This window comes from Castor canadensis, chromosome 14 (assembly GCF_047511655.1).
Source record: "Castor canadensis chromosome 14, mCasCan1.hap1v2, whole genome shotgun sequence".
NCBI classification, from domain to species: domain Eukaryota; kingdom Metazoa; phylum Chordata; class Mammalia; order Rodentia; family Castoridae; genus Castor; species Castor canadensis.
In genome coordinates this window covers 79,490,199-79,562,287 of record NC_133399.1, presented here as the reverse complement: position 1 = coordinate 79,562,287, position 72,089 = coordinate 79,490,199, and the positions used below count along the sequence as shown (strand labels likewise).

General features: G+C 39.5%; 2 protein-coding genes across 5 annotated transcripts; both read left to right on the top strand.

Annotated features, from left to right (window-relative positions):
* Positions 1-9,738: 9,738 nt before the first annotated feature.
* On the top strand, positions 9,739-13,261 carry Cdkn2aip (CDKN2A interacting protein). 2 transcript variants are annotated; one of them, XM_020169106.2, is made up of 3 exons: positions 9,739-10,194; positions 10,634-10,733; positions 11,144-11,287. In XM_020169106.2, exons 1-3 carry the CDS (start codon positions 9,926-9,928, stop codon positions 11,150-11,152), a joined length of 378 nt encoding a protein of 125 aa, XP_020024695.1. In that variant the 5' UTR covers positions 9,739-9,925; the 3' UTR covers positions 11,153-11,287. The 2 variants fall into 2 exon arrangements, with proteins under 2 accessions (XP_020024695.1, XP_020024694.1); XM_020169105.2 differs by having other exon boundaries at positions 9,750-10,194; positions 10,634-10,764; positions 11,144-13,261.
* Positions 13,262-50,019: 36,758 nt separating this feature from the next.
* Ing2 (inhibitor of growth family member 2) lies at positions 50,020-61,645 on the top strand. 3 transcript variants are annotated; one of them, XM_020169104.2, is made up of 2 exons: positions 50,020-50,665; positions 55,182-61,645. In XM_020169104.2, exons 1-2 carry the CDS (start codon positions 50,494-50,496, stop codon positions 55,850-55,852), a joined length of 843 nt encoding a protein of 280 aa, XP_020024693.1. In that variant the 5' UTR covers positions 50,020-50,493; the 3' UTR covers positions 55,853-61,645. The 3 variants fall into 3 exon arrangements, with proteins under 3 accessions (XP_020024693.1, XP_073910991.1, XP_073910992.1); XM_074054890.1 differs by lacking the exon at positions 50,020-50,665 and adding an exon at positions 51,323-51,522; XM_074054891.1 differs by lacking the exon at positions 50,020-50,665 and adding an exon at positions 51,526-51,640.
* Positions 61,646-72,089: the final 10,444 nt, after the last annotated feature.

Sequence of the window (72,089 nt, the reverse complement as noted above, 5' to 3'; positions counted from 1 at the left end):
GGTCTACAGGAGGAAGGGTGGTTGGTGTTCACAGCCCCAGGAGCAAGCTTGAGCTTGAGAGCTTACTGACCTCTAGGGGTCGCTGCGGACTCAGGTGTAACCCCCTGAGACGTGTAGCCCTCCCCCAGAGCCTCTCTCCTTCCATATGAATCCAGATTGTGAGAGAAACCGGAAGAAATGGGGGTGAGCACTAAGCCTGATTCCCTTTGCACCTCCACCTATGAAATGCACTGTTTGGGCCCTGGCACTTGCTGCCCATCAGGGTTTCTTTCTTTGTGACTTCAAAGAAGCGTTAAACAGATTGACGGAAAGCTAATAAAGAACTAAAGCCTAGAGCAATCAGAAACTTTCTTTAGATTCCCTAGAGTTGGGAAAGAAAGCACGAAGAAGGAATGAAAGTCTCTCTCTACCCCTGAGGGAAACGAAAACATCCAAGAGCGAATTCTATAGACAGTAATGTGACAGAGCTCATAGAAAAGTTATATTAGCATTTGAAGTTATTGAAGCTCATCCTCAGCTGTTTTGGGAGAGATATCACTATACTCAGAGAAGAAGTGTCCTAATATTGTAAAAGCTAATATAATATTATCCACAGTATTCTGGAACAAAATAATATAATTTATATTTCTAGAGAGCTTTTATTTTTTTGAGCATTTCAATACCAGAGCATTTGACCAACATTATTGCTTTATCATGTTTCCTTTATAAAAATTTCCCTTGATATATTCTAAACTTACTTCTCACTTTATCAAATGTCTCAAGAATCCTGGGTAAGAATGGAGTTGAGTCTGTAAGTGTAAAAGCCCCCAAAGGGAAGAGACTACACCGTCCCCAGGCGACATCTAACTCTCCCCACAAACTCACATGGGTCTCCCTTCTGGAATCTCAGGATAGCCTGGCTTCAGGGAAGAGAATTAAACTTCACACAGCCACTGTCACTCTGAAAGGCTGTGCTGCTGTGGGGTTATAAGGCCTTTTGCATGATGGTGTGTGCAGGTTTGTTTTCTGTTATTGCCTTGCCTTTTCATTCATTGTGAATTTCCAAAATAAGCTTAACTCTAAATCAACTTGTATCCTGGATGCTGTAGTTTGGATCTTGAATGTCCCCTGTGGGCCCATGTAGTGGAGGCTTTGTCCTCAGGGTGGGGACCATCAGGAGGTGTGGCCTAGTAGGAAGGCCTTAGCTCATGGGGAGGGGGTGAACTTGATGGGGGCTGTGGGACCCCAGTGTCTATTTTTCTCTTTTGCTTTCTGGCCATGAGGTGAGTGCTTTAGCTCTATTACATGCTCCTGTCATGATGAGCTGCCTCACCTCAGGCCCAAAGGAAAGGACCATGGACTGGAAGCTTTAAGACTGTGCGCCAAAACAAACCTTTTCTGTTTATAAGCTGATTTCTCTAGTGTTTGTTTACAGTGAGGAAGCCTGGCTCACACCGGGAGTGATAGTTTCTCTGCATTTGAGTTGAGGATTTCAAGTGATTAGCCACCAGCCCCTTCTCTTCTTAAAAACCAAGACTACAAGGAAGCATACAGGCCTGGAAAACGAGTTTCAGCCGCTGTTAAATGGCTGCTCTGTGGCTCTGTTTCCTAATGTTTCTTAAATTTGCTGAAAAGGAGGAAACAATTCTCAGTTATCCCTAAGAAGCCTGCCTGTAAACAATTCTGTGGGTCTATGAGAACTAAAATGTTTAGAATTGGATAATTAGAACTGAATTGCTTTCAGTTTTTCATAGCTTTTAATGGATATATCGTATCTTTTCTCTCTGACCCAGTAACTTCAGCATTTATGACCTAAGGTGATACTTGACATAAGGTCAAGAACCTGTGACCCACAGCCACTGAGGCCATGACAGTGCCCAGCTTCAAGCAGTAGGATGAGCTCCCCTTGGGATTTCAAACTGAAGCCTTCCACCCACTTGCTGGCTAAACAGTACCATCAGACTGTTTCTCCCATGCCAATTAGCAAATTCACGACCACAAAATTCTTAACTATTCTTTTCTATTTAGTAACTCCAGTTCCAGGTGGCAGGATGAAAGGAATATTCTTACCCTCTACTCTCTACTTTGGAAAAATAAATAAATGCGCATAGAAACTCCCCACTCTCCTCATTCTGAATCAAAGCCCTGTGGAATCAATTTTACCACACCACGTCCCACTGAAATCAATGGAATAAGCTCCTGAGTTCATTTCCATGGGATGAGGCATTGTGAAAATAATTGGATTGCACTGCACTCTAACACTCCTTTCAGGAAACAGAGCAAATGTGCCTTCTGCTAGTAGGTGGGGGTGACAACTAGTCTAAGTGTCGGTGGGCTTCACCCTGTGCTTTCGGTATTGTCTTGTCAAGAGGAGCTATTATCAAGTCCCAGATGAGCCAGCCAGTACTACCCTCAATGAGGTGTTTAAAACTGCCTTCCCTGATGAGAGTGAAAACACTTCTTTTGTTCCCATCTTTAAAATTAACTGCCTAGTATTACCACTATCAATGAGGTGTTTAACATCAAAATTGCCTTCCCTGGTGAGAAGAAAAACACTTACTTTGTTTCCTTCCTTAAAATTAATTGTTTTTAAAAAACTCATCCTTATTCAACCAATAGTTGCATAGAAGGCTAGACGAAAAGATGAGATTTTTTAAATGTTGTCTTTGGTAGCCCATCAACGGTTTTCAGCACATTCTTCCTTTTAGACCACTTGCTGAACACTTTTCTACTCCTTTGTTTTATTTTCCCCCCACTATATTGTAGCATTGGCTTCAAACATGTGGGCCTTGGCAGGGAGTTAATTAATAGACACTTGCTAAAAAGAATGACTCCATCGACCCAGATATTCTTTATTAGCTTACAACATTTTCTACAAGCCTACTCTACTTGTTCTATGAAGCTAAAGAAATTGCTTCTTAAAAAATTAAAATTAGTGGGGCGTTTACCTGCAATCCCAGCTACTCAGGAGATGGAAGCAGCAGGATCATGGTTCCAGACCAACCTGGGCAAAAGCCAGAGACCCTATCAAAAAGAAGCTGAAGCAAAAAGGGGTGGGGGCATTGCTCAAGAAGAACACTTGCTTAGTATGCTCAAGGCCCTGAGTTCAATCCCCAGTACTGGGGGAAAAAAAACCTTTATAATTAGTTTCTAGCGTTAACATCTGAGGGGGCTTTGATAGCTAAGGCTAAAGCTACCCCCTACTCTCTTCCTCAGGGATTCCAGAGGCGGCTGTAACTTGCTTAACTGACTAGTCTTTGTGACATGGGGCATTCTGTGGTCACTGCCTGTTGCAAGGTGCAGGAGAATGAAGGCAAATGAGGCAAGGTCTTGACAGGTCAAGATTTAGGTAGGGCATAATAACAATGTTTAGAAGAACAGATGAAGAACCAGGCTGCTCTGTAAAGAAATTCTCCAAAGGAAAGCAATGGCTGGTGAAGAGAGAAGAGGGAACCAAGAGTTAGACTGCTGGCACATTTCCTTGAGAAAGAGCTCAATGTTCTGCCTACCTTTGCCTCCAAGGCTGAGTTGCAGTGGATGGAGGGAAAAAAGGGAATGAGAAAGATGGGGGAAGATGGGTTTGGGGGGAATCATCAAGCAAGATAACCCATGCCCCATTGCCAGTACAACCTGGGGGGGCACTGCAACACATCCAGAACACCCCTTCTCTTTGCATGGCATAGAGAAGAATGCTAGACACAACTTGGGGCTGTAGGTGTGGCTCAAGCAGTAGAAACCCCGGCCTCACAAGTGTGAAGCCCTGAGTGCAAACGCCATCACCACAACCAAAAAGGAAAAAGAAGAATACTAGTCACAGCTGCATGGCATGCCTGGGCAGGTGAACCTGAAGTGGCGTCACAGAACATTCCAAGAAGGTACAATGAACAATGGAATGTGCCTGGGAGGGGCAAGAGGAGAGCAAGGAGAGTGTCCTGACCTGATGAGGCCTCTGCACAGATGAGGAGGATACAGTAGTGGCCCTCCATGGATTTAAAACTGATGAGAAAGATGGGCATTGAAGTTCTCCACCTTAACTCCCATGCTAAGCCTCACTGCCTCAGTACTACATAAGCTGCCTGGAATGGATACTCAAAACCATAGAAAAGAAAGCAAAATCCTGAGCTGCCTGAAATGGTGTCTACCACTCGGTGGAATGGGACCTTAAAATGGAAAATAAATGCAATCATAGAAAACTAGTAACATTACAACTGCACCAATACTGCCAAATAAAACCTAACACATACCGGGTGCCGGTGGCTCACGCCTGTAATCCTAGCTATGCAAGAGGCAGAGATCAGGAGGATCAGTTTGAAGCCAGCCTGGGCAAATAGTTTGCAAGACCCTATCTCTAAAAAAAACCCATCACAAAAAAGGGCTGGTAGAGTGGCTCAAGGTGTAGGCCCCGAGTTCAAACCCCAGTACTGAAAAAAAACCCAAAAACTTAGTAAGTTTCTAAAGTACATTTATTGAATGTAAACTGTGTATAGTGAATTAATGCTGCTTATCCCCTACAATTCATGGATACCTGTATCCCCATTTTACTCACTGATAGAAGACTTTAGAGAACTTAAAAAATTTGCTAACCAGTGGACCCAGAATTCAAACCCAAGAATGTCTTAACTCCCAAAATGATATTCTTAACCACTAAATTAAGTGGCTTCCCAGATGTGTTCAAAATATGCTTTCTAGTACCATGCTGCTCACACTTTCAAAACACGCACACACTCATGTACTGGAGCCCTAGGAAAGCAGCAGCATGCCTTTCTTATCCTTCCACTCCTAATTTCCAGATGGCCTGAAAATTAGAATTTGTGGGAATTCTACTGCCTGGACTTAAGCCTTAGCTCAGTTCCTATTTTTTTTGTAGTCACCACACCTCGCAAGTTCATCAAAACTGATGACTAGTCAAGTTTCACCAAGGAGCAATATGTGATGCCAAGAGTCCAGGCCAGAAATCAACAAATTTACTGTGTTCCTTAGATTGGTCTACTATTGGTAGACAATAGTCTACCCAGTTGACCTTGAGCAATCACTTAAGGCTTGGTTTCCTCATCTACAAAGTAGATCCAGGTGAGTTGGGATTTCCTAAATTCATTATTTGATGGGAACTCAAATGGCCTTTCTCCAAATACTAACTCTCCTCTGATCTGTGTATGTTTGTGCCATCTTCTGGGAGAAGGTGTGGCACAGAGTTACAAAGGGGTGGGAAAATAAAATGTAATAATACCTGATCTTATTGGCATTATGAAGAACATGAAGACTAAAAACATTGTTTTCAGCAAGGCTCTGTATAAGACTATATAAAGAAGTATAAGTAGGGGAGTATGGTGATAGAGAAAGAGTAAATAATATAATATATACATGTCTGAAATGCCAAGGCAAAACCCCCTTGGACTATCAATATTCACTTTAAAAAAAAAAAAAAGGACAGAAGGGCAAAACAGGTCGTTTGTAGGGGTGGGTATTATTGGGAGGGGGGAGGGCCTAAGGAAAGGGTGAATGAGAGTGAATATGGTAGATGTATTTTCTATTCTTATATGAAAATAAGAGAATGAAACATGTAGAAATTGTTCTAAAAAGAGGAGGGGGAAGTAAGGAGAATGCTGGAAGGGGTAAATCTAAGATATATTGTAGGTGCATATGTACAACTATTATATGCTAATAAAAAAGGAAAAAAGAAATATAACTGCTATAAAATTTTATGACTTTAGGTAATATGTGGAGGAAAAGAACTCCTCTTCACAACAATGCCTCCCATAGAATTGTCTTGCGGCATTTAAAATTACACAAGTTTACTACCATCCTTCTTTTAAGATTTTTTTTTCTGGCATTCAGTGATTCTTCTGTTCATGTTGTTATCTCCATTTCATTGAATGTAAATTCTTCAATTTATTGAGTTACTACTTTTCTTGCATGAGATTGACCTTACTCAGATGTTTTATTGTTCTTAGAGTAGAAACATGACTCAGATCTGTACAACTAGAATATTTCATCTCCCTGGCCAGGGATATTTCAGGCATAGATGTATGACTGACAGATGGATTCCCAACAGAGCCTTGAGACATCAGCAGAAACTATCAGGAAAAATAAGCTCTCTTCTTACTAGGATTGCTGAGCCATGCTGTGAACCAAGAGAAACACTGTGCTGCTATGTAGGAAGAGCTTGCCTGAAATCCAAGCCAACCCACAAAAAGCAAGGTCAACAGATGAAGAGAAACAGACCTCCTCATTATATTGAGTACCTGGATCCCTGTCTATCCTATCAATAATCAGTAACAGCCATTGAATTACTCATTTGTTTCAAGAGAAGCCATTTTAAACATTGTATTTATTTATTTATGAGGTACTGGGAATTGAACACAAGGCCTTCTGAATTGTAGGCAAGCACCTTACCACTGAGCTACATCTCCAGCCTTTAGTGTTTTAAGACAGGCTGCTGCTACGTAGTAAGGCTGGCCTTGAACTCATGTCATTCTGCTCCACATCCCAAGTGCTAGGACTATAGCCATACACCCTCATGACCTGCTTAAATAATTTTTGTCACTTGCAACTGAAAGTAATTAAACTAGAACGTGTGGGTCTGTGGGAGAAGTTCAGGATTCACTAACTTCACCTCTCTTTTTGGGGGGCGCGTATACTGGAATTTGAACTCAGAGCTCTGCAGGTGCTCTACCACTTGAGCCACACCTGCAGTCCTAACTTCTTCACTTCTAATACAGGGTAAACTTCTTAAAACTTTTTCTGGCTTTGAGTTTCAGGACATAATTTAGCACTACAATTTGGATGATTTTTGACTTCACATATTTTGTGTAAAACTTTTCCCTCCACTGTGAAGTGTTTCTCAAAATAAGCAGAAGGAACATTTGCAGTGCACTCCACACACAGACCTTCATACCAAGTGCTTCCTTCCTTCAACATTCACCTCAGGAACAGGGGTCTTTCCCTTTAGGTTGTTCTGTGGAAAGCCAGCTACAGAAATGCCAGCTTGCTTCTGGAATTTGTATTGGATTTCTTCAGATACACAATATGCTTCCAATTATAGCAGAAAACTTAATCCTGTGAAAAGAACTCAGGCATCTGTGGTTTGAAACTCCTTTTGGGGGTGGCTGTGATGAATATTTCTTAGTTGGTTGGATGATCTTCCTTTGCTCATCTCATCAGGTTTCCAGTAGGGCAGTAACAGAAAAAGGCTCAGGTGACTTCCTAGCAGTGTCTCTGTGCTTTCTTCCAAGTGGGCTCTGCTGAAGAAGCCCTCCCGGCAGAAGCAATGCACACTCACTGAGTGCTTCAGAGTTGGAGGGGTCTCTCCCATTGACTTGGTCCTTTCTGGCTCTCACTGGTCTGATGTCTTATTGATAACTACCTCTTCCTTTGCTGACTTGGTCTGTTCTCAGCCTCACATCACTTTGGACCATGGTTTCTGGCAGGCATTTTACCATTCAACCCTCTTTTTTGGGTTTTCTCTAGGCCCTGAGACAGAAAGGTGTGTGTGTGTCTATGCACACCTATGTTGGGACAGTGGAGGGAGCAACATGGTCCATTATCAGAGCTGTAAAAGGCCCTCTGTGCACTCATTTCTCTTCTAGAAGCCAACCCATTGCTAGTTCAGGGCACTGTATAGGCTGTGTTCTTAGAGAGGTTCAGGTAGAGTCAAGTCCTTCTGCTCATAGACTCAAAATTTATCCAGCAGCTTTTATCAGCCAAACCTCCCCTATCTTACCCTCCACCCCCATTGATGTACTTAGTTCTCACCTAGGTTCTTCCTCCTCTTTTTCTCTCTGAACCAGTTGGTTTTTATCTTTATATTTTGGGTTTTTTGGTGGTGGGGGACACGAACAAGCTAGGCAAGTACTTTAGCACTGAGCTACATACCCAGCTCAAGATATTTTTTTAATATATTATTTTCAACTTTGTGGCCCATAGTCTATGCCTTGAATGGCTATCTACAAAGTCGACTTTTTAAGAATCAAAAAGAAAAATACAGGTATCTTTCCGGTCAAGCATCTGCCTTCGCAAATTCTATACTCTAGGTTTCAGACTACACTGCTTTTTTATAACTAAAAATTAAGATGGTTGTGGTGGTAATGCCTGTAACCCAACCATTTGGGTGGCTGAGGCAGGAGGGTGGCCAGTTCAAAGCCAGTCTAGGTAACTTAGGAAAACTGTATCTCAAAAAAAAATTTTTTTTTTTACTTTGGAAATTTTGGTTCTTTGTCTCTTCAAGGCAATGGAGCCCATAAGAGGAAGGTTACAGGGCAACAAGTTAAAAAAACTGGTTTAAACTTTTACTTATATAATCTAGGGATTTCATCATGGTTTCTTTTGCTTGCTACGAACACCTTGCCAAAGAATTCATGAAAGGAGAAACCATAAAACTTCTGCATCTTTTAAATAGCCACAATTCTGCAATCTTACCCTCTCAAATTTCAGCAATTAACCGTCAAAAGGACAAAACAGCAAAAGTAGAAGCAAAATCCCACGCTTCTAAATTTCTTTATGCTGTTAGGTAGTTTCTTCCGGCATAAGGAAAGAGGGCAATATTGCTTTCCTATACTAGCTGAATTAATTATATATAATTAAATGCATATAAATTACATGTCTTTTGTTAATCTCTTCTGGTCTTAGGAAAAGCGACCTTCTTGATTATTCTGAGTAAGCATTTTTACATCAAATTTCAAACACCGGAAAATTCATTTTAATCATCATTTATCATTAAACTTACTATTCACATTTACGAACCTTTTTAATTTTTTTTGGCGGCACTGGGCTTGAAATCAGGGCCTCGCACTTGCTAGGCACACCTCCAGACCCCAATTACTTTTTTTTTTTTTTTTCCCCTTGCCGTACTGGGTTATGAACTCACAGCCTACACTTTTTGAGCCACTCCACCAGCGCCCCCCGCCTTCTTTTCTGTAATGAATTTTTTTGGAGATAGGGTCCGGACAGTCTTCGAACCCCCAGCCTCGGAGAGTAGCTAGGGTTACAAGGGTGAGCCGCCAGCGCTGCACTTACTGATCTTCATCTTAGCACACACGCACTTTAACATGGAAACGTTAACAGTAAGCAAGCCGACAGTGCTGGAGTACGTTTCAAGCGCCAACACTGAAGTGGAAAAAAATGCAAGGAAAAAAGGAACTCTAGCGGGAGGGGTTTGGGATGGGAATGACGGCAGGCGCGTTTGCACCAGCCTCCAGTCGGAGGAACACTAATTCGAGCGGCGGGAACGGGCCCTCGCCCGCGTGGTCACAATGGTGTCCCTCTGCACCGGCCGCCTAACGCTGTGACTCCTATTATGACTGTCTCCCAAGCACCGCCACCTTCCCAACGTCGAGACCCCGACGGCCTCAGAATGCTTGGCTTGTCCGCATTCAAAGCAAGGCGAGGATTTAAAAAGTGAGCCTTTGTTTACTTTGGCCCCCGCTCCGCCGCCAGCGTCTCAGGACGTCCTGGGTGACTTTCGCGCCAGGACCCGACGGCGTACAGGGGCGGCCGGCGTCACAGAGTGACGCCGGAACGCTCGGGCGTCCACCGAGGTTCGGGGCGCGGCGCGGCGGCTGAATCCCAGCAGCGGCCCGCCCTCGGGGGTGGGTGGGAGGCGCCAAACGCCCGCCACCCTCTCTCCCTCCCGCCTCCCCGGGGCCCTCCTCGGCTTGGCGCGGTCGCTGCGTCGCGGCGGCGGCTCTGGCGCCGCAAAGCGTCCTGGGAGAGCCGGCACGCACCGGAAGGACGCCGGGCGCGCGGCGGCGGCGAGGTTATAAAAGGGAGAGAGGCGGCGGCAGGCGGAAGTGGGAGGTTCAGCGGCTCGGGCGCTGTTGTTTGGGCCTCTCGAGGGGCGTTCTCTGGAGGGCCCCCGGCGCAGGCCGCAGTGACAGGGCCGCTCGCCCCCGCGCACCCCGCCTCTCCCGGTGCAGCGTCGCTCGCACTCCCCGCGTCCTGCAGGCCCAACATGGCGCAGGAGGTGTCGGAGTACTTGAGCCAGAACCCGCGGGTGGCCGCCTGGGTGGAGGCCCTACGCTGCGAGGGCGAGACTGACAAACACTGGCGCCACCGCCGGGAGTTTTTGCTCCGCAATGCCGGGGACCTGGCCCCCGCGGGCGGCGCTGCCTCCGCGACGGAGGATGGGGCGGACGCCGAGGGCGGGACCCGCAACCGGCAGCTGCAGCAGCTTGTGTCGTTCTCCATGGCCTGGGCCAACCATGTCTTCCTTGGGTGCCGGTGAGTGCGGAAGCGTCCCTGCCCAGCCCAGCCCGTCCCGTCCCGTCGGCCGCCCCCAAACTGGGCCCAGAGCCTCCCCGGGCCCGGCCCGCCGGGGAGGGAAGTGGGGAAGCGCGGGAATCTGCGGGACCCGCTGCCCTCTAAGACGGGGAAGGCGACCCCGCGAGCGGCCGACGGGGGTCTGCGGGGCCGGGAGCGGCCGGCGGCGAGCCCAGCGCCCTCCAGATGGACGCTAGGGGGAAAGACTGGAACAGACACCCGCCGGCATTTGTTTATGGGGTTCCAGGAAACAAAGTTCTTGACGGTTGGGACACTTTGTTGATTGCAACCTGGAAATGCAGTTCCTGTGACCTGCTTTTTGTTTGTTTGCTGTTTGCACACTACAAAGAGTATTTTAGGGGTAAAAACACTATAAAGGCGGTTTTTGCTTCTTTTTCAGGTACCCTCAAAAAGTTATGGATAAAATTCTTAGTATGGCTGAAGGCATCAAAGTGACAGATGCTCCAATCCATACAACAAGAGACGAACTGGTTGCCAAGGTGAAGAAAAGAGGGATATCGAGTAGCAATGGTTAGCAGATCATAGATGTGAACATACATAGGAGTTTAGAAAATACGTTTGATATAATTAGGAATTATTGTTCTTACTAATTTTTTTAACAAGCCAGAGTTTATAAAATGTTATTAATCATGTTGGAATGTTAAACCTAAACCATATGTCTATGTGTTTTAGTCTCTGAATTTAATAGTTCTTTTTATTACTTTAGATTTTGAATTGTCCCTTGTCTGAATGCTGTTAACTTAATATTAGAAATCAATAATGTTATTCAACACTGCTTTAAGAAATTAATGAAGTATTTTTGCCTTGTGGCTTTATTTTAATAAATATCATGTCATTTGGTAAGTGTGAGGTATTCCTAGTCAAATATACGTGTTTTCCTTCTTTTTAGAAGGGGTAGAAGAGCCATCCAAAAAGCGAATCATAGAAGGAAAAAACAATTCTGCAGTTGAGCGAGATGGAAAAATTTCTGCTAAAACTGAACGGACATCAGCTCAGCAGGAAAACAGTTCAACATGTACGGGGTCATCCACCAAATCGGAGAGTAGTGGGAACTCATCTCGGAGCTCTGGCATCTCCAGTCAGAATAGCTCTACAAGTGATGGAGATCGATCTGTTTCCAGCCAAAGTGGCAGCAGCATTTCCTCTCAGGTAACAACAGCAGGGTCTGGAAAAGCTTCTGAATCAGAAGCTCCAGATAAACATGGTTCAGCATCACTTGTTTCTTCCTTGTTGAAATCCAGTGTGAATAGTCATGTTATTCAATCCACTAATTCCAGACAGCAAAGTGGATCACCTAAAAAGAGTGCTTTGGAAAGTTCTTCGGTCTCAGCTTCTCAGAGCAGCTCAGAGATTGAGGTGCCCTTGTTGGGCTCCTCTGGCAGCTCAGAAGTAGAGTTGCCATTATTATCTTCTAAACCTAGTTCAGAGACAGCTTCAAGTGGGTTAACTTCCAAAACTAGTTCAGAGGCAAGCGTTTCATCATCGGTTTCTAAAAACAGTTCCTCATCAGGCACATCATTACTAACTCCCAAGAGCAGCTCAACAAATACATCATTGCTAACTTCCAAAAGCACTTCACAGGTAGCTGCATCACTGTTAGCTTCCAAAAACAGCTCCCAGACCAGTGGATCTCTGGTTTCCAAAAGCACTTCCTTAGCAGGTGTGTCCCAGCTAGCGGCTAAGAGTAGTTCTCAGAGTAGCACTTCACAGTTGCCTTCTAAAAGTACTTCACAGTCAAGTGAGAGTTCTGTCAAATTCTCTTGTTGCAAGTTAACCAATGAAGATGTGAAACAGAAGCAGCCTTTCTTCAATAGACTGTATAAAACTGTGGCATGGAAATTAGTAGCAGTCGGTGGCTTTAGTCCCAATGTGAATCATGGAGAGCTCCTAAATGCAGCTATTGAGGCTCTGAAAGCAACACTGGATGTGTTTTTTGTCCCATTAAAAGAACTGGCAGACCTGCCTCAAAATAAAAGCTCTCAAGAAAGTATTGTTTGTGAATTAAGGTGTAAGTCTGTGTATTTGGGCACTGGGTGTGGAAAAAGCAAAGAAAATGCAAAAGCAGTTGCATCAAGAGAAGCACTGAAGTTATTTCTCAAGAAAAAGGTGGTGGTAAAAATATGTAAAAGGAAATACAGAGGCAGTGAGATAGAAGATCTGGTACTCCTTGATGAAGAATCAAGACCTGTAAACTTGCCTCCAGCATTAAAACATCCTCAAGAATTACTATAATATGTTCAAAATAGCACTGCACACAGTATCTGGTATTTGAAGAGAAAAAACTGGCTTACTTTTGTACACTATAAAACACGGGCTTTCACAGATTTTGTATTGCTTTTTTCCAGTTTTGCAGAAAATTTAATTCTAGTTCTCTTCATAAAAGTAGAAATTGTAAATAATTTATGATTGACAGTACACATTAAAAGGTATGCACTAACAGCATGCTAGTATGCTGTTTTATTTGCTGAAGAAAGTACTGTCTTCTATTTTTAATGATACATTGGGTACGATGTGTAGTTCTGTAGTCTGAAAATTTTTGTAATACTTTGAATTTGGTGAAAATGTATTAAGTTGTCTACCATGGTTTTTTTTCTAGCTGAATTAAACCATATCAAAGAAAAGGGGACCACAGTATTTGAATGTTGGAAAGTCTGTGAAACTTAAGGTTTTAAGAATGTTACCCATAATGTTGAACAAGTCTTAAAGAATAAAAGAAAAAATAGTTGCCTCAGACTATTTTTATTAGAAGTTGTAAGCATTTTTTAGATACAAAGCAGTATAAAGTACTTATTGTTATTTTATTCTGAAGTTGTTTAAAATTCACCATGATTTTCACCGCTGGTGATTGTTTAAGCGGGTTAATTTATGTTTTGAGGTAAAATGCAATTTACACTTTTTCTTAAAGACATAAATGTGGGTTTCTATATTAAGCATATTTTGTGACTACTATTAACAGATTGATTTGTTTAGATATTAAATGCTTTAAGCTATTTTACCTTTTCAAGAAGTTGTGTTTTTTTTCCTCCCAAAGTCAGAACCAAGTCTCGCCTATACGTTTCCCACCAGTAATCATAATAAGTTACAATGAGGTAATTTTTATTCTGACACACAAGTTTTGGATAGGAAAGTAACAATTTTCAGATCTACAACTAGATGGGTTTTGTGATTGTAAATCTCATAGAAGAATACTGAGAAGACTAGAGAGCCATGTTCAATTCTTCAGTGAGCCCTTTCAATTGAAATGTTAGTAATGAAGTGGAATCTTGTTTCTGTGTCCTAGGTGATTCTTGACTATATTAATCTTTTGTAGTATATTTTTAAACTCTGGCCTAAAGTGTTTGGTTATCTTTGTGACCTGACTTTCTAGATGCTGCACACTGAACAGTAGTGGTGATAATGTACAGAGAAAAGAAACAACCTTTTATGGGCCAGTTGTATTGGCATTGAACATAAGTAGCACAATTTAAGTATATAGAAGTTATTCCTGTTTTATATTCTAGGAATAATAGACAAGAATAGTTTAGTTTCCTGTGCTTGAAATGAAATAATCAGGGATGTTTTTATTTTATCAGATAACCTTTAAAAATGACTTGTTTTTGAAGATGTTTGATTGGATACCAGAGCTAAAATCTGTATTCTGTAAATGGGTTGCCTTTATATATTGTGGGGAGCAATAACTTGAATGTATTATGAAAGCACTTTTAATCGTTTAATCTTGGAATGTGTATTTTGTGGGACAATACTTACCAGAAAGTGAGCCAAAATTTAGAATAAATACATTTCTGAAATACATCTTAGATGATTTGATAATTTCCTAAAATGGTATGTTTTAACTAATATAATACAATTTTAAATTATAGTAATCTTCTGATGTGGAGAAAAATGGAATTAAAACAAATGTAAGTGTTTATTGTAATCTAAGGGAAATGCATATTTTATGATTCCTCAAGGTGGTATAGTGCAAAAGAAGACAAGCTTTGGAGTCTCATCTTGAGGTAGAATCTGTACATGGAACATCTGGGAATTTAACCTTTTAGTCATCTATAAAACAGGACTGCATGGAGCTGAAAGTCAGATGATGTAAAGTGCCCAGCATAGTTCAGGTATACCATAGATTACTAATTACGTATTTAAGTTATCCTCATTTCCTCATGACCTTATGAGTAGTTATTCTCATTTGGCCAATTTTTTATATGAAGAAACTGAAATGTAATTTGGTTAAAGAATTCAGGTCTATGTTTGATTTCAGAACCCAGGGTCTTAAGTATTTTCTGTTATTTTTCTCACCATTGTATGCAAACATTTTCTACCAGTTAAGTGTCTTAACATCTTTCCAAAGTCCCTCGAAATTAGTCACTGCAGAAGCTCTGCTGTTTGTTATTAATGCTTCTCAGTAGTGCTTGCATTACCTGAATATTGTCTAGTGAATCATCCTATGTGGGTGCATTCGAAGTTTGTAAAAAGACAGAAAACAAACACTGGAATGATTTGTAATCTAGTGAATAGATTATCAGGATATAATCCTGATGATTTCATTAAAATCAGTGAAATGAGACATCTAAGACATTTTTCTTCATGGTAAAATTAGAATTTTTTTCTTTAATAGTATGAAAGTTGATTTTGAAGAATAGCCTTGTCATGAATTTTGACCCAAATTCTTGGGGCTTGCCACTTCTCTTGCCTAGAATAGATGTCTTAAGGGTGTGTGTAGTTCCAAGGTCTTTAATAGGTGTTAACAAAAACTTGCTCCAATTTAAATTAACATATGAAAGGGTCAGGGTTTCTCCTGTGAAAGACAGCTATTCTCTTAGTGAAAATCTATCCTTGCTGTTTGGATTCCTGAGTTAGTGGCAATAAACGTGTCCAAACCAAGCAGCAGCTGGGAGCTGGTCAGTGCTACAGGTGTTGTGTTATTACTATAATAGAAGAACTTCTGGACTTAGTCCCCAAAAATTGTGCTAAGGTTCTAAATTGACCCACTTTCTAGACATTGTCAAAATTATGGATATTAGTTTCTGCATGAGTTTCAAGTTTTCTGTGGTGAGTAAAAGACTTCACTTTCTGCAGTTTGAACAAAAATAGATGAATACAGGGATTATCAAACCATTTTTTTAAATACTCCCCAAGAAAAATATTAATACTAGATTGTTCACATCTTTTTGGTTTCCCTTATAGAATTTAATTGCTGTCTAGTTAGAACCACTCCTTTTTCCTTTTCCAGTTTTAACATCACTTTTTGTTTCACTCTTAAAAAGACATAAAAGTTAATGTCTTTAAATTTCTTATTTTCTGTCCTTCAGCTGTTTATACAGCAAGAAAAAAATGTAATGAATGGACAAGACCATTGTCTTGGTTATCAGGAACAACCATAAACACATATCCTAAACTATAAAACTGGTATTGAAGTAGGACTATAATGAATATAATGACAAATGCACCAAAAGGTTGACTGGGAGGGTAAGGGTAATAACACCTCGTGTTTTCCTTACATTGCATTCAATGGTACCAGGGCTGAGACACTTGGAAATAAAACCTGAATTCTGAATATGTAACCACTGGTTTTAAAACTACTTACCCACATTTCTTAGAAGAAAAGTAGCATTGTATATGTGAAACGGACATTAGCTAGCTGCCTTGGTTAAAGGAGGATGGGCACACCCCACAGCTGGAATTCCCTCTGCATTCCATTCTCAAGTTTTGAGGCACCTCTGAACTGTGTAAATAGCTTGCTTCTCCTACAACAGGTATTAGCATGGATGTGGGTAGAAGCTACCAGTTTAGTATAAAATGGAACTAATCTTTCAAGTAGTATGCCATGTTAGTATTTGTTAATTAGTGAAGACTCAGGTCAGACTTAAGGGATCATTTCAGAAATGAAGATAGTTGCCATTTTCTAAAATTGTGAAATACAATTACAAAAGTATACATACAATTATTGAATGCCCACATAACAATTACCTTCATCAAAAATAAAACTGTTAGTGTTTCAGGGACTCAAATTCAGTATTCTCATAGAAAGGACTAAGCAATGGCTTAGTTCTAATTTGGGGAACTAAATGAGAATACCATTGAGACATGCTGTCCCATAATTATTTCCTATATTACAGAAAATAGTAATTATACTTTGAGGAAAAGTTGAGAAATGTTTTATGTTTAAATGTTTAGGAAGTTTTTTTTTTTTCTTAAAGTAAAAAGGCTGAGGATATAGTTCAGTAGTAGAGTGTGCTTAGCATACTTTGATCTCTAGCACCTTCCCCCGTTTAAAAAACACTGGGATGCTTTTCTAGATATTGTACAATTCGAAGGCATAACAATGACAATCGATGTAATGAATGGTTGAAACAATTTTATATATTAGGAATCCTATCTTGTTACTCTTCAGCATTTTGTAATTTACTAGCTAAGGAAAGAAATTATTCTTGTGGAGTGAAATCTAAGTTCTGGGGAGGCATTTTTAGTTTACCTTACCTATGGCACTAATGTAACAGCATTCCACAATTAAGGATGGGGTTACCACAATGCTCTCAACAACCTGCACTTTGGAAATCAATATGGGGTAAAATACACTTTTAATGTTCTCATTTTTCGTTTCAAAATACTAAATGCAGTTAACAAGAAATATGGGTAAAGTGAGGATATTTTGAAAATATTCCTTTTCCCTGCAATTCATATTCCAAGCAGCCATTCTGCCAGTATGACTCCTGTGTAGGGGAAGAGAGAGGGATGAAGTGACTTTTAGGGATGCCCAAATCAGGGAGGGCAAGAAAGTAAAAATTCACCACCTTACCCATTCCAGCCCTGGCAAATTTTAAAGGGAGAGGGGTAAAGAATCAGGCCTTTGAGTCCCAACCTCTTTAGTGTGTTTTGTCTGTGTCAGTATTGATGAGGTAAAGATAATAACTATTAAATGAGCTTCCTCTCATCCCAATTATAATTTTAAAAATGCTTCTAGGGGTCCATGAAAAGCAGAGGGCTGGAATTAGAAATCCAGATCTACTCATTTGCACAATACCAGGGGGAGTTACTGACATGCAATATAATGGATGTCATTTAATACAATGAATGGTGACGTGGAGTTGTGGAACGAGGAGATTCTTTTTGGAATCTCTGAGATTATAAGGAAACTTGTTAGAAAAGTCTTTTTTTTAGGCAGGCACACTACCACTTGAGCCACTCTGCCAGCCCTTTGTGTGTGTGTGTGTGTGTGTGTTGGGTATTTTCAAGATAGGGCATTGTGAACTATTTGCCTGGGCTGGCCTTGAACTATGATCCTCCTGAGTGCTGCCTCCTGAGTACCTAGGATTACAGGCGTGAGCCATCAGCACCTGGCTAGAAAAATCTTAACAGGTAGTTTGAAATACTGGTTTGGGATGGCTGAGTGGCTCAAGTGATAGATTTCCTGCCTAGCAAGTGTGAGATCCTGAGCTCAATCCCCACTACTGCAAAAAAAAAAAAAAAAAAAAGTGGTTCTATGAAGCATGGGTAGCATGTAAATTTTAACAAACTGTTCCTGAAGGTAATATGCAAGTTATTTGCCAAAGCTGGGGGCACAAATTACTTTGCCTGACATACTCTTCTACAGGAGGAATTATTTTAAGACAACAGCCTAAAGTCAAGTTATATGAGATACAATAAGGCTACCTAAGTTAGGTTTTTTTCCTTCTATTTACACATATTGGGGAACTAAACAGATGAAGATTTACATGAGCTCAGGTATGGAATAAAACTATCTGCTTTGTGTTCTCTCCAGGTAAAAAATGTCCATTAATTTATTGCATTAAGTTTGCTTCTGAACATTCAGTATAAATGCAGCATTTCTTTTTCACTTTCCCTTTCATCTTTTTTTTTTTTTTTTTGGCCCCCTTTTTTCTTGGTAGCAACCTTTTGCTGGTATGAGCTAACAAATGAAGGAAGATTTAAAGACATATATTTCAGAAACAAGATAACACTTCTGAAGTCAGATATCCTATCAGTTTTAGTGCTGTTGGTTCTAAAAGAACAGTGAGAGAAATTGCTGATTCTTTTGATCTATGTGCCAGTGTAAGGCAAGGTGGGAAAAAAAGTTATACACAGAAACAATATAGGTCAGCTCAACTCTGTTCCTCTATAACAGATCATGAATTTTTGTAGACTGGTGTTTTTTTAGAATTTAACACCCTTTGTGTGTGTGTGTGTGTGTGTGTGTGTGTGTGTGTAACTGGGGTTTGAACTCAAGGCTTCACACTTGAAAAGCTGGTACTCTACTGCGTGAGCCACGCCTCCAGTTCATTTTGCTCAGGTTATTTTGGAGATGGGTCTCGAACTATTTGCCGGCTGTCCTAGAACCTTGATCCTCCCAATCTCAGTCTCCCAAGTAGAGAGCCACCAGCATCCTGTATATCCCTTATTTAAAGATCTTTTGCCACCATACATCAAATCACAGTGTCCTCACAGAGTCTTGAGGTACAACCGACAAAATCCCATTGATAGTGTATTGGTTTTATACTGCTGCTGCAACAAATTACCACAAATTTGGTGGCTTACACAATACAAATCCGTACAAGTCTAATGTGCATCTCAATGGGCTCAAGACACCAATAGCTCTCTATTCCCTTCTGGAAACTCTTATGGGAGATTTTGTTTCCTTGCCTTTTCCATCTTCTAGAGTCTGCTCACATACCTTGGCTTGGGTTCCTCTTCATTTTCCAAGCCAGCAATGCCGGGCTCTCCTCACATTGCATCACTCTGGCCTTGCTTTTGTGGTCACATACCTTTTTCTGTCTATGACCTCTCTGACGCCCTCTTCCACTTTTTCCTGTCTTCTTTTCCCACTAGTAAGGACCCTCATGATTACATTGGCTTCACCCATGTAGTGTCCCTATTTTAAGATCCGCTTAGCAACTTTCATTCAATCATCTGCAAGCCTAGTTCTCTTTTGCCACATAATGCAATAAATATATTCAAAGGTTCTTGGTATTAAGACATGGTTCTTTGAGGACCTTTATTCAACCTATCACATAGAAGTTTGACTTCACAGCCATTGCCACCATCATTTATCTTAAGAATATTGGCTTTCTAACTTCACAAATGACAAGTGTTGACTGCCTTTCCACTGAGCAAGACACAGTATGGAAAGTGGTACAGCTTAAAAATGAGTTGTGCAATGCTGCTTGATAAATTGCTGTAAGATGTACACCGTAATTTTAAATATTTGATCACAAGTAATTTCTCTGCCATTTCATCCTGAAAGTTTAATAAGGGAGCCTCTTTCTCCTTCAGGTATCCTTAAATAAGAAAAACTTGTTACTGAAGATCAGATGATAGAAGTAAAATGTCAGGTACAATGGAAAGCAAGTAATTTAAGAGTTTTTCAATACTTCTTTTGGGGCATAGTAGAGTAGAATCACAAACTTTGCCATAATGACACTAGAAGGTGTGATACAGCTAGCTATAAGTGCATGCTTCATGGCTAACCTCATTTATTGCCTGATGCTGGTCTCATAATTGTCAACTTCTCATTGCTGAGCAAAATATATCTGAAATTTATAGTTCACTTATAGCCAAACAAATAACCGAGGGCACAAATAATTATTAAGCCATTCAGCTGTACTTTCTACAGCCATAACAGTTAATGCATGTGAGGTACTTAAAAACTCACATTGACTTTAAATATCTAGAATTCCATTTCAAGGATCCTAAAGGGACCAGGGAAGAATTCATGAGTAAGATGATAGCGTATGTTTCACTCTAGACAGTATGTGTAATTCTAAAATCAGGATTTTGTTTAACAACATTTTCAGAGCACCTCTTTTGGAACTGCCTTTTGTTTCAGAAGCATATTTTTTGCAATTGCTTTAGTGATTTAGTGATAGAAAATTCTTGTATTTTGTGAAGTAATGTGATTTTTACTTGAAGTTAGGGTACAAAGTACATTAATTAGATGGAACCTCAAAATTCATCAGTTTTGATGATTTACAAGTCATCATTCAAAATCTCATTTGTCATTTATGAGCTGATTTCATATGAGACTTGTCCAATATTATCCTTTCTTAAATGCCCATATGAGTCATTTTTTATTGCATGCTACAGAAATGACCTTTAAAACAGCAAAACAAACATCTATTGAAAGGATACTGAGTAGCTCATTGAATCAAAGAACTAGTTAACTAGATCTCAAGAATGTAGGCAGCAGAAAATTTCATCAAAGCCCTGCAATCAAATTCAGTTCCAATCACTTATGTTCTGTCATTTAACTCAAGCTTCATATTCTCAGGAAACAGAGTCAGAAAAAAATCTCTGAAAAAAACTTTTCATCTATTGCCCCTAGCTTGTACAAGATAACATGGCTTGGGCCAAGACCATACTTGAATTCAAAGCTGTGGACCAGAACAAAGGTCAGTTACTTAACTGTCTTGGGGGTTAAGCAACAAGTCCTTGTACCAGATAAAGAGCCTATCTGGAGCTGTGCACCTTGACTGACATTCCCATTGACAACATATGTCTGGATAGAAGGAAAAGGGTAGGGATAGTTCTCCTAAGTTCTCATTGCCTCAAGGGTAATTGTCCAGCTGGGTGCTGGTGGCTCACACTTGTAATCCTAGCTATTCAAGAGGCAGGGATCGGAAAGATCACAGTTCAAAGCTGGTCCTGGGCAAATAGTTCAGGAGACCCTATCTTGAAAAAGCCTATCACAATAAAGGGGTCTAGCAAGTGTGAAACCCTGAGCTCAAACCCAGTGCCATCAAAAAAAAAAAAAAGAAAAGAAAAAGGGATAATTCTCCAGAGGGAAGCTTTAACCACAAAAAGGGAGGGAAAGAAGTGCTGGGAAGGTCAACACAGATGTCTTGTAGAATGACAGCAAGATAGACATTTAAAGCCATTGACCTACACAGGTCCTGGAGGATACGCTCCTTACTTTATTTTTTTGGTGGGTCTGGGGTTTGAACTCAGGGCTTCATGCTTATAAAGCAGGTGCGCAGATGCTCTGTCACATGAGCCACACCTCCAGTCCAAACTCTCTCACTCTTTTTCTTTTCTTTTATTGTTTTTACATTTACTTACATGTGTATACATTGTGCCACCTTCCCCCTTTCCATCTCCCCTCTCTCCTCATTCTTAAAAGTCTTTTCCAACAAGCCCCCCAAACAAGTAGGCCCCAGAAAGAAAATGTTCAAAGGATTGCTTCAGAAAGTCCCTCAAACACCTTATCAGAATAGGGTGGTGCTGGTGCCTTGCCTACAATGGAGTTTCTTCCCTCTTTCCTGTCTACTGGATTTCAAGCTGCTGTCACATCCAGCTGAAGCAGCCCATGTTACCTATATAGTACCTTCTACACCAGGTGTCCACTGATTAAAACCATTGGTAAGTGGCTAATGAAAGATGTCAACAATTTTACTTTACACTCCTTTTGGTTTCCCTTACTTTTCTATTATTTTGCTCATCACTGCCTTCCCAGGAAAGCTGTTCCACTAAAATAATCTGTTTTGTTCCACTCCAACAGAGAGCTGACAATCAGACAGCATATGCCCTTAACTCTGATATAATCTGTTAAAAAGAATAAATCACTCAATCTTCCCTATTTTATCATTATTTAAAAAAAAAAAAAAGAACTTGTGATATAGCTCTCAGCCAAGGGGTGACACATTAATGAAAACCACTGCCTCCTCCAGAGATAAGACAGCCAGCCTCCTAGGATTATACTGTTTGAGGCAAAGTCCATTTCAGGAGTCTGGTAGCAGGGGAGCTCTTTAGATTTTTCTACCTTCCATGAAAATGTCTTAGTATTCTAAGCAACATTCCATTTTCAGGGATTGGCTGGAATACTTAACTGGCAGAAAACTGGCAACTATTGGATGTTAATAGGACATAGCATGCTAGTATATCCAAACCAAGTTCACAGTGGTTTATTCTTTAAGACACATCCTGGCATCAGGTGTTTACACCCAGGTCCTCCAAACTACTTAGTCTGCACCCCCCACCCTCAAAAAAAAAGCAACCTCATCCCTGAAACCTAGCAATGTGAGAAGCCTGAGGTTTGTAGACCTTCAGGGTGTCTTAGATCCTGGGGTATTACATTATGAGTACATAAAGATCACTCTGGAAATTGGGATCAGACATTATGTCATGAATTAAAAAAAAATTTTTTTAAAGCAATCTTGCTGTAAAGCAAGAGCTCAAAGAAGAGATGTAACAGCTCAGAGAATAAAGAATGAATAGGAGTACATAAGCTGGAAGAACTCAGGAAACAAGCAGAAGAAAAAAAAAGTCACCATAGAAATGAAAACAAAACCGGAAGAAGCACAGGAAAAATAGCTACTGCTGCTGACCCAGGAACACAGTAGAGAGTGTCTGAGGGTAAAAGGAAATGCAAACAAGGCTTAAAAAGATAAGAGAGAAACCAGGTGCCAGTGGCTCACACCTGTAATCCTAGCTACTCAGGAGGTAGAGACCAGGAGGATTGAGGTTCCAAGGCAGCCCAGGCAAACAGTTTATGAGACCCTATCTAGAAAAAATCCACCACCAAAAAGGGCTGGTGGAGTGGCTTGAGGTGTAGTCCCTGAGTTCAAACCCTAATACCACACACACAAAAAGAAGGGAAAATAGACAAAGGAGATTAATTCTAAGCATAATTGACTGGAGTCTCAGGAAAAAAAAAAGTGGTTGAACAGGACAAATATTTAATAATATTCCAAGAGAATTCTTATGAAAGTAAAAGAAAACTAAAAGAGCACATCTCATTCTAGGTGAAACTTACCTATAATACTAAATATTTACTGTAATCAATAAAGTCACTGGACTTCAGACTATTTTTTAAAAAAAGGATCCTTTGGGTGTTCAGAGAAAAGATCAAGTCATTTATTAGCAAAAACTCTGAGACTTCCTGTTCACCAAGAAGTGAAGCATGACCTCATCCTTACACTCCTATGCCATGATGTTCTACCCAAGAACACGGGACCAAGCAACCATGGACTGAACCCTCTGAAGCTGTGAGCCAAAATAAATCAATCCTTCCTCAGGTAGTTTTGTCAGGTATTTAGTCAGAAGAACAAGAAAAATAACTAATACAGAAAATTGGTACCAGAGGAGTGGGAAGTCATTGCTGTGACTAAACCTGATCATTTTGTTCTTAAGCTTTCAGAACTGGTTTGCAAGAGGAATTTGGAAAAGTTTGGAGAAGTGAGCTAGAGAAAGTCTAGAATGATGTAAGTAGAACTTAATGGGTGATTATGGAAAGAGCTCAAACCAGAATTCCAACAGGAATGCAGTTAGTAAAGGCCAGACTCATGAAATTTCAGATGGAAACAAGTACTTTATCAGTAATTGGACTTGAAGCCACGCATGTCACATTCTGGCAAAGGCTTTGTCTATATTTTGTCTGTGTCCTGAGACTTTGAGGCTGAATTTAAAAGTAATGGGCTAATTAACCTGCTGGAGGAAATTTCAAGATGGCATAGGATTCAGGGTGTGACATGGTTATTGCTGGCTGCTTTGAGATAGTGCAGGGAGAATTGAGAGTGAAAAGCAAAGCAGAAGAATTTGAAAAACATGTGGTCTGTGCAGAAAAGGAGTGAGCTGAAAGTTGTGGACAAGGAAGGTATGGTTGTAAGAGAGCATTTTGCACTGGGACAATAGGAGAGCATATCTCTGGAACTGATCAGAACCCACTCATCACAGACTCCAGGGTATAAAATTATAAATTCATTTGTAAGACTCCCTTGAGAAGAGAGAGCCATCAAGTGGCCTGCTCACACAGGGCCACCTGGGGAAGTGTTTTCCTGGGTTCAGCCACCTAGGCACTCAGATGCTGATCCAGCAGACTTTGGCATCATCCCTGTGATGAGGGTTTTGCAGGCATGCAGAATGCTGGAGTTATAAGGTCATGGAGGCTCAACTGAAATTTCAAAGGAAGACCCAAGAGGTGAGAAAATGGCCAGGTCAGGATCCCTGCAGGCAGCTCCTGAGAAGTTGATCAGTGAAGCTGTGAGGGTTAAGCCAAGTTCTTAGCAAGTTAGAGATGGTAAGAACATGGAACACCTAGAAGGAAAGCTGCAGGTAATGAGTGGAGCCATCCCAAGAGAAAGGCCATGTAGACTACAGACAGCAAGGCCATGGGGTGGGGCTGTCTAAGCCCATTGGAGCCCCAAATGCCAGACATGGAGCTACAGAATTTACTGCTTGCCCTGATGGGTTTTGGTCCTACTTTTATCTGATTGTTCCCTTCTAGCCTCCTATTTCTCCCTTTTGGAATGGGAATGTTTATTCTGTGCTATTAAACATTGGAAGTATGTAACTACTTTTTCCATTTTATAGGCGACCACAGTTAAGAGTTTGCCTTGAGTCTCAGAAAAGACTTTTGACATAGACTCTTGAACAATGTTGGAGTTGTTGAGACTTTGGGAACTCTTGGAGATGGACTAAATGCATTTTGCAATATCATGTGTCTATGCACCTTTGGGGTGCAGGGGTGGCATGTTATGGTTTGAATATGAAATATCACCTACAGACTCATGTGTTAAATGCTTGGTCCCCAGTTGGTGGTGCTGTATTAGGAGGTTCTGGAAATGTTAGTAGGTAAGGACTAGCTGGAGGAAGTAAGTAACTAGGGGCAGGTTCTAAGGAGTATATTGTCGGGGATCAGAGGATCCCATCCTGTCTCTCCCTGTAGTTCCTGGCCCTCCTTATGTCAATTGGTGTATGGATTTAAACCTCTGAAGCAAGACCCAAAATAAATCCTTCCTCCCCTACAAACAAATAAAACCAACCAAACAACAACTCAGAGTGATCTTACACTTTTTCATAGCAACATGAAGCACCAGAAGATACTAAGAAAAACAGGCGAAGAATTTTATATTCCAGGAAAATAATGATCCCAATATAAAGGAAATAGACATCTGTTTTTGGCACTCTGTGTCTCACACCTATAATTCCAGCTATCCAGAAGGTAGAGATCAGTAGGATCACAGTTCGAGGCTAGCCCAGACAGAAAGTTCACAAGACCCCCATCTCAACCAATAAAAGCTGGGCATGGTTGCATGAGCTTGTCATCCCAGCTATGAGGGAAGCATAAATAAGAGGATTGCAGTCCAGACTAGCCTGGGCATAAATGCAAGATCCTATCTGAAAAATACCTAAAGTAAAAAGGACTTGGGGGTATGGCATAAGTGGTAGAGCACCTATTTAGCATGCGCAAGATCCTAAGTCAACACCAGTACTACCAAAAACAACAACAAAGTGAAAGAGTAAGGGCATAATATACACATATGTTTTGAGAGTTATCCCTGTGGAAAGAAACTCAAATCTTACTACCTATTAAAAGAAAAACACACACACACACACACACACACACACACACACACAACATAGAAAATAAATCATACCATGACATCATGAAAGAAATATAAAAAGAGAATAGACAAAATAAAAGGACAGAACCAACAACCAACATATCCGTCTCATAGGGGCTCACGCCTGTAATCCTAGCTACTTAGGAAGCAGAGATCAGGAAGATCTCAGTTTGAAGCCAACTCCAGGCAAACAGTTCTTGCGACCCTATCTCAAAAACATCCAACACAAAAAAGGTCTGGCGGAGTGGCTCAAGTGATAGAACTCCTGCCTAGCAAACATGAGGCCCCGAGTTCAAAACCCAATACTGCCAACAAAAAAATTTTTTAAAAGACATGAACATAAGACATGAAAGGAGGACTATTGAGGGGAAACCAGTGGGAGGTAGAAGGGGGTGAGAAAGAGGGAGGTAGGTGTAGGGGCAGAGTAAGAAAGAGTGATAGAGGAGATTAATATATCAAAGTATGTTTTATGTATGTATGGTAGTGTCATGATGAAACCCCTTACTTTGTACAATTAATATATACTAATAATTTTTAAATGCATTGTTTCCAAGTAGTTTCACAGGGGAATTCCATACAACTTTTTTTCTGCAGTACTGGTATTGGGATTTGAATTCAGGGCCTGTGCTTTCTAGGCAGGCACTCTATCACCTGAGCCACACCCCTAGCCCTTCCATACAACCTTTAAAGCAAAGAAGGTTGTTGGGTTTTTGTTTTGAGACAGTTTGGGTATGTTGCCTAGGATGGCCTTGAACTCCAGGGCTAAAACAATTTTCCTGCCTCAACCTCCTGAGTAGTTGTTACTACAGGCCTATGCCACTGGTTTCTGCTTCCATTTCATATTTTTACAGTTCCAAAGCACATAAAGAGGCAATATCTCAAATGTTTTGTTAATGATCTATGTATACTATTAATACTACCTTAGTGAAGATTGCACACAAAAAGAAAACCTTACCCTAATCTTATGATAGCAACGTGAAGTTTCTAAGTATAAATAGACAAACATTAGCAGCACACTAAGAGAATAAACACGTCATGACCAAGAGGAGTTTATTCTTCCATTGCAAGTATGGTCAAATGCTGGGAAATCTATTTCTATAGAAGTAGATTGTTACTATGTATCTTAAGTAGAAAAACTATGCACTAAAAATGGCTATTACATGCATTTGAAAAATTCTATGTCCATTCTTGACATAAACTCTTAATAGGAATATATAGATACATCCTAACCATGATGAAATAGACTTATCTCAACCACATAGAAATAATCTGTTTAATGTGGAATAGTCAAAGTACTCTTACTAAATTTGTTTTAGCTAGTGGAATTCAGTGAGAGAAAGGTAGAATATGCTTAAACATTGCAAAGGAGAGAGTTAAGCTATTGTTAAATATGATGTCATTATATAACAGAATGCTCCCCCCCAATTAATTAAAAAACAAATAAATGGGTGAATTCAATAAATCTTGTCTATTTAGTTTAAGATAGTGCTTAGAACAAAAAGAAGTTAAACTGTATTTTTCTTTTTTTCAGTTATTTTTGTGGTACTAGGGATTGAATTTGGGGCCTTCTCTGCCACTTGAGTCATGCTATTTGGGGTTATGAGTTTGAACTCAGGGCCTCTTGCTTGTTGGACAGGCACTCTACCATTTGAGCTACACTCCCAGCAGTTTTTTGCTTGCTTGTTTGTTTAATCAGGGAGATAAGCATTTCTATTTGCAAGTGGCCTATGATAGTGACCGGTATATTTATGATAATTAATAAAACAGATGGCTCAAAAGTCCTTCTATGTAGACTAGTGTTGGTGGAAGAAGGACCTCTGTGTGTGACCAGTTCTTTCAAGAAAGAAACCATTAGGTTCTCTCTGTTTCCAGGACACAGTCCCCACAGACACAGGTCAATGGATTGGTGCTTGTGATGCTGAGATCACTCCTGACACTTTGTTGTAGAGGCTGGTTGAATGACAGGGAAATGATTTTTTTTTTCCAGTACTGGGGATTGAACCCAGGGCATCCTGCATGCTGGGCAAGCACTCTGCCACTTGAGCCACATCCCAGCCCAGGAAGGGACTCTTTATGATAAGAACTTGAAAGATTAAAGTGTTTTTTATAAGTTAATTTTTTTGTACAGAGAACCAGCTGGCCTGAAATATTTCATTTCTTTATAATTTGATCAATTTTGGCTTTTAGAGTTTTGGTTTTGTTGGAAAAGGTTGGTCTTTTTTTTTGAGAGGAGGGAGCAATTTCAAACTTCTTTCATTTGTGCTGCACCATAGTAACTTGTCAGACATTGCTCTTTTTCTGCCCCACTCTGCCCAGTATTAAAGAAAACTAAGGTTTTTTTTTTGTTGTTTTTTATTTTTTTGCTTTATGACTCATATCCATCAACAAGAAATCCTAGCTGCAATAATGTCCTGCAGCTTTTTAATTATTGTCTTGTATTCTGAGAGGAACTGCGCTTGTTTTTACCTAGCTTATTAAACTCCTACAGGCCCTACCACATACACCTTGAAATTGAATTTATTTTCTACGATTGAAAATAAGTCAGAAGGTCATTTGCTTGCACCTGGACACAGGTAACAACCCACTTACTGTCAGGTACCGGTGGCTCACACCTGTAATTGTAGCTACTCAGGAGGCAGAAATCAGCAGGTTCACAGTTTGAAGTCAGCCCAGGCAAATAGTTCGAGAGACCCTATCTTAAAAAAAACCATCACAAAGAAGGGCTAGTGGAGTGGCTCAAGGTACAAGCCTTCAGTTCAAGTCCCAGTACTGCAAAACAAAACAAAACAAAAACCCCTACTAAGTAGCCACCGGTGATTCTCCAGGTGTCCAGTAGGTAGCAGTTTCCAGGGAAAACCATTAAGCTTGTCTGTCTCCTAGAGCTTTCCTATGTCTTTTGATAGAAAAGCAATAATATTCAGACAGTAATAGATTTGTGTGTATCTAAAACAATTTGGAGCTCATTTCAACTCCACAGTTAAATATTTTCTATTATCACCAAACAATGAAGAGAATAAAAAAACAAACTTTGAAAGAGCATAAAGCGCCTAAGACTGATCCTGGGGTGTTCTGACTGATTAAAGACCTCATGGTTTAGATCCTTCAGAAGTCACCTCCCCAGAAAGGCCTTCTTTGACCACATTAATAAAATAATTCCCACCTGACCACAGAGTCTTTATTTAAATGATTTGTCAAATAGAGTTCTCAGGAACCCTGGCTTCTGCAAGATTATCACTAGGGATTTCTGGTGATCACAACAGCCTGTGATTGCAAACAATGCCCACAAAATGTATTTGAACTTAGCATGCTGAGCAATGCTAGTCTCATGATGATCAAACAGCCTATTAAAATTTCATTGAAGGTCTTCAGCCCTGTATGACAGGATGCAGCAAGACAGAGTTCATTTAGTTGAGTCCATTCTTAGTTTTTGGCAGTATATAAGAACATCAAATGATAATTTGATAAATTAGTAAACACCACTTCAGGGGGTTCTGAGGAGAAGCAAAGACCCTCTCTATTCTGAATTACCTCAGCACCCCCATTTCCTCTTAAATGCTGCTGACAATTCTACCGGTTGGAATATTGAAGTGAAACTTTTATTTTGAAGGATTTTTAATGCCCTATGACTCAGCTGCCCCTCCCTGCTGTTTCACTGTGGTAAGCATGGCTAAAGCTAGTGCAGAGTAGAAGTGACTGGTATTGTTACTTTGTCTTTAAACTTGAGATTCTCTTGTACTAGTACTTACGATACACTTTTAAAAAATATTAATGTTTGGTTTTTCAAAACATCTAGTGGTCAAATATGGCAATTTTTAGGAAAAGATATGAGATGGAAGGGCAACATTCTAGGTATGTATCTATCTATGGACTAATTACTGCCTCCTGAGTCATTTCAGTGTGTTAATACAGTTACAGGGTGAGAAATATGCTAACCTGTCCAAATTCAAAGAATGGACTCAGAGACATGTGGAGTGCAGTGGAAGTGAGGCTTTAACGGTGATCTTGCAAGATCAGGTGCCTGGGAAGCAGACCACCCACAGCAATTACAAGAAGCATTATATTCTCTAGTGCGCAAGTCCCTCCCCTGGTTCCTCACTGGCTGAGAACTATAGGGTGTACATTCTTTCCTCAGATGTCCCTAGATTTCCTGTTGGGTAATTTTAAAACATGCCTCTCTTGGGAGTGGTCAAATTCTAGAAGTGGGCTTTAAGTGGTACCCTCCTCCCTTTGTGATGGGAATGTCTCCCTGTGATATGTGATTTTTTTTTAGCATGTACATAGTTTTTACCCATTTCCTCATTCCATCATGATTTACACCTCCAAGTTTAAGTTCCTTTATCAGTTGGCCCTCCCCCAACATCCCCAAGCTGATACATAGGAAAGTGGTCAGAGTTAAGCGCCTTGTCTTGAAAATGAACCACCACTGACTTTATTTCTAACAAAAGAATACATTAAAAAGTAACAAAGCTCTCTGTCAATAGGTTTTAGATGGGTTGGTAATCCAAGTTGGTTTATTCCATTGTGTGTCAAACAACTTAAAAATACAGCAGTAGCTCCAAAAAGTTTGAAAATGACTTAACTACAAGTCATAGTCATGGATAGTAAAGATGCTAATTCTTTTAAATGGTTGTTGGAAATTCAAAACAAAGGGAAGCCCTTATTTTAAAAAGAAAAAAAAAAAGACAATCCATGGAATGTCTCATAGCAATTTATTTATTAACAAACTAATTGATCAGAAAAGGAAAAATCACACAGCTAGTGAAACTCTTTTAAGGCCAGTGGGCGAAATTATAGTGAGAAAATGCTAGGATAATATGCAGTATGAGAAACTGCATAAAAAGATTCCACTTTGAACAGAATAAACTGACATAGTGATAACATGTGAAATGACACTGAAAGGGGTCAGATATGTTACCCCTTTGACATACGACTTATTTTGAGCTGGAGGTATTTGATAGTCAACAGAGGCAAAGAGAAGCCTTCCTGAAACTTCCATATCTGACTAAAAGGAGAAGCTTCTGAGAGCTGAGAATTAAGGTAAATTTCCTCACCTGGGGAGTTTTATGGCCATGAAGACAGCAGGATGTTGGCACTGAGAGGGCAGTTCAGTGAACCTTACTGAATTAAGCCTAGCTTCCACTTCTTTCCCCTATATTCATTTTCCCACACGTGGCAGCCCTTAGAAACTTAAAATCATTTTCCTTTGTCTTGTCACATCTCCACAATTTATTGCTCTCTGTTAAAGATGGTATACAAGCTTTTGTCTATTTGTTTCATCACTGTTCACTCCTCATGTTATGTAAAAATTAAGTTCAAATAAAAGTTGTATGCCTATTCTGTCAATTGGTCTTTTGTTAATCTAACTTGCAGGGCTACTTCAATGAATTTAAGAGAGTAGAGAAAAGATTTAATTTCTTCCCTACAACACTGAAGCATTTTCTGTAATAAGCTGAAAAAAAATGACTTCTCCATTTGGGTTGATGTCAACAGATTTTTACTAGTAAATACCACTGAATAGCATGGGTAAGATGTATACATAATGATAAATCTCAAGAAAACCTTTTCCTGCTGTAAAAAGCAAAGGCCAAGATACATATAATATTGCATCTTCCTACCTGGAAACAAAAGTTCAAAGGATTATATCTACAATCTATACCATGAATGAAAGGCTCTAAGAATTTTCACCTCTTATAAAAAAAAAAAAAAGAGAGAGAATCCTGACAATGTCACAACACCTTGCTTCCTTCACAGAGAGGGAAGGAAGTAAAATAAAACAAAACAAAATGAAACAAAACAGGACTGAGGTGTGCTAGCTTTGCAAGCTTAAAGTCCTGAGTTCAAACCCCAGTCCTGCCACACATACACGCACACACACATAGATAAAATAAAACAAAAACTTCTGAGTAATGAAATGAAAAAACTCCAGAGTGATTTTACAAAAATGATAAACTTCATTAAATAAATTCCAGTTCACTGAGAATGTTTTAAAAACTGAAAACTTAGGCAGAGGCACATAAATCCCTTGGTATATAAGGAAATCTTAGCAAAGGAAGAGTGCCCCACCATAGTGTTTGAGCTGAAAGGTGACTTGAGAGAGTACTTTCTAGAGAGTAACAGGTCAGATTTTTCTGAGTGCTTTGAACATAAACTAGCTTGTTTCTGTCAGCAGAAACTAGCCTACTTAACAAAGACTTCATCACCTGACTAGTTGAACAAATGCCTATAAGACTCTGGAGCAAGAATTTTGTCTATAAGTAACATGGTTCTTGGATTTAAAAGGAAACTGAATGTTTAGGAAAATCACATTGAAACAGAAAACCTTGAAATGTTTCCAATGCTGTTAGGTCCTAACAGTAAGGAAAGATATCAACAGTCTCAAGAGTTACTGAAAGCCATGGGAAAGAAGTACAGAACAAAATGGAAGTCTTTCCACTCCTTTCAACACCACTGCATGACTGGAAAGATTCTCTGAATTTTCTGCTCAGCTTGAGAACTTGACTTTGGGGGGAAAAGGAAAAAAAACCTTGTAACTGCAGTTAGAAAGTGCATTCCAGATTAGAGTCACTGAACACTCCCTAGACAAGTTATAAACTTACAGAAAAGTGAATATCATGCTATTCATGTGCAATGAATGAAAATTTTGATCCAAAGTTCAAAAAAAATTTTTGGGTGGTACTGGGGTTTGAACTCAGGGCTTTCTCACTTCCAAAGCAGGTGCTCTACTGCTTGAGCCATGTTTCCAGCCAGGCTCAACTTTTTATAAGAGCCAGCTTTTCTTGTTTAACAAGCATGAAGAACAAGGAAAGAAATTTTCATTTAAATTGAAAATGACATCTGTGGATGTTTATTTCAAATTAACCTGAGGATACAGTATTTGTATAATAAAAAATAATCACAAGTATCATTTTTAAGAGGCTAATTTAATTCTTAATTTTTAATTTCAAAAATAACATGTAAAGTTCATTTTGCAATCCCAAACACTGCAAGAGAAGAAGGGGAAGGAGAAGGAGAAGAAACAGTTTGGCTAAACAGTCATTATTAGTTTTTAATAGGGGGAACTACTCTCCACATATGCCTTTATATATCACATACATGTATCATTACCCTTTTACACAGTAGAAATCTGTAATATGACTTTTAGGGTAACTTGGATAAAGTTTAAAAATCAAATGTGAAATAGCAAAGAAGAAAAAGCTTATTTTTTCTATCTATGCTATTGATCTCCTATAACATCCATAATGCTTTTGTAGAGACGGGGAACTACACAAATAGACCCCAGGTTCCCCAGCTAACAGTACAGTTAGGAAAGTTTCTGCGTAGGCGTCCAATGATGGATGCTTTGGCCACCAGGGGGCAGCATAGGGCATTGATTTCTTAGGAAATAAATTGAAGGAAAAAGCAGAAATCTTATCCAACAAGTAAGTACTGGACATCTAAAGTGGCAAACGTGTAAGAGGTTCACATTCACTGGAGGACAGAATGGTCATAATTACTGTCAAAAGTAAAGTTGCCTGCTTCTAATTTTTTTTCTTTTAACCCTAACCACCTGCTTCCAATTTTACCAATAGTTTATTTAGCTTTCCATGCCTTCAACAAACATTACATTTTTCTTTTGTTTATCACATCTGGTCCCTTTTCCTGTTATTAGTCTCACTTTTGAATGGATGATAGTTCAGATGAGGCGCTGATCATTTCCTAAGTAGATCAAAAAAAAAATTGTCACTATTAGCCACTATCCTTATAGACATTATGTCAGATTTTTCTCCTATCAGTGTCATTGTTGGAATTTATTTATTTCCTCTCTCAACAGCAAAAACAAAATCATTTATCATCTGGTCATTTACAGAAAAAATGTGTGGACCCTGATTTAACCCATCACTTTTACTTCTTCCTTGCACAACTGGAAAGATCCAGGCCATGCCTAATGCTGGCTTGTCTACTTCTGGAGCTACCCTGGCTTCTTTCCCTTCCTCAGGGCTTGTACCCTTGTTGTATCCTTTATCTGGAATGCAATAAACACCACTGTCTGGAGAGAATATCCCACATGGCCACTTAACATTCGACCTTTCAGTGAAAGTTTGAATTCAATAAAATCTTTCTAGTACTGACTAAATAAATGCACCACAATCCAATAATGTCCTCCTTTTACCTTCTACTTTTCCCACAGTTTACATGATCATACATTGTTCTGTTGTCTCGCTTATGAGAATGTTCAGTTTCATGGTCTTTGTAAGCTTTGATTACCTTAGTGGTTTCCAGGAGCAACAATTTTCAGTAAGTCAGCATAGAATTGATGTATATATTTTGTAATACAGTGTGTACTTAATATTGCTGAGGTTGAGAAAAAAGATAAGAATATTACCTGGTTTTGGTAATGCTTATAAGTTCTTGGCATCAGATTTCATTTACTGTTATAGCAGAACACAAATACGATTCTCCTGAATCTTAACTTAAAAACAGCACATAAATCAGCAATGCTTTTTATTAATTAACAGCAATCTTCTTAGAAAATTATCTTATGTCATCTAATTAAAATTTCAATTTCACAGCAATGGAGTCAAAGCAATAGAAAATACTTAACAAATGTCCTGAACATGAGGAAAATGTGACAGAGAAAAGCAAAGAATAAGGGAAAGCTGGATTTTAGTATTATCTAATAACATTAAATAACAGTGGAAAATTAAAGGGAGCAGAACTGCCACCCTAACACACATCACTTTGTCCTAAGTATTATCTTAAATTGAGAAATAAATAGTGAAAAGTTCTGTGTCCTCTCCCTTCCTATCTGAAAACAGGACACATCTCTTTGTGAATGTGTGCAAGGAAGGGGAAAATAATCATTAACACTGAAGATGAAGATGGTGCCAAGGCAAGTCTGCATAAGCAAACCTTACTAAATAAGCCTTTGCTTCGCCATACATTAATAAGGGGAAATATTCAATAATCCACTACTCTAGAAATACAAACCTGTCCTCCTTTGTCTTGTCACTTCTTTACATTTTATCACTCCCCCCCCCTTTTCTTTTCTGGAGAATTGGACGGGAATTATCACCCCTTTTAAGATGGCATTCGAGTCCCTCTGAGTTTAACTGCTTCTTTGGTTCTTCACATTCTATGAGGGCCTTTGTGCACATAAAAAATTAAAATAGTAGCATCAAAAAAAGTATGCCTTTTTCTCCTGTTAAATCTGTTTTTGTTGTTATCAGTCTAATTCACAGCTCCAGTCATAGAACAAAAGAGAATAGAGGTAAATTTTTCTTCCCCAACAAAAACAAAAAGCATATGTTAATATGCATTAACATATATTAATATTAAAAGAGGTTTCATTGTGATATTTCCATAATGTACTTGGATCAAATTCACCCCCTCTATTACTCTTTCTCATCCCTTTTCCCGTTTTAAATAATTTTAATGGGTTTCATTATTGTATTTTCATACATATATATAAAGTACTTCGATCATATTCACCTTCTCTCATCACTCTCGCCTTTCACTCTCCCCTTCCTGCTGCTTCCTTTTACATTCATGTTATTGTTTTTTTTTTTTAAAGATGCAGATTCCGCTTATAAGAGAAAACGTGATATTTCTCTTTCTAAATCTGGCTTATTTCACTTAACATAATGATCTCCAGTTCCATCCATTTTCCTACAAAAAAACCCCACAATTTCATTCTTCTTTATGGCTGAATAATACTCCATTGTGTATATAAACCATATTTTCTTTATTCATCCATTGATTGGTGGGCACTAGGCTGATTCTATAACTTTACTATTGTAAATTGGTATATTGCTATTGTGTGTTGACTTATATTCCTTTGCATATTTGCCCAAAAGTGGTATAGAAATATCACATTGCAGTTCTATTTTAAGTTTTTTGAGGAACTTCCATACTGATTTCCATAGTGGCTTCACTCATTTCCATCAACAGCATATAAGGTTCCTTTCCGCCCTGCATCTTTGCCAGCATTTGCTGTTGTTTTCTTGATGATAGTCATTCTAACTGGGGTGAGATGGAATCTCAATGTCATTTTGATTTGCATCTCCTTTATGGATAAGGATGTTGAAAATTTCTTCATGTACTTATTTGCCTTCTGTACTTGCTTTTGAGAACTGTCTGTTCATTTGCCCATTTATTGTTATTTGTTTTTTTTTTTTTTTTGAGCTTTTTGTATATTCTGGATATTAATTCTTTGTCTGATGAATAGCTGGCAAAGATGTTTTTTTCCCTTATTCTGTGGGTTGTCTCTTCATTCTGGTAATTGTTTCCTTTGATGGGCAAAAGCATCTTAAGTTGATTCAATTACATTTGTCAATTCTTACTCATTTCCTAAGTAATTATAGTCCCATTCAGAAAGGTGTTACCTCTGTCTATATCTTCAAGGGTCTTCCCTAGGTTTTCCTCTAGCAGTTTCAAACCTCATATTCAGATCTTTAATACATTTTGAATAGATCTTTGAGAGATAGGGATCTGGTTTCAGTCTTCTACAAGTGGATATACAGTTTCTCCAATACCATTTGTATTTTCTTTTCTCCAATGTATGTTTTTGACATTATGGTTGAAAACTAGATGGCTGTAGCTGTGTAGGTTCATTTCTAAGTCTTCTGTTACATTGGTCTGTGTGTCTGTTTTTGTGCCAATACCTTGCTATTTTTGTTACAATGGCTCTGGAGTATAAGTTGAAGTCAGGTATTGTGATACCTCCAGCACTGCTCAGTGTTGCTTTGGCTATTCATGGTCTTTTATGCTTCCATACAAATTTTAGGATTGATTTTATAATTTTTGTGAGGAATGACATTGGAATTTTTATGGGGATTACATTGAATCTGTAGCTTGCTTTCATAGTATAGCCATTTCCCCACAATATTAATTCTGCTGATCCATGAACACAGATTTTTCCACCTTCTAGTGTCTTCTTCAATTTATTTAAGTGTTTTATAGTTTTCATTGTACAGGTCTTTCACCTCCTCAGTTAACTTTAGTCTTAGGTATTTTTTATTTCTTTTGAGGTTATTGTTAATGGGCTTTCCTGATTTTCATTCTATTTATTATTGGCATATAAAAAATCTACATCTTATTGAACCAAGAATCCAAGAATTAGTGTGGGGAGCTTGGACACCCTTATCTTGTTCCTGGCTTTGAGGAACTGGTTTCAGTTTTTCTCCACCAAGTATGATGTTGGTTATAGATATATTGCATGTAACCTTTATTATATTGAAGTGCATTCCTTCTAAGTTTTTTCAGGGCTTTTATCTTGAAGAGATGAATTTTGTTGAAGGCTTTTTCTTCATCTATTGAGATGATCACGTGATTTTTTCCTTTACTCTGTTTATGTGCTCTATTACATTAATTGATTTGTGTTATGTTGAACCATCCATGGATCCCTGGAATGAAACTCCTCCCCCACAAAATTATTTAAGAACTTAATCCACTAGGCATTTTCTCATTGCTTTAGGAATGGATAGTGGTGTAGCAGAATTTTTTTTTTTTTTTTTGGTGGTACTGGGTCTTGAACTTAGAGCCTACACCTTGAGACACTCCAGCAGCCTTTTTTTTTTTTTTTTTTTTTTGTGATGGGTTTTTTTGAGATAGGGTTCTTGCAAACTATTTGCCTGGGCTGGCTTCGAACCCCGACCCTCCTCATCTCTGCCTCCTGAGTAGCTAGGATTAAAATCTTGACACTATTTAATATAAGATCTTAGGCAAGTTATTTTAACTTTGTGCCTCAATTTCTTTATCTGTAAAAGAAAGTAATACCTAGGCAAAATATGTAAACTACTTAGCACAAAGTAGAGCCTTGGTAACACCTGGTCAAAAATAATTTTTGGCAGTACTGGGGTTTGAACTCAGGGCCTCATGCTTACTAGGCAGGCACTCTTATCATTTGAGCTACATCCATAGCCTTCTTTTGTTTTAGTATTTTTGCTTTTGTTATTTTTAATAGGGTCTCACATTTTTGCCTGGGGTGGGCCTCTAACTCCTACCTAATGCCTCCCATGAGCTGGAATCACAGGTGTGTGCCACCATGCTGTTTATTGATGGAGGTGGAGTCTCACTAACTTTTTGCCCATGCTGGCCTCAAACCACGATCCTCCCCATCTTTGCCTCTTGAGTTGGTGGGATTGCAGGCATGAGCCAATGTGCCCAGTCTAATTTGTCAATATTGATGTATATCTCTGTGCTTAGGATTGCTGGGAGAGTTTAGGAAGCAGGACAGGTAAAGTGTAAATCTTGAACTTATCTCTCTTTAGGGAAGGCCACCACAGAAATGTACAGGGGGCCCCTTTGTGTTAGCTGGTAGTCTTGTATAAGGGTCTTTGCCACTAAAAGAAGAATCTGAGAAAAATCCAAGATCCCAATGAGTATAAAATAAAAACAAAGAAGGGAAGTAACTGCTGTTATGGATATTGCAGAATGAGGGAAGGAGAAAGGGGAAGAGAACATTTGCTGCCTCTTTATCAGTATGTAATGAGAACTTCTACCCAGTAGTTCTGCTTTAAGGGTCCTCCATTAAGGAAACAATCCTAAATACAGAAATAAGTGAGCACAAAGATAGTCATCTAATCCTTAAAAGATGGAAAAACTAAACCAACCTGAATGACCGAAACTTGAGAAGTAATTTGTAGTATTTTCAAGTTACAAAATTTTATTTAGTCATTACAATACAAATTAATATATACATTCTCAATTCAATTATAGAAAAAAGTAAACTTGACTGATGGGAAATAACAGTTCAAATATTTTTTTAACTCATTTTGTCATTATCTCTGGTTGCCTTCAAAATTTTATCTTTGCTCCTGTTTTTCAGCAGTTTGATTCTGCAGTACCTGGAGGTGATTTTTATTATATGAGCTTATTCGATTTGGTAACTTACATACTTCACTATACTCAGGCAAATTTCAGCCATTTTTTTTTTCAGTTGGAATCACTTTTAGTATTTAAATACAAGAAAGTAGCACCAACCCTTTAAAATAAAAACAAATAACACATACACAGGTCTAATAGCCAAAATACACAGAGGAAATAAGCTCATGGTTTGTCTTCCACAGTCTCCATCCTGTCATTGAAGCTGCTACTGGCCTTCCTCCTTTCCAGTATATATAGGAATCCACTGGCTGCTTTACACCATGGCTGTAATACAGTTCATTTGTTTCATACTGTGTGCACATCCTTCCTCAACATCTCCATCTCTTCAAAGAAGTAATTAATGTCAAGAGTACATCACTTCTACTGGCATCAGTTTCTACACCATAATGGAATAGTGAGTAGACTATTGGTTAAGAGCAATTTAATGAAAGAGGTAAAGTGGCCAGAGCTGGGGTAACCCTTTACATCACTGTACCATGGTATCTGACTGAGGACAGAAATGATAAATAAGGAAAGGCTTAAGAGACCACAATTATAATTTGGTAGTATCTCCAATAAGACATTGTGGGGAGAACTCTCCACACCAGATGTAGATAGATCCATGCACCAAAGTTTTTTTCTTTTTTTTTTATTGCAAATAATCAACTACTATTGAATTTAAAACTTCTCCCATCATGATGGCTCAACTAAGTCCTTTCAACAAGTAGGCAAAAAAAAAAGGAAAAAGAAAAAAAAAAATTAAAAAAAAAAAAAAACCAATCTAGGTTTTCCTGGAAAGTGAAGGTAGAGCTCCTGGAATTACTTCCTGACAGTCATGGTAGGCCCTAAAAATAACCGCTGTTGTTTTAACTGCAACTTCTCAATCTCAAAGACAGAAAAGCCAGGATCATAAAGGAAATGGTCCCAATTCACAAGGTTTTCTGGAAAAACTGAACATCTTCTGAGCTCCAAAGGAGAGATTAAAAACTGTTCCAGCCGAGGACCAGACCCTCTCTGGGAACATCTGTCAGATCCCATAGTCTCTCTGACAGGGTCTCATGCAGCTCCTCCTCAGTCTTCATTTAGGGATTTCTCTCCCATTTTCCATTGCTATATTTTCATTACCTCCTCTATGCCTCTTTGTTGAGGGATTCTCCCTGTAGGGCTACAGGAATAGCCTAACAAATGACACTCAATGTTAGTCAGATGAGATTGACAGCAGGTTACTTATCTACTCACATGGCCATTTGAGGACTATTCTTGGAAACAGTGGACAACCAGGGACTGTGGGAAGCAAGCTTTGCAGAGTCAAGAGGATGAGGTAGCTCATGGATCCTGAGAAAGGATGTGATTGCTTTGGTTAAATAATTCCACAGGCTGGCAGGGAACTGAAATCTGCTCCTCAGGGACAAGCAGGAAATGTGTCTGGCCTCAAGGATAAGGATCACAGTGGGGACAGGAACTTGTAGTTAGGCTATTTAAGGCCTTTCTGATTTGACAAGGTATCGAGGCAGAATATCTTAACTTTAGATCTTATACTACCCTATGATTACCCAGGATTTCAACCTCTGGCTCTTCACTGGGTGTGTTTGCAAAGTTCTATTTGTTTTAGTCATCCTACCTGGAGTTGACTAGGGACTGCCTTCAGGCTAAATGGCATTTTTATAAGAAGCTCTTGAACCCCTTTTTCTTCTTTAGGTGTTGACTTTCTTCCAGAGTTTGTCTTCACAAAAGAAGCAAAAAAAAAAAAAAAAACTGTTCTCTAGTGCCTTTTGGTAGTTTTTAATATTTTGTCCAGAATTTATAGTTGTTATTTTGGGGAGCATTGATTTGACAGGTGTTTGGCAATTGCCAGAAGCAGAACTTTCAAAGCTAATTCATAATCTGGGCTGCTAGAATCATCCTTGCACATGTGACAGAACTACTTGTTATTATTTAGGTAAACTGCTTTGGATGCAAGAAGTTTAAGCTAATGAAAAAATTACCAGATGATTGGTGCTAACAGGAACTGCTGCAAAGTCTTTGGAATTAGAATACTTGAGAATGTTAACCCATAGTTGAAATTCAGATCTGGAGGACTCATAAACATTATTATATAAAATACTTATATTTTGGTGTAGTACAAATTTTGATCACATAAAAAATAATTTAGTCAAATTTGACTCAGACTATATTGGTGAAAATCCAGGAATTTTTTTTCATTTTACATTTTTACATGCTGCTAAAATACACATGGGAGAAAAAAAATGAAAACTACCATTTGACAATGTGGTCCAATATATCTTTTTCTTGGCAGTACTGAGATTTGAACTCAAGGCCTCATACTTGTAGGCAGGCACTCTACCATTTGAGCCACATATTTGAGCCATATTTTTTAAAATACCCACTATCTTTCATTAATCTTGCTTCACCAATTTTAATGTCTTTAATTCTTCCTTCCGCATTTATTGTCAATTTGCTTTTATTTATACTTATGCCCATAAGCATTTTCCAAATGTGTTCTATATCCCTACAGAGACTTTAAATGTCTGGACATAGATAGATCAAACTTTTGATTTAATTTAAATTCACACCTAGCGGGTACTCAAATGTTGACTGTTTTTTTTTTTTTCCCTGTGAATTCTATCAAGATTCAGGAGACAAATTGGGTTCTAAATTTCTTCAGTATTATGTATATGCTTATTTCCTTTGATGATTTCAGGACTCAAAAATCTCAGTAATAGCTAAGATTTATTATAGCAAAGGATACGGAGCAAAAGTAACAGGAAAAAGACGTACAGTGGAGTCCAGAGAACCAGCACAGGCCCTCATTCCTTATCTGAAGGTACATGGGAATTCTCCTTCTCACTCTATCAGAACAAACTTGTTCCACTTGTGTGGAACATCTCTGCCTACTAGGCCCATCTGAGTTAAGACTATTCATATATGTGTACTATGCTATACAACCAGTGACCGCAACCAACTTTGATGATAAAACCAGGAGCATATTATCAATCCTGATGTTTGTGCAAAGTAACTTGGCATACCAGTAGGAATGGTCCCTTGCTTCAGAGGTTTATAACAAAATTGTCATCACTAATATGAAGGACACTCCAAGGGCCATGTCCTAGCATTTGGCCAAAGGTCAAAGATGGTCCCTTTGGAGACATGCAAGGAATAAGCAACTAGACCTGCTGTGTTTACTCTTTATCATTTATTACTAATTCCTGGCTTACTACTAGAAATAATGCAAGGCTAATTAAATCTGGACATGTGCAAAGATAGTTTTATGACTACTTTATCCCTAAATCACTTCCTCCCCTCTCTTCTACCCTTCCCAACATATTCCAGCCTCCAAATTCTATTATCTGGCTCTTCATTGCAAACAAACAGGCTACATGTAGGAAGAAATAATTTGTGCTGTTTGGAAAAGGAGGCCTAAGATGGATAGAGCTCAGTAGTAAAAACTATAGGGTTTATCATCTTTGCATTATTTATTTATTTTGGTGGGAGTGGGGTTTTTAACTCAGGGTTTTACATAGCAAAGCAGGCACTCTATCACTTGAGCCACACTTCCAGTCTATTTTGCTCTGGTTGTTCTGGAGGTGGGGATCTCTTGAACTATTTGCCCTGGCTGGCCTTGCACTGCAATTCTCCCAATCTCAGCCCCACAAGTAGCTAGGACTACAGGCATGAGCCACAGCACCTAGCTCAGCTTTGTATAATTTAAACTTGTATCTTTTACTCACAGATCTGCCTTGCCTCCTAGACTTTCTATTCTATATAGCTTTCCCACCACCTACCTGCCACAGAAGATAAGACATCTTTTCCCCTCCATCCCCTAAAGACAATCACTAAACCTTCCTAAAAACTTCCTGAATCTTATCTCCTTTCCATATGACCTCATATGCCTGCTAATTGCACCTTTCTTGCCCTCTCCACAGTTCTTTGTCATTGCAGCAGAGTTGCCACTCTCATTCTTTCCTAGAAAGCAAAGTACCACACATAATAATTTTCTGCAAAAGATCTGGGGCAGTATGGTAAGCACTAAAATCACCATTTTTTTAATTGTTTTCCTGTAATGTTTATCTATCAGTATCTACTGTACTGGAAAATGAATTTCTACTCCAAATTGAAAAATATGCCTGTGGATTAGAATCAATTTCTTGAAGTTCCTTGAGTCATGTGACAGAAATAGTAACTGCTTCCTGTACCTTATTTTCTCTTTACTTCATGACACCTAGCGTCTTCTCCTAGTCTTTTTTCCTTTCTCAACTGCTATATTCAGATTCTTTTTCATTAGGTGTTTCTGCCAACTTTCATTCCTAAAGAGAACTACAGTTCAATGAAAGAGTTTAGGTCAGTTCCTTCTTGGGTAGTTCTATTTCTTAGGTCCTTTCTGAGGTTGTAGGCAGAAGTTATAGATGGTGATAAAATGTAACATCGACCTAAATACGAATTTTAAAATGATTCATAAAAATGGTTAAAAAATGTCAACCTTAACCTAAAATTCTCAACTGAGATACTGCAAAAATATTTTAAAAGCTCTTAACTGCAAGTTGAGGGCTACTCTAAGTGAGAAAAAGGTTACATAAAACCTCTCAAACTGCTAAAAGCTATGGAATCAAACAATTTGCCTCTCATATGTATTCAATGAAGAGTTTGTCCCTGGATATTTGTAGTAAAACATATTGAGACCAAGTCAAAATATCATATTAACATATAGGAAATTCTTCTGATACATACAATTAAAGGGAACTGAAAACATTATTTCCAAATTGATTTTACCACATAAATTTGGCCAACACTACAAAATAGGCAGCAAAATTTGGGCAGAAAGGTTGTCAGTGATTATGGGTAGTATCTGTGATATCATGGGTAGTATCTATGATACCAAAAACCTGTACTTCAGCAGGGGGGAGGTGGGAAGGTTCACACCAGTAAGCCTAGCTACTCAGGAGGATCATGGTTTGAAGCCAGTCTGGGCAAATACTTCACGAGACCCTATCTCAAAAATACCCAACACAAAAAAGGACTGGTGGAGTGACTCAAGTGGTAGAGTGCCTGCCTAGCAAGTATGAGGCCCTGGAGTTCAAACCCCAGCACTCCCATAAAAAAAGACAAAATATACTTCCCTCTCTAGAGGCAGGCTATGATACTTGTTTTTGTGGCTAAAACAGGACTTGTCATATTGCAAGTCATGACCTGAACCACCAAGCTGTAACAGATGCAGGTCAAAGTAATGTTTGTATACTGTGTGAGAGAAATTAGAGATATTGGTTTGATATAAGTATGAGCCAAAATTCTAGTAACAGCAGTAGTTACTTTCTCTGTGACTTCCATAAATCATATTAGAAAATAAAGCCACATTTTTAGGAAAATGTTGGGTTTTTTTTCTTTCTTTTTTTAAGTACTGGGGTTTGAACTCAGAGCAGAAAATATTGGGATTTTAATGTAAAAATATTCCTTTCAAAGAAAAGAGACTCAGGATGATTGGCAATTGCCATCTCAAAGAAATCTCCTTATTTTATAGAACTGGCATTTAAAATTACTGGGTGTAGTAAAATAAGGTTCAAGCACAATTTTCCAGAAACATATATATAGTGTAAAGTGAGTTATATACTGGTTTCATGTATAAAAGAGTAAGACAATGGCAATTTGTGGAAATTAGATAAACAACTTTAAAAAATTCACTACACGTAAGTCAGTATTTACCAAAATGTTGGGTTAACCATGCCAAAAGCAATTAATATAGCACTAGCTCCCATAAAGCCTCATTAAATACTCAGATTAATTAAAAAAATTTTTTTATGTTTTTTTGGTGCTAGAGATTGAGCCCAGGGCCTCATGCATCCTAAGCAGGAGCTCTACATCAAGCCCAATTAGAATCACTTAAAAGGAACACAAGGACTGGATGAATTGGGGAGGGTAGCTCAGTGATATAGCACTTACCTAGCATGCACAAGGCCCTGGGCTCAATCTCCAACACCAAAAACAGAAAAAAAGGAAAAGAAAAGAAACTTGGCAATAAGCCCTAGTCAGTACCATCAATTCCAGTTTTCAGCTAACACTCAGGGCTTCAGTTATTAGTCCTTGAAAATAACAGTCTAAAGGATACATGACTTCTAGTACTTTTTTTTTCAGTACTGAGATTTGAACTCAGGGCCTACACCTTGAGTCATTCACTAGCCCTTTTTTCAAGATGGGTTTTTTTCGAGATAGGGTCTCCCCAACTGTTTCCTGGGGCTGGCTTTGATCCTCCTGATCTCTGCCTCCTGAGTAGCTAGGATTACAGATGTGAGCCACTGGTGCCTGGCACTTCTAGTTCTTTTGATTTTGCGATTTATATTGGACAGGAAATTCTAATTTCTTTAAAGGTGATTTTGTTAAACTTGTTACCAGACTTCACAGAAAAAAACAAAAAACAAAAACAAAACCAACATATCCCAGTTCTTTCTATGGGAATATTTTATTGTTTTTAATAATGATTATCAGCCAGAAAATAAAGATTTGTGGGGTGTTTTGGCAGTATTGGGAGTTGAACTTAGGGCTTTGTACTTGCTAGGCAGGCACGCTACCACTTGAGCTACTCTATCAGATCAGGATATTTTTTACTTTTGTATTTTTTAAATGTATACTTACTTCATATATTACTACATATGTGACACTGGGCAAGTTACTTCTCTGAGTTCCAATACCACACCTGTAGAAAAGCTGGTCTGTAGGTGATGTGTAAAGTAGCCCTCAGCCTCTCCTCCATCCCTTCACAATGATAGTTGTGACAACTACAGCAGCAGCAGCTGCTAACCCACTAGTTAGGCTGCCTGTTGCTTCCCCTCCTTTCCACTGGAGAATCACTGATCTTTTGACCTTGAGATGAATTTTTCTTTTCCTCTACTCAGTCTCTACTGAGTACTGTGCAAAGCTCTAGTACAACAGACATTGCTCACTGAATAAAGACAACTTTTGGGAGGTTCTTTCAGAAAAGGTGATGGTTATGCTACCCCGGCTTTCAGAACATTTCCTTCCTCCACTCTAACTTCCACTTGATGAGATAAGTAGGAAAACCACAGTGCAATGAATTAGAGCATCGCACAAACACTGTGCCACGCTTTATCTCAGGCTTTCACGGAAGGTAGGAGGTCAAAGCTACAGTTTACACATTTTTGAGCTCACCGATTCTAGGGAATTGTTGGGTTTTCTGATTACCTACAAAAACACTTAACATAAGCAATATCCCATTACGATAGAGGTGTACCTTCAAGGATAAGAGGCACTGGTATCTTTTAAAAAAAATCACATTTATGGGTCTAGCTATCACAAGGTTGAATAACTTATACCAACTATAACAGTTATTTAATTTTAGACAAAATTTTGAAATTACACAGGCAAAAATTAAGCCAGAATTTCAATTTTGAATGTACAGCATAAATCTCTCTTCCCTAAATTTTAAACCTTTCCTCTGCTTTTAGGAAACATAATTGCATAATTCAAACTCCTTCAATACTGTGACCTAGTTCCCCCTCTCAAAGTTATAAACGGCTCTTGTAACTATGGTAACCATCTAGGGAAACCAAATGTTTTCCTGGTCAGCATTATGCAAAGTATATCATATGTGTTATTTTTTTCTGTGTAATAACCAAGGGGATAATATGTTTTCTACTTTTCTTGGTTATGGGAATAAGTTATTATACAAGATTTCATCCTGACAACAACAATAGTCATTCACAGTCCCTTCATTAAAATGTTTTAGGATACTCTGTTGCTATTAGTAGTTATCCTAAATGCTAAATGGTACTATATTCCAAAGTAGGATGGATTGTATTCACCAATTTTAAATCTCTGCTGTCTACCATACAAAGTATGGTGTGTATACTTTATAGATTTCTAATATCCCATCTAGAGAATCTGATATTTTCTTAATTTTGTCCTTTAGTCTGAGTCAATGTTTCCTTAAAGGAAAAAAACTGCTAAAATGGATTATAGCTTGGGAGTATACTTAGATACTGAGAAGAGTTATCTTCAGTTTGTGGTGAATTTTATATATCTGCTTTTTATTTCTATTTTTAATTAACTGCTGGGTATTATCTGTACTTAACATAATAAAGTAATTAAAATGCTTTAAAACTGAGCTCGGTGAAGAAGTAGACTATTAGTCATTTTTTTAGTTGCCTTTTGTACTAATGATTTAAGGTTTTGAACTTTTTCGGGATAATTTAAAATGCTTCAGTGCACCTTCTAGAATAAATTAGTCTAAATCGACACAAACTCCTACATTATTAAGGATTTATTTGCAGTAGATACAATTAAATTTCTGTAGTGGTGACCTTTTAACATGAAGATTTCATTTAGTTTGTTTCTTGAATTTCCTCCATATTTATAAAATGCTTTTCAATCATCCAAACTACCTTCCTTAGAAAAACATTGCTCTGTTTCACTGAATCAAATAGGGAATTAACAGTTCTTACTGGTTTAGGAAAGTCCTCACTAACCAAATGAAGTGTATGGGACTTATTTGGATCCTGTTAAACCAAATGTATAAAGATTAAATGAGACAATAGGGAAATTTGAAAAGTCTGGATATTAAATGATAATAAGAAAATTATGGGGTTAGGATCATGGTATTACAGGTATGTTTAAAAATTTATTAGCTGGGAGTGATGTTACACATCTTTACTCCCAGCACTTAGGAGGCTGAGGGAGATCATGAGTTTGAGGGTAGCCTGGGCTACAGAGTGAGTTTGAGTACTGCCTGGCTATATAGCCAGACCCTGCCTCAAAAAACAACAAAACAAAAAAACCCAAAAACAAACAACAAAATCTAGAAAATCTGTTATCTCTTATCTGCTTATATTTAAAGCATTTACAGGTAAAATTTTAATAATCCAATAAGGGCAAAGGAGAGTGGAGGGTTACAGATTAAATAATATTAGCTATATATTGATAATGTTGAAGATTGCTGAAAAGTCTAAGGGCACATTTATATTGGAAAATTTCCATCACAAAAAGTTAAAAACTATTAAACAGTAGAAGATAAGGATTTCAAATTTCACCAGTGCAACTCAAGCAGAAATTGATTTTTCAGGTTTCCTTAGGAATTTTTGAGAACTATTTGCTAGTTCATTTTTAACCAGTTTCAGGTTGTTGCTCTCCCCCAACACGGTATTAATGAGAGAGACACAAGGGATAGGTTTGGAGGCATAAACATTTCCTGCCAGGGGCCTCTTCAAGTACCTGTATCTTTAATTTTCTTCTTTCTTTTTTTGGGGGGCGGGGTGTGGTACTGGGGTTTGACTACACCTTGAGCCACTGCACCAGCACTTTTTTGTGGTGTGTTTTTCGAGCCAGCCCGGGCTGGCTTGGAACTGGGATCCTCCTATCTCTGCCTCCTGAGTGGCGAGGATTGCAGGTGTGAGCCACCAGCATCCAGCTTTTTTGTTTCTGTTTCATAAGATTAATGTAATCAACGTCTCTGTTGCAGCGAATTGGGGATTTATAATTTTTGCATTTAGGACAGTTAGGAAACCCAATCTGAAGAGGCCCCAAATGTCAGTGACTATTGAGAAGAAAAAGACATTGATAAATAACCAGGGTCAAGAGTTGGGTTTAGGGACTAGTGTTCCTCCCCCACCCCAGGCTGCTTTCCAAAGCCTGTCAGGAATAAGCCTTAGATTCACCTTTCTAAATAGAGCAAGAAAATCAAGTCTGAAATAATTCATACACACATATTATGAACTTAGAGTGCTCCCTAGGCTTACACCAGTACCAGCTGAAATAGTATTATTTGAATTATGAGTGGTGAAAAATAATGCTTAAATGGTCTCCTATCCCATACTCATCCTTCCTTTCTTTCATCTTGCTTTAGGTTCTTGGCAGTCTGCATGATTGCCTGGTCTCCGTTTCTATGTACATGTCATGTCTGCCCGAAGATCGCTTATCCGGCTGAAAAAATCCATTGGTGCACTCGGCATCTTATCTGAATCAATAAGTAACAAGGCATCTTGCATTATTTTTGTCCTTCAATAAGGATTGGCTGACTCAAATTTGTGAGGACACGGAGAACGGGTACAAAAAAAAAAAATTCAGTTTTTAGCAGTGACGTTTTGACGAGACGTGGCTGCTTGATCTGAAAGATTTAAAGAACGACAACAGAATATCCCCAAACGGTTCTTGGAAATATAATACACTGTGCTGCCCGGACTGACTTACTATTTAAGGGGTCAAAACCTCAAAATGTCACAGGACATTAACACAACGGTCCTTTGCGACACTGCTGTTGGGACGACGTCGAATTCCCTGCAGCGACTTTAGTGTGAAATTTAAACTTTCCCCGGGAGCCAGACCAGGATGTGTCTTTGCATGTCAATGGCTACTGGCTACTAGCAAGCTGTCTCACGAGTGCTCTCAATAGGTCGCGCTACAGGTGCGCCGCCGCCGCAAGCCAGCATTTTGTTCTCATTCTGATACTGCTCACAATAGGGTTTGCTTACATGGGCACTGCATGACAATTCCCCGTGTTCGCCCTGCTCACACCCGTTATTTTCATTACTTTCAAACACACGCATTATTATCCACAGTGAACGTCAACCCGTAATTAAAGGCAGCTCCTCCACATGGCGTTTCATTTACTCTACACCGAGATTAAAACCCGACCGTCGCTCGGCTGCGGGCGGGCCCGATTGCTGATTAGGGTTTTACCCTCCGCACCCCTAAAGGGTTAGTTCTAGGGTAAAACTGAGTAAAAACATACGCAGATCTCGCGGGGTTCCTTTACTCCGCCAATAAACCCTCACTGACGCCTGACGCCTTAACTTTTCGGTCCCTGAAAAAAATGTCCCTTTAGGCCATCTTTTAGACAGTCTTGCATCCCCTCCCCCTGATTCCTGAGGTGGCGGAGGGGAGGGCGAAGGATGGACAAACGCAGAGCGCCACCACGGCCGGTGTTGGAAAACGGCGGAAGCACGCTAATACCCCGGGGCTCGATTTAAAAGTCCGGCCGACAACCAGATTTAAAAAGCCGCAGGGGGCCGGAGAGAAAGCACCGCCTACCTCCCGGATCAGACCCCGAGTGCTGGGTAAGCCGGAAGGCAGCGGCGGGAGGAGGGACGCGGCGCCAGCCGTGCACTGTGCGCCCGGCTCGGCGGGAACCCGCCGCCACGCATGCCGGGAACCGCGCCCGTTGCATGCTGGGTCGCGTAGTTCCCGCAAGCCTCCAGGTTGTAACGAAAAGTGGCCGCCCGCTGCTCCTTTTAAGGCTCGTGAAGGGCCATCCGCCTGATGGGGGGAAAAGTCGGTAACAGTGGCATGGACAGTGAGCTGGTCCACGGTTCCCCCGCCCTGTGGAAAGGGTCGAAACGAGAGAGCGACCACCTTTCCTCTCAGGTCCCATTCAGACACTGGGTGAAGGGGCGGGCACAGCCGTACTTCCCCTTTAAGAGGGGGCGGGGCGCAGCCGGCCGTTTGGTCTCCCTCCGCACCCTCCTACCCCCCCCCCCGCGGAGAGTTGACAGACCAATCGCCCGGGTGGCGGAGGGAAGGCGGGAGAATGCGAACCCTTCTCTAAGGCGGTAGGGGCGGGCCCCCGGCCTTATTAGGAGTGAGTTCTGCGCAGGCGCAGACGCGGCCGCAGGCGGAGGGGCGGGGGCAGCCCAGTGAGAGACTCTCCGACAGGCACGGAGGGTGATTGGGTGAAGAGGGCGCAGCGAGGGGCTTGTCATGGGGATCCGAGCTACGAGGCGGCACTGGTAGCATCTGGGGACTCTGAGGGGGACGGCAAGTGTCCACGCCGGGGACCGGCATTAGCTCGGCCGGGGGGATCCCCGCTGCTCTGGTCCTGGGAAGGGCGGGGGGGAAAGGAGGGAGCCCTGATCTCGCCCCGCCCCTGGGCTTGTTCCCGCGGGGGCGGGGAGTGAGGGCTTCTGTTGGGGGCCGTGGAGATCGGGGAACTCGGCGGTGCCCTCCCGAGCGGCGGCCGCGTCCCCGCGGCGCCGGGCTGCCGAGCGGAGAGCCGCGGCGGCCGTGGCTGGTGCATGTGTGGCCGCTGGATGCGGAGGCGGCGGCGGCGGCGGCGGCGCGGAGCAGCGGCGGCGGCAGGATGTTAGGGCAGCAGCAGCAGCAGCTGTACTCGTCGGCCGCGCTCCTGAGCGGGGAGCGGAGCCGGCTCCTCACCTGCTACGTGCAGGACTACCTCGAGTGCGTGGAGTCGCTGCCCCACGACATGCAGAGGAACGTGTCTGTGCTGCGAGAGCTGGACAACAAATATCAAGGTAGGGCTCGGGGCACCCGGGAAGTGCCACTTTACCCGTGTCTCCTGCGGTGACAGTCCCTCCCCGCGTGCACACGGGGGGTCAGCAGTGCGGGACGGAGAGGAGGAGGTGGAGGAGCGGGAGGCCGGCTGCGGCCAGCGAGGACTTGCCGGGGGTCTCGGGGAGGGGGTGCTCACCAGCCCCCACTGCAGCCCCTGCGGCTGCTGGCAGCTGCGGGGAGGGGAATCAGCCATTTTAAGCAACATTCGTGCCGGCCCCGTGCTGCACACCCTCATGCCCTGCCTGGGAGTGTGCAGCCGGGCGGGGCCGCGGGGAGCGGGGTACGGGCCCGGCGCCCCCGCCTCTTGCGAGCAGATGCATTGGAACGTGCGGGGGGAGGGGGCGAGGGCAGACTCGGAGCACTCCGTCCGTCCGTCCGTCCGTCCCCGCGCGGTGCTGCTACCAGCGCGCTCAGTGCCCCTCTCGCCCTGGGGAAACTTCGCGGCCGCGGGGTGCTGCAGCCTGGCCTCAGCTCCGGCCAAATGGTTAAAAGGGGAGGGGTCCCCTGCGGGGAATGGAGGACAGGGGGTGTGTGTGGCGAGGAGGGCCCCGTCCCCCGGGGGCGGGGTCTCTGGCGTGACGTGGACAGGGGAGGGGCGCGGCGCGCGCTCCCGCCGGCCTCGAAAATGGCTGGCGGCTGGAGGGGCGCGGGCTGGCCGAGCTGACGGCCTGGGAGGGAGACGGGCCGTACGGGGCGTTCGTTGGGCCCAGCGGAGTCAGTGTCTGGGACGTGTTTGTTGTGATGTTTTGAATCTCTCCCACCCAATGAGTCAAGGCGGAGACACTGTTGATGGGACAGTCGCTGACCCCGGATCCGCGTAGGTTCCGGCCCATGTGTCACTTCCGGGCCCCAAGAGGAAGTGGGTTCGTTGGCTGGGCAACCGCCTGGCGTCCCTTCACCCTGAGGTTCTCCTTCGTCAGGTTTTAAGTGATAAGGTGAAAATCATCTTTGTGGGCAAAGAACTAGGACAGGGATCAACCTTTTTTATAGAGAATGTCGTTTATCATTAACCCTTCTCCTGGGGACATGTGTAAATGGGGAGACGATTTGTCTTTAGGACCCTGAATGAAGGAGCAGATCTTAAACCTAATGTGGAAACAGCCATACAGACGTAAAAACAACTTCTTGTTTTTGTAGACATGTCACTATCCAGTAGCTTAAGGAGTCTACTTCTGGTGTGACATTTCATGGCCTGTAGCATGTTAGAGCATTAAAGTATCTCTTTCTTAACCTATAAATTTGTTTTCTGAATCCCTGTGATTGATAGGGGAGAACACTTACTATATGCCAATCACCTCACCAAGTCCAAAACATATGAAGTAAAAACTCATCGTACAGATAAAATTTACAGTTTAAGTTACTTGGGCCTAGCGTAGTGGTCTACACCTTTAACGCATGTTTTCCCCCTCTTGGGAAGTGAAGACAGGAATAGTCCAAATTCCAGTTTAGGCTATATAGCGAGACCCTGTCTTAAAAAAAAAGAGTTTTAAAACTTACTGAGTTAATTAGATGGAGAATATTTTATTCCAAAGTTAGCTACTTCACACTGTGATCTTTTTCTTCCTGTTTCACTTATTTATTTGGTGGTACTGGGGTTTGAACTCAGAACCTCTCACTTGCTAGGCAGTCGTTCTACCACTTAAGCCACTTCGCCAGTCGTTTTTTGGGATGGGTGTTTTCAAGATAGAGTCTCTGGAACTATTTGCTTGGGGCTGGCTTGGTACTGTAGCCCTCCACATCTGTGCCCCCAGCTTTTTTTTTTTTTTTTTTTTTTTTTCTTTTTAAAATAAGACTTGTCCATTGGTATTTTCTACAGACATGGACAACATATATGAATGGTAACCTAAAAATGAGACATATATGCTTAAGAATTATATTGGCTATTTGTAGTTTTTCAGGTAACACTGAGGTTTGTAAAAAGCTTCCACACTTTCACTTTTCTCTAAAGATGCGTTTGCCTTTATCTGATCATCTATAACTTAATATCATAAGTTGCTCTTTTGAGTAATGTAGTAGATGTTACAAAGATTGAGCAAGAAATGCAAATCCTCAGCACCATTAATTTCATCAATTAATAGTTAATTTCAAGATTAATATTAAAACTGATGTTTTCATTCTATGCACATAGTTGCTAAGCTCAGTTTTCACAGTTTTATATTTATTAGCTTTTTACTTTTATGTTCTTGGTTCAGTTTTGTTTTTTTTTTTTTTTTACTAATTTTTGGTATTTTCTGGTCTGGGATCTAAAATACAGCAGTATTTAGTGATATAAATTAAATGGGCAGTCACATTTCTCCCCCATCTATTTGAGACACTCAGAAATTACTGATTCAAGTAGAAAAAGAAGAAAACAATTTCACAAGTCCATGAAATGTTTATTATGAGGAATGGCTATTAGAAAACCTTTGTTTTTCTTTCAGTAGTCTCATTCATAATTTCTTAGGTAAATAACAGCCTTTGAACTAAAATTTAAACAGCTTTTGAACATCTTGTGAAAAGTGCTTAAATTGTAATATCAGACATACAGATCTAGTAGAGTTCAAAGTCTCAGGTTCTTACCTCTTGAAATTTTTTTTTTAAAGTAGAAGTGATGGCTTCCTCATAGGTTTGCTATGGAGATTAAATGAGAAAATCTTTACCACATGAAAAGGGCTGAGTAAATGTTAATTTCTTTTCTTCTCTTACTGCATAATTATCTCACAGTACCAGTGTACAAATATGATATGTGACAAACATGATATATGACATAATTTAGCCTCTGCCTCCTGGTTATTAAATACAGAGTGTTTGAAATTAAGTTTATCTTTTTTTTAATCCTCAAATTTTTTTTTGTTTGTGTTAAGAGGAAAGTATCTAATGTCCTTATTTTTGCTGTAGGATAATTAGGTTCTTAGGAAATCCCTTTATGTACTACTGGGATAGATAGGAACATAGGAACTTTGTTCAAAAATAAGATATGCGGGTCTAAGACCTTGACTGTGGTGTCACAGTTGTCCATTAGGTATGAGTACCTGCAGTGTCCAGGGAGGAGCTGATTGATGAGTTTGTGTTGAATATTTGCTTTGTATTGCCTTACTTTCAGACAGCTCCAATGTATATATTTTGCTCAGTTAACATTTCTGTTCTTTATGCTCATAATATTGGAATATAAGACAGTGGTATGGCAGGTAGTGATAGTAATGGAGTATGAAGCAACAGTATGCCATGTGGTCTGATAAATTGAGAGTTGGCATCTTTATTTCTCTACGTCTAGTAGGGCAGAACTCTTTCAAGTAGCATTGTGGGATAAGAAATAGTTTTGAATAAAACTAGTCTTAGGGAAACTTTTAGTAACTTCTGAAATATTTTCAGGTTTTTTTTTTTTTTTTGCGGTATTGGGGTTTGAGCTCAGGGCTTCATGCTCACTAGGCAGCCACTCTCCCAGTCCTCAAATTAATTTTTTTCTGGTACTGGGATTTGAACTTGGAGCCTTGTACTTGCTACCACCTGAGCCATGCCCCCAGTTCCATATTTTGGTTTTTGAGACAGGGTCTTGCTATGTACCTCAGGCTGGCCTTGAGCTATGCATCGGTAGCTGGTCTCAACTCTTGATCCTCTGCCTTGTTGTCCCAAGTCCTGGCAGTACAAGTGTGCATGTAACATCAGGCCGTATTTTCAGATTTTTGCATGCTTTCTAGTGACTCAGCCATTTTTATTTGAGTTCAACAAATTATTTCACTTTCTATACAGTTAAATAAGCAGTTTCAAAAAGCTTAGAATCAACTGGTAAGTTACCTACAAAGGCAGACTGATCCAGTGCTGACTCTGCTGTAATTTTTGTAGTGGTTTGGTCAGGTGATACCAGGAATAATGGACCTACTCTGGGAACAGTTTTAATTTTCAGAATTTCTCATGTGGTGCTAAAATAGCCATTAAAACTAAGATGTGGGAAGCTAGGAGTTGCTGATGGCCTTTTCTAAAGATAGTCCAAGGGTTTGATAGGAAAATGAAGGTATTTCGTCTCTCTGGAGTCATGTAGCAAGCCATGGATTGAACTATAAATCCTCTAAACAGAGGTGAACAGTAATCTGTAGACTAGTTCTGGAACTTCTTCCAGTTTTCTGGCTGGAGTTCAGCATGTAAATTTTGTATAGTGTTGCTTTAAAGTTCAAATGAAGTATAGGCAGTAAAGAATAAGATTCTAAAGTGGCATACAGCATTCCTGACTATGTGAAATACTTGATTGTTAGTTAACCACATATCTCTTATCCTTTTTAATATAGATTAATAGTATTACAAGTTTTATGTTCTCATTAGTTTACTTCTAAGTATATTTCATATTGGATAATGTGTTTTGGGAATATTGTTTTTATTGTGTGTGTAGAGAGAGAAAGAAAGAGAAGAGTGTGGTTTCATGCTTTGAGTTCTAACTTAAAAAATATTACATGTGCTGATGCACTACACTATAATGTTCTCCTTTTTCTTTTCCTTGTTTAGAAACATTAAAGGAAATTGATGATGTCTATGAAAAATATAAGAAAGAAGATGATTCAAACCAGAAAAAACGACTACAGCAGCATCTCCAGAGAGCATTAATCAATAGTCAAGAATTGGGAGATGAAAAAATTCAGATAGTCACACAAATGCTCGAGTTGGTGGAAAATCGAGCAAGACAAATGGAGTTACATTCACAGTGTTTCCAAGATCCTGCTGAAAATGAACGAGCTGCTGATAAAGCAAAGATGGATTCTAGTCAACCAGAAAGATCTTCGAGAAGACCCCGCAGACAGCGAAACAGTGAAAGCCGTGATTTATGTCACATGACAAATGGGATTGAAGACTGTGATGATCAGCCACCTAAAGAAAAGAAATCTAAGTCAGCCAAGAAAAAGAAACGGTCTAAGGCCAAACAGGAAAGGGAAGCTTCACCTGTTGAGTTTGCAATAGATCCCAATGAACCTACATACTGTTTATGTAACCAAGTGTCTTATGGGGAAATGATAGGTTGTGACAATGAACAGTGTCCGATTGAATGGTTTCACTTTTCTTGTGTTTCACTTACCTATAAACCAAAGGGGAAATGGTATTGCCCAAAGTGCAGGGGAGATAATGAGAAAACAATGGACAAAAGTACTGAAAAGACGAAAAAGGAGAGAAGATCGAGGTAGTAAAGGCCATCCACATTTTAAAGAGTTATTTGTCTTTTATATAATTCGTTTACTTTCAGAAAATGTTTTAGGGTAAATGCATAAGACTATGCAATAATTTTTAATCATTAGTATTAATGGTGTATTAAAAGTTGTTGTACTTTGTCTGTGACCTTAATTTTCTGCACTGAATTACCAAATATTTTAAAACCAGGTAGTCTTCAGATCACCTGATGAAAGAAGCAGGGAACAGGGAGAGAGTGGTGTGAATATTATTTCATTTTCACTTATAACTCCAGTGCTTTTTTTTTTTTTTTTTGGTAAATACAAAAGTTTCACTAGCATTTTAGTTTTGTGTGCTTAAAAAAATTGAGACATGGTTGGATTTCTCTGAAGGCATCAAATTAACTTGGGTGATTTAAAATATGAGCACTATTCTAACTAGAGCTTCTTTTCCCCTAACCCCATTTATATATACACTTGTTAATCTCTAGCCTTCCAGAAATATAAGGAACTAGAGATAATAATTTGGGATTCCAAGTGGAATAATGTGCTCTTATTAGAGTATTTGCTGCTGTTATTTTCCCTAGTAGCATTTTGATACACTGTCCGTAGCCCATTTGTAAATGCCTTGCTGCTTCAGAATAGACACATTTAATCTACTGCTTAATAAGGGAGTTGTTTTGTATTTGTTTTAATTGGGACAGGTAAGAATAGTTAGAATTCCAAAAATGTTGCCCATTGGCTTATATTGACAAAATTTGGATTGTTTAATATCATGGTTCAAGGTTGAATAATTTAAAAATGCATCTTGATATTTTCCATGTGACCCTCTGCTGGGATGCTTAGCCACAAGCCTGTCAAGTGAGAGAAGGGCATATATTACCTTAAATATTGCCGTTATGTCAAACAGTTGTTTTAAATAGTTTTGTTAGGGACTATAGTTCATTTCTGTCCCAATCAGTGATTATACATTATTTTAATAATAGTGTATTTACCTTCTTAACTTTGGTATTGGTGCTGTTTCATGTTTTCATGTTTAATGAACTAATTTCATTATAACAATGCAATTAATAACGTATTTGTAAATTGAATTTCCAAGATTCTAATATTTTAAGGGTAAGCATCTTGATGGTTATATGTCCGTATGTTTGGAGCAATTTTTGGTTTGGGGAGGGGCAGCAGATTGACTAGTCCTTTAAATCCATGTATAACGTACTTTTTAATTCTTTATTTCTTCCTAATCTTATGATCTTGATTCTTTTTGATTAACGTGTGAAAAATCCTGTCTGCTTGTTTGAAAAAAAAAAAAAAGTTTTTTTCCCCTTTTACCTGTCCTGTGTGACTTTTAGACATGTCATTTCACCTTGTTGAGTGTTAAGTCATTTACCTGTAAAATGAGTTGGCTTAAATAATCTCAAAGTTTCTTTTGAAATCTTAGTATTGCACTGTAGTGAATTTTAATAACGGGGTAGTTTTTGGTTCATTGTTGTCACCCCTTCTGAGGTGCAAAGATAGTTTAAAGATGAGCTTAGAGTTGGGTATATGTACAATATTTGATTACATTCTGTCCTAAAGATATTTTAATTGGTGACTAGAGCCATTTTGCTTACCAAAAAAATACAGACTGTATGATTAAGAGCATATTTTATTATAACTGTTGGGTTATAAAGAAAACCTTTTCCTTCTTGAGAATATAGCATTTTATTTTAGTAATTCTGGTAATTCTTATTACCAGAGTGGAGCTATTTAACTGACGCCATTAAAAATGTCAATATAAACAAATTCCACGCCCCCAAAAACTTTTAGATGTGACATACATCACTTTTTCAGACATGTTTGTCTTAGCATATGAGAGGAAAAACTAAAAAAACAAAAAAAAAAACCCAACTTCTGATCGATGTGCCCAAGTTTGGATTAGGCTTTGACAAGCAAGCAAACCTGGAAAGTCCTGGAAGATAGGCTCTCTTTAAGACATAATGTTTGAAACAGTGCTGTTTTTATGAATTCCCTTTTGTTTTCTATACCACATGGGAAATAGAAGTCTTTAATTTGTATAACATTATAATTGGGATTTCTTAAGTATTCTAGATCTCACAGACTATATTTATCATAGTTACCAACTCATAGTGGTTCCCAAACTTACTTCAAATTAGAATTACCTTGGGAGCTTCAAAAAAACAGATACCTGTACCCCAAACCCAGCAATTATGATCTAACCCATTTGGAATGTGACTTAAGCATTAGAATGTTTAAAGGATCCCCATTCTAATGTATAGAAAAGTTTTGGAACCACTGCCCCATTTTGAAATTTTCAAACTGCTGGTAAATTCTGAACATTTGTATAGCTGAAGCATATATAAGTGCTGATACATACATGAGAGGTTATCTCTGCCCCCAAAAGTTCACCACCAGCACTTGAATACTCACTACCTGAATGCTTCTTAGGTGTACCAGGTACTGTTTTACATAGTTGTGGTATGAAAAGAAGAAAAAGCTCCTGTTCGTGGATTATACATTCTAGTGGAAGAGTCAGATGTGCATAATATCAGGTAAATGTTGAAGTGCTCAAATGAAGGTAAAGTAGAGTAAACAGATGGAAAATGAAAGGGGGTGAGTATTAAATATGATAATGAAAGAAGGTATTTAATCAGAGCTCAGAACAGAAATAAGGAAGCAAGGCAGTCAGGTAAAAAGGCCACTTTGGTGGTGGAAGGAGTGGAATAGACAGCATTAGAGCATAGTGTAGGAGGAGCTAGGAAATGTAGGTTCTTGGAAATCATTATGGAAAAATTGGCAAGCCATTGAAGGATCTTGAGCTGTGGTCTGATTTATATTTAAGGATCACTGGATACTGTGTACAGAATTGTGGGCAGTGTAGGGAGGGGAAACTTAGAAGACTTTAAAGTCTTGGCACTAAAAATACTGAAGGCTTAGACTAGGGTGGTTAGCAATGGAAATAGAATCTAATGGTAGGTTCTGTCTGTGTTTTAGAGGCGCAACCAACAGGACTTGGCCCAGAAAATGGAAAGCAAAGTGATGACAAGGTGACTCACATTTTTTGGCCTGAAGGGAAACGAATTGAGATTTCTGTTTTGTACTTAGGCTTGAGATGCCTCTTAGCTTTGTGGAGGAATTAGCATGGAGTCCTGTGTATGTCAGTTGGGGGAGAGGAAAGGAGATAAGTATTTGGAGAGTCATTCTGTGAATGGAATTTGAAGTTACGTGACTGAACGAGGGCATGAGTCACCTCAAATGCATATTCTGATTCTGTGGGTCCTGAGATTCTGTATTTCCAAGTTTTCCTGATGCTGCTGCTGTTCAGGGATCCCCATTTTGAGTGGCAACCAAGTAGATCTTGAGGGAGGAGTTGGCTGTGGGCCCTTCAATATTGGAAATAGGTTGGAATCAACAAAGGTCCTGAGAGCTGTCAGTGAGATAAACCAAAACATGGTACACCCAAAAAGAAGAAAACCATGGACTCACTCAAGTGCTGTTTGAGTAAGATGAGCATTGAGAATTAGCTGTTAGATTGTTGTTGAGTTAATAAACTGCGAGTGATAGTACCCTGGCAAGTGTTGGGGGTTAAGGCCTGCTTGGACAGAGTTGTGAACAGAAGGGGACTGAAGTAGTGACTACTGTGTAGACAACTCAAGCTTTGATGTAAAAGGTTGGAGCAGTGTTTCTATTCACTTATTCAGATAGTACACACTTATTTGCAAGCTATTGTTTTAGGTACTTGAGATGAAACAGCAACTAAAGACAAAAATCTGTAACTTGATCTTAGGTTGGAGAGCATGAGAATAAAGTTAGTTTGCTAAATTTGATACTGAGAAAGTGAGATTGTGCTCTTAAAATATCTTCACCTTCCCTGGTGAAGAGTTGAGGGGCGAAGAGGTGTTGGAAGTCTGTAGGAATTAAAGGTGTGTATGAAGTATCACTTAGGAAAGTGAATGGTTCAGGAATGCTGTGAGTAAGCTAGAGATTTTGGTTGTAACTTCAAAAAGAGTTGATGGCCATGTTGAAAAAGATAAACACCCCAAATAACATTACAAAATTTAAGTCGGAAAAACTGTAGCTCCCTAGTCTACTTCATACGCCCAGAGGTGGCTTCCTCTGAGAGCTCCATCCTTATCACCCTCCATGGCATGGACAGGAGCAAGTCTTCAAGGGGCAGTTGAAAAACTAGACAGGCTTCCCCTCTCTGGATCCTGCACTTAGAGTTGATATAGTTCAAGATCTGTTTTCAGTAATGTGGTTGTTTTGGGATTACCTTTATTCTGATTGCTTAAACTACATCAATTAGAGAAACAATGGCTTTATCATTTCCTGTTTTAATGTGAGGGAAATGCTCCAAATTAGGATTCTAAAGTTCCTATCTGTGAGTTTGGTCAGGTCACCGTCCTCCCTGGTCTACAGTTTGTCTAGGTGGAAAATGATGGTTTATTGTATTGCTATCCTGAATAGGGAAGTCTGAAGAAAAGATTCTAGTCACAAACACAATTTACAAAAGAGCTGCTTTTAATTCATGCATATGGTAACTAGACTTTAAAGCAGAATTTTCTTGTGTAATTTTTTTTTTAACAGCACTAGGGTTTGAACTCAAGGCCTCACGCTTGCTAGGTAAGCATTCTTACTGCTTGAGCCACTCCGCCAGCCCTAAAGGAGAATTTTCTAAACATCAGGTGTTACAGAAAGATCTCAATGGATTTGACCATATACACATCATTTAATCATATTTTAAAATAGTAATACCTTTAAATTGACTTACTTATTGATGTAATTTTCACTTGAAAAGAAAGCATATGATTTTATAAATAGAAAATTAGTACCACTTTCTGTGAATAGATTTCCTTATAATGAAAACACAGCAGAAGTATTAGATTCTGGCTATGAAGTATTACTAGTGTCCAAATTCTACCCTCTTCTTGAAAGAAATGAATAGTAAGCATTAGGTAAAGCTAAAAGGCAAACACCAAAATTATCAAAAGCATTTAAGGAGAATTTTCTTGAGTACTTCCTTACCATCCTATTCTGGGAAACATGTTAAGTAACAGAAGGCTAACCACTACAGTTCTTGACTATCTCATTATATAAGAAATATTACCAATTCTTAGTTTAAAGGCATACCTACTGTCTTTATCTTGATGTTGCTTCAATCAAGGCTTCTGGAAATTCCATAAGGCACTGACCAGCATTGTCTATGTAAGTATAACAGTAACTGATCAGAAGCTGTTATCCTGACTCACAGGAATTTCTAGCTGTGAGTGTTTTTAGATCTGAGAATTAAAAAAGTATCTCCAGTGTCTTTATTTGGGAGATGAGGGGCCTTATGCCACCACTTTTGGGCCTAGCATTCCAGACCTGAAAAAAAAAAAAATCCTGAGAGTTACTCAGTTAACTTCCTAAGTTACCCACTTGCTAGTGGGTTTTTGATTTAGCAGTCTTCATCATAAAAGCAAAAGCTTCCAATTTTCTTACAAATTGGACAGCAGTATGTCCATGTTTGCCCTAAGCACTGAAGGAGTAAGATTATAGCAGTGTATTTTGGGTATTTCTGCAACTATAAGCACTGAAGTATTTCAGATTTAATTTAAGAGTATTGAATAAGTCATCCTGCCTTCTTAAATAGGTCCTTAAATTCTTTTTGGCATATGGTAGGATATAAACAAATATCTAATGTCTTCATTCTTGTGACTCAGCACTGTTACATAGTGCTGTCCTTAAGTCTGGCTCCATTATGGAGAACCATTTAAATACCTCTGTATCTGCCTCTGGTTGGTTTTTAAAATAAATTTGGCTGCTTTTAATATATTTTGTTCTTCAAAAACTGGTAGCTTGTATTGCTCTTTTCATTTACTGTGTGTTGGAAAAGCATTTGGTCCAATTTGTATTTAGCTTAAGAATAAATAGATTCTAAGAGAGGATCTAGTGCTTGAGCTTTGATGTATGGGTTTGTTTTTTTTAAGTATGTGTAGTTTTTGGGTGGGGTGGTCTACATTGTTCTTGACTGTGTTCAGATAGCAGTATTTTATTATATACTTAACTTTGAACAGCAAGATCTAATTACTGTGTTTGACCAGAGGCCTTAATAGAAACACAGGTATAGGCCAACTGGCTAGTTTTCTCTCCAATTGTTAGGTTTTAGGTTAGTAATATGGAATCCTACCCTTAGTGGGAAGTAATGATTTGGTTCCAAGAGAAGAGTTTACTTTACAAAAAATGTAAAATGGTAACATATAGCAGTCCCAACCCTTTAAGATGGACTTTTTGTGTGTGTTTGTGCATTCCTGAGATATGATAAATCTCCCAAGTATCAGAAATTTTCTTCTATTTTGCTTAGAGCATATTTGGCTTTTTGGTTACAAAGGTTCATTTCTGGCCAACTTGAAAAAAGCAAATTCTCACAGATTAAGAAAAGTAATTATGAAGCACTGTAGCAAGATAGTAACTGAGAAGTTCTTCAATTTTGACAACAAAAATTAATAGTTTTGGCTTTCATTTGTGGCATTGAGTATTGTATGGAGTAGCATGTTTATATTAATTTAATGTTACTTCAGGATAATTCTAAGTTTAAAGTTATAATTTAATGGATTTGATAATCCAGCACTTTCTTGATTTCACAGTGAAAAGTAAGGAAACCTTCCCACGGTTGGTTAGGAGAGAGAGAAGCTGGTGGCAGGTGGCTCATGCCTATAATCGTAGCTACTCAAGAGGCAGAGACCAAGAGGACTGCAATATAAGGCCAGGCAGAGCAAAAAGTGAGACCCTAGCTCAAAAATACCCAACACAAAAAAGGGCTGGCAAAGTAGCTCAAGTGGCAGAACACCTGCCTATCAAGTGTGAAGCCCCGAATTCAAACCCCAGTACCACCAAAGAGAGAGAGAAAGAGAAAACTGGGTCTTTTTAAGTCTTTACTGTATTAAAATTCACCTTTAATTAGACTTCTCTTTCTTACGGTAAATTAAATGCTTAATTATTTGGAACTGAGGGATTAAAATATTTTATGTTACTTTCATCTTATTTGAAGGTCTCAAAACAGGACTTTTTCATTCTTTAATATCTCAATAAATGGCTAATCCAGTGAACTGCAAATAATGGGTAAAAGTAGGTTTTTATACTAGTTTACATCCAGAATTAAAATAGGTGTCTTACTGTTTTATTTTTTATTTTTATTTGCTGCTTTGTTTTACTTGTTATTCTCCACTCGTGTCTGTCCTACCAAGGGAAAAAGGGAAGCAAGTATCCTGTGAAATGGAATTTTTTTTTCTTTCAGTACTGGGGTTTGAACTCAGGGCCTACACCTTAAGCCAGTCCACAAGCCCCTTTTTGTGAAGGGTTTTTTCGAGATAGGTTCTCATGAGCTATTTGCCCAGGCTAACTTTGAACTGTAGTCCTCCTGATCTCTACCTTCTAAGTAGCTAGGATTATAGGCATGAGCCACTGGCTCCTGGCTCGTGCAAGGGAGTTTTATCATACCACGATCTTCAGTCATAAACATTATCATTTGTTTCCTTGACCTATTTTCCCCTGTAGATCTGCCTTATCCTGACTTTTGACATTGATAAGACGATTCAAAGATAATATGAAAAAATAATTTGCAAAAGCATTCCACATAGAACTAGAACATTCCTATGAGGACTTGACAGACAACATCCTCTTGCCTGGGGTGAGATTATGCTTTAAATCAGTTTTCCAAAGTGTTTCATGGATCCTAGGGTGCTAATCAACTCAAGAAAACTGGGGTGCTTTGCATATTATATCCCTCCTCTTGGGGATTCAGAAAGTACATCCATGGTAAAGGGCTGAGGATCATTGCACATTTCCCACCACAATAACTATGAAAATTCTGAAGTAGGGTCCTTTCAAACAATTTGAGAATATTGTGCTAACTACATCATAAGAATGGGTCACACCCAAATATACTGGGTACTTACACACCACAGGGAGTGAAACCCCATCTCCTCACTTTTCTATATCCCCGGGTCTACAGTCTTACTGCCATTTGGACATTTGTTTAAAGGTACCAGTCAGAGATGAGAACCTGTACCTTCTTGCTGTTAAACAGTGCTACTCAATTAGGAGTTCATGTTTTAAGGAACTGTATGTGTTTAAAATCTTCCTGAACAAATCTGGTACAACAAATGATAATGCTGTTCAAATAAGAATTATGTGTCCTACCAGCTAAGCCTTGAAAGTAGTTTGATATGTTGCTTCTTGATTGGTAGAAGTGGCCCAGATTTCATAGATGTACACTGACAACTGTAGCCTTCATACCTCATCAGAGAAACATGGATGACAAGAGGCAAGTGATGATTATCTTCATTTAAATCACATTTTATTATTACCATATGGGTCAAGTAGATGCTATGAGAAGTGACTTTTGGGCAAAAATCTTGAGAGCTTTGAAGTTTACCAGAATTAAATGTCATAATGTTCCTTTGGCTTTAGAACCTATAAAGTTCAGCTAGACTATTTTCCTTGGAGATTCTCATTATTTCAAAGTAGTAATAATCTGTTTCTCTAAAATGCATTTACTGATAAGTCAGAATTTCCAAACCAATGTCACAGTCAAAAATTCCTATGAAAGAGTAGAGAAAAAAACAAGTGTAGCTAGAACTAAAACCTGAGTATATGAGACACAAGACCTGTACAGAAAAGGGATAGCTGGTTGCCCAAGAATTATAATTCCAGATGGAGTCACTGGCAGGATTCCACATTTGTCATTTCTAGCACAGGCCAGTGAGAAAGTGGGAAATTGGTCTTTTAGTTTGTTTCCCCTCATAATTAATAGGGTGTCTTCAGAAAGATAGTTTAAGAACTAGAAAGTTAAAGCAATATTTAAGGCACTGGTGTCTACATACTGAGATCTAACAGGCTTCCTGTTCATCTCTACACATTTGTTAAAGCTATTTGACAATAGTTAAATGTTTATTTTGAAGAGAATAAAGTGTCAAGCCCAAATGAGGATGATGTACAAAGGGAGGATTTCCCTTTTCAGAATAATCTCAGTTTACAGGGAAGAGGGCAAAGCTCACACCCTGCCTCCCTCTAACTGTAGTCACCATTTTGCAAACTGCTGTAAATTCTAAACTAACTTTTTACTCATTGTTTGGCTATAGTCCTGAATGCATACTGCATCATGGAGCAGCCCATTTATTTGCCTGAAGGATTTTTGTTGTTTTGTCTTTTGAGTTTTTATGTACTAGGATGTAACCCAGGACCTCTACCACTAAGCTATGCCCCCAGCTCCTGCCTCAAGTTTTAAAAGCTTCTGGAGCACCATAGGGAACATTTATCATACTAGGAAATCTTTTCTCAAAGCATCATACAATTCAGCTCCAAATCTTTTCATGAATTTGACAAAATAAGATTACTTTTAATAACATTTATAATGTTTTAATCAACTGTGAACTAATGATTTTAATACTAAGTTCAGAAGAAAGTGTTCAACTTAGACATAGTTTCATTGCAAAGAAATATAACAGGATAGTCAAATGACCTTAAGAATAAAAATAATATCATTAGGATACTATTTTGTGGGAGAAGTAAAAGGAAAATACAATTTCAGGAGAAAAATATTGTTAAAATTTTATTCATAGGTACATTAGAGATGTACACTATAGTATTTATATTTCACTGGATATATTTGTGTGATGTAATTTTTAAATGTTTTGTTTTATTTTAAAATGACAGTATAAACATTATGCCAGAAACTATATTCTTTATAATTATATAAGCTTATGGTGAAACATTTTAGAAGTCAACTTGCATGTGTGAGAGGGTTTTTCGAAAGAAAACTTAAAGAGTTGTGGGAGCAAGAACATTACAAATGATTGACCTAAATAGTCTGTTCAGTATTCTGGCCTGACTAGCATCTCAACCTCAGTGAGCTATCTCACCTCAGCTACCTACTTCCGTGGTATAGTCTTGGACTTTGCAGCTTCCAAATCCTTACGTACTACCACCAGTCAATAAATCAATAGATTCTCAGTTCTCTGCATCCTGCCTCTGACCAGCCCCTATTTTTCTGGCGCTCTTTCTCTTCCGTGCTGACTGAGCAGAGCCAGTACCACCAAAGCCTCCAAAATATTCCCACCAAGCCTTGCCACCCCGTCACCTGCTCAGGTTGCCTTTGGCCTCTTTGCCTGACTCATTCATGGCCCAGCATGCTAAGCACTTGCTTGCATATGCTCCCAACGGCCTCCTTTCCCTCCCTTGGCCCTCTTGAAATCCAACTCCCAGCTTACTCAGCAGCTACAGCCAGATAGCTGGAAAGCTGCTAGAGTAAGACACAAATGTGCCAACTGCACTTGGGTTCAGTTCATGACAAAAGTTGAGAGGCCCTGAAAGCTGCCTGGCAACCCTACATTCTCCTGGTCAATTTGCTCTTTTACTCTCTGAGACCTCTATTGTACTTTTCCTCCCTCCAACTCTCAGTATTCCTTCTCACTCCATCCTTGCATGGTGATTTACTAAACAACAGAGTTCATCAGAGCTCTCCATGTGCTATTCAGCACTAGCAATTGACCTGCCTTGCATCTTCCTGTGTTGGATGATTGTCTGGCCTTAGGGCCGACCCTCTGTTTGTGCACAGGAACTTCGTTCTGCACCTATTCTCTGCCTCTGAATAATTCAGGTGTCCCTTTCCATTGGCCTTTCCCATTGGTATTTAATGTTAGTATGTTCCCATCTTAACAAGAAAGGAGAAACAATGACACCAATAGCCCCATATCCTATACTAACTTGTATGTCTGTGTGTACCTTTTTTGAGAAATACCTCAAAAGGATTGTCTATTTTTGTCTACTTTCCTGACATTTTATCTGGAAATTTGTCTCTGGCATACCAAAGAAACTGCCTTCACAGGATCAAGTTTGATTGTAAATTCTCTGTCATTTTTTTTTTCTTACTAACATGTGACACAAAGGATCTTTCTTTTTAGAAATGCTTTTTCACTTAGCCTCCAATTTCACAGACTGTTCCTTCTCATTCCTTCTGGATCTGTCCCTTCCTCCTGTCCTCCAGAACCACAGTGTCCTAGGCTAAGCCTTCAGAAGTCATGGTGGCTTTAAACACCTTTCATATTCTGGTCCCAAAGGCCTATCAGCAACCCAGCCCTAACATCCAGACTTAATGCTCAACTGCTCTCAGCATTTCCCTTGCATGTGTAATGGACGTCTCATACTTCACACACTCATTTTTATACTTCCACTTAGCTGTTTTGCATTCTTTTAGTTTCTTGGCCTAAAAATCTTGAAGTCATCCTTGATTCAGTTTTACTCTTACGCTTCCAAACCAATTTGTCTGCAGGTTCTGACAGTTTGACCTTCAAAATACATTCAATAGCCCACTGCTCTGTCAACCCTTGCCTCCTCTAGACCTTCATCACCTCTGTCGGGACTATTGTGATAGCTTCCTGATCAATCTTCCAGCTTCCACCTTGGCTCTGTGTTTATTGCCCACAAATTAGTTAAACAGATTCAGGTCAAAATGGTTTCTCTTCTGTCTGATGTCTTCCAATGGTTTCCCATCTTACAGCAAAATTCAAAGGCCTTGCAATGGTTTAAATGACCCCACTTACTCAAGATCCAAGCTCTGACTTCTTGCACCCTCCTTTTACTCACTCTCATCAGCCTTGTTGGCTGCCTTGCTGTTCCTGAGCACATCGGTGCTCCCCAACCACAGGCCTTTGTACTCTTCCCTTTGCCTACAATGCTCTACCCTCAGATTTCCATTTCATCTGCTTCCTCTATCATGCAGCTACTCCACAAATACTGTTTTATGCTCTAGAACACCATGTGTTCCTCCAGCCAATCAAAAATCTTTATTTACCTCTGTGTAGGTTCAGAGGAAGACCATACTCTATGAACTCTAACCAAAGGAGGATTACCTGAACATTACCTTTCAGAGAATTTTAATATTGTTAGTCCAGCTATGGTAATATTAATCTAAACAAATTATTAAAGTGTTTATAATTTGTAAATTAGAAAAAATCATAACTTATAAATTTGAGAGCGTATACAAAACCGCAAATAAAAAAAGAACCCCAGTGAGAAGAGAAAGTTTCCCGAGGACATGTAATCTTTCTCTTTACATTTCATTTTTTTCCAACTCTCTGATTGTCTCCTCCATCTATACTGTAAGCTCCTTGAGAGCAGGAACTAAGTGTGCTTTTTTTTTTTTTTGCGGCTGTGCTTATAGTGCCTAGAACAGTACTAACACACAGTGTGTCCTTAATAAACATATTTTGAATGAATGTCATGGTACGTTTGTTAATCTAGTCCAGTGTCTTTGGTCTTTAAGCTATCATGTCTTCTCACTAGGCCCTTTTTCTTAGAATAAAGATGTTAAGTGCCCCCTGTGACCTCAAAGGATGGAAAGAAGGATCGGCAGGATGGACAATGTAAGGATCAGGACCAATCAATTAGAATGTTGCAGACACAGCCAACCAAAATGCTGCTTTCTGTACACCTAATTAGCATAGAGATTGAGCCCTGAAATGGATAAAAACTTTAGACTAGATCACTTCTTGGGTACCCTTTCTTGGAACCCTCCCCCAACTCTTCGGACTCTACTCTCCCACTTTATACTTTTCTATGTCAATAAACTCTCTTGCCTTGCGCACAAAAAAAGATGTTAGATACCTAAGTTCTTGTCATATTAATGGGTAATACTGATGATTCAGATAGGGCATCATGGAAGCATTTGGCTATGGTGCCCTTTTTTAAAATTTAAAAACTAGTCCAAATGAAGAAAAACACCCAAACACTTTTGGTTCCAAAGGAATAAGTAAAATTCATATTAAGTAGGGGAAAATTAATAATGCTTAATTCTTTGAGGAATTAACACAAATCTGTCATAGAGTCATAAAGGTATTAAACTGACAGTTGACCATCACAAAGCACTAATTGTCTGTTGGGCCATTTGATCTTTTTGGCAGTACTGGGGTTTGAACTCAGGGCCTCATGCTTGCTACAAGTACTCTACCACTTCAGCCACTCAACCAGCCCTTTTTTGGCTTGGGTATTTTCAAGATAGGGCCTCCTGAACTATTTGCCAGGGGCTGGCTTCAGTTTATGATCCTCTCTATCTCCTCAGTAGCTAGGATCACAGGTGTGAGCCACTGGCGCCGGACTGTATACTTTTCTTTTTTGGCAGTCCTGAAGCTTGAATTCAGGACCTCATGCTTGCTAGGTAGGTGCTCTTATCACTTGAGCCACACCTCCAGCCCTGGTCCTATTTTTCTATTTGAATTTAAATGTTTGTTACATACTTTTAAATATGTGAGATCCATTTAAGTTAATATCACATGATTAGCAAGGCTCAATAGTCTAACCTAGACAGATATGGAATAAGAATTTCCAGAGGGACCTAGAGCAACCTGGAGCATACAAATACACTTTTGTGGGGTAGCTTTTTTTTTTTTTTTCTATTAAGTGGTAGAGTAGTAGTAATGGTCTGGAGAGAAAGTTGTTGGGAGGTGAGAAATGGTTGAAGAACAGGAATCTGGGAAAAGGAGCAGAGTAAGTGTCGGTCAGCTCCTAGATTCTCTTGTCCTGTGGCAACAGCCAGCAGAGAGGAAGAATTCTCCCCTGCTCTCTGTCACATGACAGGGGCCTGCCCTGTGGAACTGCCTGGGGATTGGCAGGAACCAAGTCTAATCCTCGATGGAGGGGCTCAAGTGGTAGAGCGTCTATCTAGCAAGCATGAGGCCCTGAGTTCACACTCTGAGTACATGGCTACAGATATAAACTTATGCTCCCCATCAGCTTACTAATACGAAAGCTGACTTGACATTCGTCCTGTCAGTTTTCTTATTTGTCCTGCTTCTTTCTTCTCTATTAGTTTGAACTTCTATACTTAGTTAATAATTAATCCTAATAAATAGTTGTTGAACAACTATTGGAGTTTTCCATTGTACAAATTCTCCTCATTCCATCTCATTCATCTTGGTCTAGGATGAGGACCCATTTGTGTTGTTGCAGTCTCAAAAGCCAGGTGGTGAGCTATAGTGTGGAAGAGACTCTGGAGAGAGGAGAAGCCCGGTGACTTGTTCACCAGATTTGTCACATACATCCTTGTCTCAGAAGTCAGGGTGTCTAGCACAGGGAAGATAAAGTTAGGGTAAGACTTTCGCTAAGGAACACACCATTTTTGTCTGAATCCAATAAGCATATTTTACCTCAACCAGCAGAAAATGACGCCAGAATAACTTCCAAAACTTGATTTCATTTTGGATAAAACAACCCTAATCTTCTCTTGTCTTTTAAGGGGAAAATAATAAACACCAAGGGAATTTTTACTGAGTAGTTATTGAAATTTTTCCATTTCTATTTTAGCTCATTTCCTTTTGCCTTTTCCTTCATTTTTTCTATTTGAAGGAATCCAAAAATGCTGAAATCACACAGGAGGATTATGGAGAGGAGGAGGGAAAGAAAGAGGAGAGTCTACCTGGTGTGAATGGCCTATCCGTACAGGTCTAGATGTCCAGAACCAGGCCTTCAGCAGGCCATAGGTACTTAGATAGTAAGTTGACTCTAACGCCTTTTTCTCAAAAATGCTATCAACGACATCAAGCACACATTTGAGGACCATCACTGTAAAGAACTGAGTTGATATGACTGTAGATGGTAACTCTATACTGATCTCAACCTTTGAAGCAATGCTGTAATTCCAACTTCGTTTCCTTCCTAAATTTGGAGTGAGCAACTCATTCATTGCCTCCATTCAATGACACATGATAGTTCTGTTTGTTGGATTCTGAGTTCCTAAGGGATTTAAAATTTTCAAGATGGAATTTTGAGGTTATCGTGTGGTCCTTGCAGAAATTTTGCCAAGGAGACCTATTGCTCAGAGATCATTAAATATATCAATTTCAACAGGTTTGAAATGTTTACCTACTTGATAAAAGGCATTTTCAGAGAAACTAGGAATTTTATTTATTTACATGGTGCCAAAGTATCACCTCAAACATTATTGTCAAACTTCATAGGGAAATGACCCAGGTGAGTGGAGTGATCTGCTGTCAACCAAAGCAATCGTTATTAATAGTGAGATAGTTTAGAGTTTTGTACCTTGGGCCATGATGCAATCTGAAATACCCAACACAATTTGTGTATTTTTGCCAATAATATTGAGCAAAAATAAATCAAACCACTCTAGACCTGATACCTAAAAGGGATAGAAGTTAAATTACAACCTAAGGGAATAATCAGAAAAATCTGGAATGTGAGATAACTGGCATAGATGTACAATAAGTCAATGTTAGAGGAAAAAAGAGGGATGAGGGACCATTCTGGGTTTAAAAAGACATACTCAAATGCAATGTGTGAACCATGAATGGATTCTGGCTTGAACAAAAACAGCTATCAAAGATATTTTGGAGGACGAAGGATGTAGCTGAGTGGCAGAGCACTTGCATAATATGTATAAGGCTCACAGTTTAATTCCAGGGGAAAATTTGATCATGACTTAGATGTCATAATGCTATTGTGATTATATAAGAGAATGTCCTAGCATTTGGGAGATGCCTGCTAAAGTATTTAAGTGTGAAATTTCATGATATCCGAAACTTACTTTCAAATAGCACAGCCAGGCATGGTGGTATATACCTGTAATCCCAGCACTCAGGCCGTTAAGGCAGGAGGATCTCAAGTTTGAAGCCATCCTGAGCTACATACAAGTTCCAGGCCAGCCTGGGCTATATAGTGAGACCGAGTCTTAATACAAACCAACAAAAACCAAATAGTTCAAAAACAAGAACAACAAAAATAAGTCAAACATACACATACAAAGAAATATGGCTATTATTAGAGCTAGATAGAAGCCATTTTTACTTTTTATTTATTTATTTTTTTACTCTACACTCTGGATGCCTGACTATTTTATTTCTTATTGCAGTATGAATTGGAAAGGAACGCTCAGTCCTAGAACATGATAATTCATCTCCTGCAACACCAAGTTGGAGATAGTTCAGAACCAGTGCCAATCGGAAATACAATAAAGCTGTATTAGCTTCTCATGTTTACTGGCAGATCGATCACAGGGCCATTTCCCTCGAATCTCAGACATCCTGTTAGGTCTGAGAGGCTCCATTCAGGCATACCTACAGCATTTCAGAAAAGAAAAGGTGTCCAAAAGGCTCCTCTTTTTGTCGTAGTTGAGTGGAGTTTTTTTTTTTTTTAATTCATTTATTCACATGTGCATACATTGTTTGGGTCATTTCTCCACCCTGCACCCCGCCCTCTGCACCCTCTT

Excerpts from the sequence above, each read along its gene's own strand:
- Ing2 (XM_020169104.2), top strand. The coding sequence starts at position 50,494 with ATGTTAGGGCAGCAGCAGCAGCAGCTGTACTCGTCGGCCGCGCTCCTG. Across the intron at positions 50,666-55,181 it reads GCTGGACAACAAATATCAAG|AAACATTAAAGGAAATTGAT; the intron begins GTAGGGCTCGGG and ends TTCCTTGTTTAG.
- Cdkn2aip (XM_020169105.2), top strand. The coding sequence starts at position 9,926 with ATGGCGCAGGAGGTGTCGGAGTACTTGAGCCAGAACCCGCGGGTGGCC. Across the intron at positions 10,195-10,633 it reads CATGTCTTCCTTGGGTGCCG|GTACCCTCAAAAAGTTATGG; the intron begins GTGAGTGCGGAA and ends CTTCTTTTTCAG. Across the intron at positions 10,765-11,143 it reads AGGGATATCGAGTAGCAATG|AAGGGGTAGAAGAGCCATCC; the intron begins GTTAGCAGATCA and ends CCTTCTTTTTAG.